Source organism: Pinus tabuliformis, chromosome 4_1, assembly GCF_031772625.1.
Source record: "Pinus tabuliformis cultivar Carrire ecotype Pingquan chromosome 4_1, CPIR1, whole genome shotgun sequence".
NCBI lineage: Eukaryota > Viridiplantae > Streptophyta > Pinopsida > Pinales > Pinaceae > Pinus > Pinus tabuliformis.
The window spans coordinates 578,361,487-578,433,575 of record NC_142303.1 but is presented as its reverse complement, the minus strand read 5'-3'; the positions used below and the strand labels follow the sequence as shown (position 1 = coordinate 578,433,575).

Genomic DNA, 72,089 nt, shown 5'->3' with positions numbered 1-72,089 from the left:
AATTTTAATTTTATTTTTTTAGAATTTTTATGAGATTGTAGATGTGCTTTTAATATATAACTGAATTCAATGCTTACAAAATTATTTGAATCACAAAGTTCAAACTTACTATTTCGAAAAATCCCTTGTATGAATCATGGTTAGGACTAAAACTGAATTCAATGTTTATAAAATTATTTGAATTATAGAGCTCAAATTATTTGTAAACTGATTCTAAATATTAAAATTTTAAAAATCAAAATTAATAATAAAACTTAATTTCATATTAATTATATCCTCTTGCCCTACACGCTTATAGATGATATCTCCAAAAATTCAAAATTACACAAAACTTCCATTCCACTGGAACAAAATTATGATTTGTTTTTGTTACAATGGGAGAAGGCCGCATAAAGGGGATATTTTGCTGGTGTTTTATCAAGATGATTTTGGATTTGGATTTGAATTTGCAGTGTTCGCTATGGTGGACGCCGGTAGGAAGAAAACAATAATCATGAACAGTGCAATCGCAATTTTATTTCAGTCCAAAAAAAATTGCGTTGACTTTAATTTAAACCAAATACATTAGAGTCTAAGAGAAAACATACTATAGGTTGATAGCAACAAGTTTCAAGTTATTTTAAGGGCACACTTTTCCAACCATATACTAGATTAGAGATAAGTTTATTTGCAATTGTAAATACACTTTCTTATTTTCGGAGTATTCGTTAAATCACTTAAATTCATTTTTATATTATGCAAAATGAACCCGAATAATAACGATTAAAAAATTAAATTATCTAATGATGGTATTAAAAGTGGAAATGGGATCATCACAAATGTGTTTACATAAAAACGAATATGTATTTTTAAAAACACATGCATTTCTAATCTTATACCCTTAATGTTCCTCAAACAACCATAGCGTTAAAGCTCCTCAAACAATCAAAAATGCTTTCCAACATCAATTTTCGAAAAACACATGCACATTTTCAAAAGTGCATGAACTTTAAAAAAATGCATGCATGATTTCAAGAATGTGTGTGCATTTTCAAAAGCATATGTGCACTTTTAAAAGCATGTGTGCAATTTTAAAAGCACATTCACATTTATTAAAGGACATTCATTATGTTATGTTTATAATCTCTAAGAGGGAGGGAGGGAGTAGGGAGAGTGATGCAGAAGCATCAACCTACCCCACGTCAAATTCAATTTTTCAAACCTTTGAGAAATCGATGTGGCCTAAAAGATAATATTTTCATTAAATCGATGAGATTTGTTGTAATTTGGTTGAGTGATCTTAGCGATTTTATGAGGAAAGATTGGATCTGGAATGATTTGATCCTATATTTCTCCACTGTTTTAAAATAGAGTCTTCATGTATTTGTAGAGGAGGCCCAGTATCGATGTAAAACCTAGTAGAGGGCCGCCACTCCATGGGGCATATGTAATAATTTTCTCTAATATAATTATCGGTGTGTTAAATTTGTGGTTTTGTTTTGTTTCTTTGGATTAATGAAGATCGCACTGCTGAAGTAGTGAAGGCTCTATGCTAAATGACTCTATGTTTTGTGTTATTCGTGAGGTTTGGTTGTGTGGTAGTATTCGTAGGCAATAAGCAGTATCTCGCGCAAACAAAACTTGGTAAATGGTATTTTTAAAATTCACGCGATTAACCTTAGCGGTCGACACGTAGCATGTGAAAACTACTTTTCTCACGCTCTCTCAATTTGATATCGGTTGTGCAAGATTTCACTCGAGATTACGTGATATCTGTTGGATCAAGCGGGATTGATCGACAGTGGAGATCGACCAAGCTAGTTGACGAGCGGGTGACATGATAGTTGTTGGATCGGACGGGACAGATCAACGGTGGAGATTTGGAGCGCCAAAAGTCAAGTGTTAAAATGAATATGTCAGTTGTGCGACACACGGTTGACGATGATTGGTCAGTTTTGTTGTGAAGTCCGCTGATTGAAATGCTTCCGATGTATACGTGGGCCCATAACCCATAGGTCCACGTGCGACTTATGTAAAGATGCATCTTTGCTACATCAAAGTGGTATCAGAGCGGGGAAAGGTTTCCTACAAGAAAGAGTTTGCATGCAAAAGAAGGAGGTACAATTATGTTGAAGATTGGAGAGATTGTAGTCTTTATATTTTCGTACGGGTAGCTGCAGAAGAAGATGAGAAGATTGCAGCAACCTAGAGCCAGGAGTGCTCAAATGGTTCCAAAGAAGAGAGAACTAGAGAGATTCCGAAAGACTGAGCTTAGAGGAGAGAAGCTTGGTGGGGTATCGTGTAGCAGGGAGGACTTGGCAGAGGTTTTGTTGCAGCTCACGGAAAGATCATAAAGGAAATTCCACAAAGGATGTGGGTAAAATTGCTAAGGGATGAAGAAGGCATATGACCAGGAGGTCATAAAAATTTTGTACCTCGGGAGTCTGATGCAGGAGCATCAACCCACCCCACGTCAAATTCAATTTTTCAAACCTTCGAGAAGTCGACGTGGCCTAAAAGACAATATTTTCATTAAATCGATAAGGTTTGTTGTAATTTGGTTGAGTGATCTTAGCGATTTTATGAGGAAATATCGGATCTGGAATGATCCGATCCTCTATTTCTCCACTGTTATAAAATAGAGTCTTCGTGTATTTGTAGAGGAGGCCCAATATCGATGTAAGACCTGGTAGAGGGCCGCCACTCCATGGGGCATATGTAATAATTTTCTGTAATACAATTATCTATGTGTTAAATTTGTGGTTTTTTCTGTTTCTTTGGATTAATGAAGATCACACTGCCGAAGCAGTGAAGGCTTTGCGCTAAATGACTCTGTGTTTTGTGATATTCATGAGGTTCGGTTGTGTGGTAGTATTCGTAGGCGGTAAGTAGTATCTCGCACGGACAAAACCTGGTAAATGGTATTTCTAAAATTCGTGTGATTAACCTTAGCAGTCGACACGTAGCACGGGAAAACTACTTTTCTCACGCACTCTCGATTTGATATCGGTCGTGCAAGATTTCACGCAAGATTACAAGATATCCATTGGATCACGCATGATTGATCGACGGTGCAGATCGACCAAGCTAGTTGGTGAGTGGGTGACACGATAGCAGTTGGATTGGATGGGATAGATCAACGGTGGAGATTTGGACCGCCAAAAGTCAAGTGTTAAAATGAATACGTCAGTTGTGCGACACGCGGTTGACGGTGATTGGTCAGTTTTGTTGTGAAGTTCGTTGATTGAAATGCTTCCGATGTATACATGGGGTCATAACCCACAGGTCCACGCATGAATTATGTAAAGATGCAGCTTTACTGCATCAGAGAGATAGAGCCAAAAGGGGTTGTTGTGAAGGAGATATCAAGGGAGGTGCAGAGAGAGGGATAGAGAAAGAGTGGAAGGGAGTTGAATGAGGGTGGAGAGAGAGGGAGCGAAGGAGAGATAGAGAGAGAAGTGAGGAGGTATAGAGAAGGAATAAGGAAGGGAGAGGTAAAGAGGGAAAGAAGGTTGATAGTGAGGAAGGGAGAGTGAGGAAGAGAGGGGAAGATGAAGAGTGCGTGAGAGAGTAAGTTAGCATGCAAGACAAATATGGTGACACCTCTAAGATGACCCATGTATGTACTTGTGTACATTATCATTAAGCTAGTGAGCCAGGTTTTGTTGGTGGATATGTGCCTCCATGGGTATAAATGTGTTAGGCCAATGGGCTAGTCTACTAATGTGTTTTAAGGCCAGGATTCTTGCGTGGTTGAGATAGAGAGTGTGTGTTAAAAAGCCAAAAATCATGACAAATGTGACATGTAAACTGCACATGTAGTAATAAATGACATCACGACTATAGGCCAAGGGAAAAAAAATGGTATAGGGGCTAAGACTGTACAAAAATAAAGGTCACATGGTAGAACCTACACATGGTTCCTAATCTAAAGCATTATTATGGTTATAATATTCCTAACGTCATCTTTAGGAATAACAATAAAATACTTGAATCCTAAATTATAAAAGGTAAAAGAAATGGAACACGGGGGATTCAACTTCCTTTCCATTAGAGACTCCCAAGGGATGATGGTGGACCTAGTTGTAGGGAGAACCATAGGATCCTTGGATACTATACCCCAAGGATTCTAGGTGGTCCTAGGTACGAGGGTAGTTTTCCTCGGGTTGCCTCAAGGAAGGCTGGAGCCTTGGAGGGAGAATTGTCCCTACATTGGCTTGGAGGGTATCGTGAGACCCTCGAGGTTAGTAATAACTCCTAGACACCACAAGGCTCTAAGACATCCATGGTTGGTTGAGTTAGACACCTAGAGGTAGCCACACATCCCACGGTATTGCATGGGAAAAGAAAGGGGTGCACTACTTGGGTGTGGTGTTGATGAGGCATGTAAGCCTATTGGTTTTAGAATTTCGAGGTTTGGTACGTTGGTCATATTCATATTCAATATCAGAAATGCAATTGACTTGAGTGGTCATTGTCATGATGGATTCATGGCCCCAGCTCAGGGTTGACCAACTACTAAAAGAGATAGAGTTGTGTGATATACGGTTGGTTGGTACATCTAAGGTTTGCGATCAGTCGAAATATTTTAACATACAAGTATTTGAAACTTGTTTTATGTATGCCCATGGTTTATCTTTTATGGTTTTTATTGCATGTTATTATGTCATGTTATGTATATTTATCTTTTATGATTATGGTAGTGGTGTTAGTGGCGGCTGCATCACCCAAGTTAGGTGAAATGGGTATGTTACAAGTCCCAATATATAAGTATCAAATTCATGATACAACATCATTGGTGATTGTTTCAACCCATACAAGGAATTTATTAACATGGATACTAGCTCTTTCTTTCCTTTCCTTTCACAACAAATCCTTTTAGTTGCTTCATGTAGATTTCTTCTTTCATATCCCCACAAAGGAATGTTATGTTCACATCCATATGTTTTACTTCAAGATCAAAAGAAGCACAATATTTAAAAGAAATCTAGTAGAAGTAAACTTTGGAACAAGAGAAAAAATATCAGCAAATTTAATTCCTTGTAACTAGGACTAACCATATCCTACTAACTAAGCTTTGCATTTCTCCGTTTTTCTTTTGAATTTAGCTTCCGATTGAACACCCGTTTGCTGCCAATGGGCTTTCCTCTAGCTAACAACTCCTCTAGATTCAAATCCTCATTCTTGTCCAAGGCTGCCATTCCTTTAGCCATGGCCTTTTTCCAGAGTTTTACATCCTCTAGATCCAATACCTCGCTAACAATTCTAAGATCATCATTAGTAATAAACAAGGAAAATATTGAACGAAAATAATGTGAAGCATACATTTTTGGCTGCCTTCTTTCCCTAATCAATATCCTCAATGCCAAAATCTATGGTTCTTCTTATTCTTTTTCTTGTTCTTCTATAGAGTATGGTTCATCATCTTTAATTCAAGCTTTGTATTTTTTGGTGCCTTTTCACTTTGTAATACTTCCCGTTTGACAATATCTTTGAATTCTTTAAATGCCACAACTCGACTCTATACTATCTTATTAGTTTCTAGGTTCTAAACATTATAACCTTTTAGAACATCTTTATATCGAATAAATTTACACTTTTTTGTTTTCATATCTACGTACTCCTACTCTCCTTTGGAACATGTACGTAGGCATCACAACTAAATGACCTAAGCTATTTCTGAGAAGGATTCTTACAATTCCATGCCTCATGTGGAGTCTTATAATCCAACACTAATGGAGGTGATCTATATATTAGGTAACAAGCAATGTCCATGGCCTTTACCTAGATTTCTTGTCTTAAATAGACACCACTGAGCATGCCCTTTGATTTCTCCATTCACATCGTATTCATCCCTTCTGCAACTCCATTTTGATGAGGTGTGTATGGAGTAATATTTTCTCTTTTTATACTGCTTTTTTATAGAATTCTTCAAATTCACTCCCACATAATTTTCCACCATTATTTGTCCTAAGCACCTTAATTTTCTTCTCTATTTGATTTTCGACAAAATCCTTAAACTCTTTGAAATAAATATATTTATTCCTTGAAAAGTCATTTATTAATGAAACATACTACATATATTTTCCCAATGATTGAAGTGATAGAGGTCCAAACACATCATTGTGTACTAGTTGGAAGAAACTCTTTGAAATAAATATATTTATTTCTTGAAAAGTCATTTATTAATGAGACATAGTACATATATTTTCCCAATGATTAAAGTGACACAAATCCAAACACACCATTGTCTAATAGTTGGAATAAACTCTTTGAAATAAATATATTTATTTCTTGAAAAGTCATTTATTAATGGACATAGTACATATATTTTCCCAATGATTGAAGTGTGACACAGCATTGTGTACTAGTTGGAAGAATCTTACATGATTTGACTTTTTATGTAAGTTTTTTTTTTGCAGTTGTCTATAACGCGACTTTTTGAAAGCTTTTCCGGCGGGTTTTTCCGGTGAAAATCCGGTAGCAATTTATTGGAATCGCAAGTTTGATAGCTAGTTTTTGCACAATCAAAGCGTCCCAGGGGTTTTTCAGGGTGCTGAATCCGAATATGCAGTTAAAAAACCATTTTAACTGCAACAAATCATGATTTAATCTCAATTTCTTCCGCCGGATTCCGTCACCGGAATCTCCAAAAAGTCGCATTATAGACAACTCCTTTTTTTTTTTGGGAAATATTGGTACCAATTCCCAATAAAAACTTTATAATAGAGTTTTTATATTTTAAATTTAGAAAATATATAAATATATGAAATTCAACAAAAAAAAATAGTTTTTAGTATTTAAATGTACCTATATTAAATTATATTTTAATATTAATCATTTTTTATTATTTTATTTTAATTATTTCAACAATAATATATATAATAGAGTTTAGGCTTCTGTGATCCATATCAAGTTAGAGAAAGATTTCGGCGCATATCACATAGAATTTCATTTGTCGACGCGTTTCGAACCAACTAGTGTGGTTCATCGTCAGGACAAGTTGAATAATATATATACTTATAATTATTATTTTATAAAAAAAATTAAAATAAGAAGCCAACATTGTTATTTAATTATAGAAAAATACAATTTAATATGATATGACTTATTGATGCGTTAGTTACAAATATCTTAGTCTCATTTATAGACAAATGACTTTTTCACCTTAATCTAGAAAGACAATTTCAATAAAAAAAAATGTGTTTTTTTATTATTTAAAATACATTTTTAAATGTATAAATAAATATAACATGCTAAAAAACTTTTAACCAAATTAAATTCTATAAATCCAACCACATACATGTAAGTTTTTAAAAATCTCTACCAAATTTTTTTATTTTTTTTTTAAATAAAGGGGAAAAAAGCATTTTATCTATAATTTAAATTAATCAATAGAAATCACTTTGGTAAAACCCAGGACTTTGAAGTCAAAATGGTTAAAAGTCCTGCAAATCAGAAAATTCATAGCACTGGAAAGAGTCCAAAATAAAATTACGACTGAGAAGACTTTAGAAGACCCGCTCAACTGCTGGTGGAACCCACCACCTATGGCAACTACTTTTCTCTGTCTTCAAAGATTCTGTCGCGTATTGACTTGGGAGTCTTGCCGACGTGTTGAAACGTGCCACCGCCCGCGTAGCACGACTCTTCTTCTGCACAAAGCACAACGAGTTATATGTGTAGGCTCTCCCTCATTCACGTCAAATCCTCTGAGCCCGTGATTTTTGAGTTTTCACTAACAAGAAACCGAAGGCTCCCATTGCCAATTCGATTCCGCTTTCCTTCTATACGTATCACAGATAGTTTTCGAAGGTTGTCAACTAGCATTTGCACCTAATGTTGCAAAGGAAACGCCGTAAGGCATAGTGTGTGGAATAATATTGAAATGTGAATAGGCTTTTGTGGTCTTTTTTGAAAGCAAGGGTCGATGATTTCAAGTTTTAATTTGAGGAAGCCATGCTGAAAACCGTTGAAATGGAATGCAAGTAGCCATAAATATGCATTGAACTTGTTTAGAGACATTTGTTTGTAGTTGGTAAAAATTGTGGAGTTAAAGGTGAAGATAAATGAATGAATCCATGCGAACAACAACCGGGTATCCATATTGATTTGGATAGGGTTATTTAAGAAATCATTATTCAAACGGGAAATTAAATTAATATGAAGATATATTGAAAACATGTATTATATTCATTAAAATCAATTAATTTTGTCAACAAAATATGTTAAAACCCATTGACAATGAATTGGTTGTGAGGACATAAACTATCAAAATGGTATTGATCTTGAAACATCCCTTTTTATGTTTGAAATGGAAAACACAAATAGTTGTGAGGACATAAACCATCAAGATGGTATTTGATCTTGAAACATCCTTTTTTAAGTGTGAAATGGAAAATACAAATAGTGTATTGTAACATCCTTTTTTAAGTTTGAAATGGAAAACACAAATAGTTGTGAGGACACAAACCATCAAAACAGTATTTGATCTTGAAACATCCTTTTTTAAGTTTGAAATGGAAAATACAAACAGTGAATTGTAACGGAAGAGGTTCGAGAAGGAATATAATATTCTAAAGAACATTGTGCTTGTCATTCCATATTTGAAGCTGTATGAAAACATGTTGAGGCATTGAAGACCTGAAGAAGCAGTAATGGACCTGCAAAATGTATATTTTGTTAGAATTAGTAATATGTAAATCAGCTGCGGAAATTTATTAGCAATACTTTGCAGGTGAGTTGTGTTAAAATGAATCTGGAACGAATGGAAATGAAGTTACCTTTGCTATGGGGATTTATATATTGTTAGTGGAAGATGCATGGTGAATAACGGCATATTGAACACCATTGGAGGTTAATGCATAGTTGGAGATGCATATTTTTTGCTTGCCATTCTACTTGTAGTTGCTTAGGTATGCTATTTCTGAGTCCATGTGTCTTGTTGCAAAAGAAAGAAAATGTTAGAATGAGATGTATAGATAATATAAAGACATTCTAATATTTGCTTAATTATTAATATTGATTAAAGTTGGTTGTTGTTGAAAGATATGAAAAGTATGTTATGAAATATAATGAGGTAAATAAATGGAGGAAACCTTTTGGTGATGTTAAAGTATGGGTTGGAGCAGATTATCTGGAGGCGGCATTGAACAGAGAATTTCTTCTGCGTGTTTTCTGTGAGCAATGTTTTTGTTGTCCTTCATTTTACTGTAACGATCGAAACTGAATGCGGGGCTAATCCGGAGATCTTGTAGAGAAGGTACTCTTGAAATAGCTGTGAATGTGAGACCTTGACGTTCTGTTTTTCCAATGTCAATTGTTGCTTTTGGAAGTGTCATACCTTGAGATTTATGTATGGTTAAAGCCCAAGCCATCTTCAGTGGAATTTGTGCACGTCCATTTCTTTTTACTGCTGGAATAGGCAAGTGAGTGGGGTTTCTCTCATCCCAAGGAGGCCCAATGTATTTGGGAAAATCTACAACAACAAATGTTGGAATTTGTGGTGGTGCAATTGATTCTTTGTAAAAGATGGTTACAATTTCTCCGAGGGAACCATTAACAAGTCCGACTGAAACCCAAAGGTTGGAAGTCAACATAACTTTTTCGCCATTGCATAGTAATACAATTCGCTCAAGTTGCTCATCTTCTGAGGAAATGCTGGAATATGTGTTGTCATCTTCAGCAATGGATCTTGCGATAGGAGTGTTTAGAGATTTCATCATTTGCTTATTATGGACCATTGTTTGAGCATTTGTTGGAAATAGATGCATGGAATCATGGAATGAACATATTTCTTCTTCTGATAAAAAGGAATCTGTGCGCGACATGAGTATGTTGTAGTCGTTGATTGTTGGATTTGCATCTCTAATGTTCTGGAGAATGTTCCTGAAAGTAACCTATGCGATGTTGTCGCCTTGTTGACGAAATATTGTGTCTAATGTGATGATTGTGTTGAAGGTGTTCCACAGTGCGCTTCTGTGGCTCGTCCCTGCATATAGAGGTATGTCTTTGACAGGTGGTAGCTGACCGAGATCACCAACCAATATAATGGAACAGACACTGAAAGGAGTGTTTCTTTGGCGGGGAAATGCCTCTCAAAGACGTTCATCAATGTGGCTGAGAAGCTTTGGCCCAATGAAGCTCATTTCATCGATTAGAATGTATCTTATATGCCTGAGTTCTTCTTGGAATTTTGCAAGAGCATTACCTTGTAAGGGCATAAGATCCTTTATAGGAAGGTGCAAAGCAGAATGGATTGTCGATGCTTGTATGTTGAAGGCAGTAACCCCTGTAGGGGCGAGGAGCATGATTGGTGAAGGTTCTGGGCTTGCAAGGCTTATGAGCATATCTTTGATGCAATTAATAAGGAGGGATTTTCCTGTACTGGTAGTGCCTTGTATTATCATTCTGAGAGCGGGTAAATAATCCTTCATAGCAAAATGATTAGAAATAATATTTAGAGCTTTTCTTTGCATTGGAGATAATGTAGTAAGGGTCACCAGGATATGTTGATGTGTTTGAAGAATGCGGTGGATGGAGCGGCTATTCTCAATGAATTGTATGGCATTATTTTGTAGATCCAATGGGATAGTGGTATGATTCTAGTTATGGGTGTCATCAAAGCCACGAAGACCAAGCATGTCAAGGTCATTTATGAAAAGCTCATTTGTAGGGTGTAATTGGGAAAGTAATTCCCATTCATTTATTTCCATGGTGTCTGGAGGATTGGTTTCATGAATAGTTGAGGTATCATTTGTGACAGATTCAATATCAGATAGTGTGCGGTGTTGATGCCAAGGTTTGTAGAATGGACGAAATGTTTGCCAATTTGCGATGAATTCTGCAGCAGAATCTCCTATATCTTGTACGATATGGCGAAAAGGTTTGTATAGCATAAGTTCAACCCTGCAAAAGTCAGCATAGCAAGGTTCTGTTGTGGATGGTATGGAGGAGTAACGTGGTATGACCCGAACAATTGCTTTTGTAGGTCTTTGTTTCCATTTGTTTGTTTTGCGACGAGAATCATATGACCAGGATCTTGCCAATTCTATTAGTGATGTGGATTCTAGGGTAGAAGGGTGCTGGATATATGTATCTATGATGTGTGGGGATGTAGTGGAGGTGGTGTTCGTTTGTGGAAGGCGCATAAGAATTTTTTGGTTTACATTTAAAGAAATGAATGGTCGACTACATAATGTTAATGGTAATTTTTGCAGCATATGGCAGGTTTCTTGTGCTCCAATGTCATGATCAACAAGGGTTTCTGCAAGAAATTTTCAAAATGCGAATGTTGCTGGGTCAGCAATGGGTGAAGCCAGGACAATTCTACGTAGCATGTGGTGGAAGCTTTCAGATTTTTTTTTCTGCTTTGGATGCATATTTGGCGATATATTCTTGTACAACGTGTATGGAGAGTACTGGTTGGCAGTCAACATTTGCACGCCAAATAGATAGGATGGTAGGGTTATGGCTATTGAGTCGATCGTCATTGCAAGCAGGGGTGTATGTTTTTTGGCCATTGGAATCAATGAATAAGGCCGATTTTGGATGTAATTCCCATGGTGCTTTATAACGACATTGGAGTGAGGATCCATTTTTTCTTAGGCATGTGCTTTCTGAGCATTTTGTGTGATGTTCAACACAATTGACGAGTTGTTCATAGTCACTGAGAGGATTGGTTCTGAAGATTTGCGGTGTGGACAATAGACAAGGGTCTTTGGGATTTGTCCAAGCAATTGGTTGGTTTGAAGTCGAAGGAGTACGAGGGTTCCAAGCGGAAATATATTTGTCGAAGAACTGCCTTGTAATATCAACTGCTTCTGTGTCTTCCCAGTTGAGGTTTTCCATATCAGGTGCATTTTCTATCCAAAGGAAACCATGGATGTGCGCAGATCCCCTATGTTGCCATTCATACCTATCAAGTATGCATTTTTGTAAGATAATTTTGCAATAGGTGAGGAATGTTGTTTCGAGTTTTTGGAAAAAAATGCGGTAGAATGCGTACCTGTACCAGTAATCTTTTGTATTCAAGTGTTTCTCTAAGATAATCTCACGAAATGTTGTGAATCTATGGTGCATATATAGTGATGTTAAATGTGGGTTAGAGATAATGTTATCATTTCTCCACTTTTGTTGTTTTGCAATATCAGAAGGAAGACATCCGGGCATGATTGCATGAAGATCAGGCCATTTTGTATCAGCTGCACTTAATGTGAAGAAGAACGTCGGGCAACCGAGTTGAGATATCATGTCCGTTAGTTCATTTTTAGCTTTGTGCCAAAATGATCTTGTTCCACGTAAAGAGCTACTGAATCGCATGACTTGCTCTGCCAATTGCTCATCTGGAAATTGTTCTAATCGGATGTTCAGATCTTGAATAGATATTGGGAAGTTATCTGTGATGTTCTTTTTCACAAAAATCAATGTTGTTGCTTGACTGCGATGTCGCATCATGAGATTATATATGTAATAACGAAAGCGTTGGTGCTTTCCAAATCTATTATCGTAGTAATGTATGAGATGAAGTGCATATTCATTTAACTGCACTGCTTTCATTCTTGGCTGATTTGGCATTGCAACTCCTGTCGGGAAAAGGGTGGGGAAATCCATAGAGAGTAGACCTTCTGTGTTGTATTCATTGACTAGCGATAAACCAATTGTTGGCCACTCAATTGTAGTATCAGATTGGTGGTTGTAAGCATGTAAATAATGGCGGATTTCTTGGATTTCTATATTTGTATTAGGTATGATGGGTATGAATGATGATGTTTGGTTTACGGATGGGTCTGCGGAATCTTCGGTGAGCTCATGTGGTGGTTCAAGTGAAAGGTGGACAGTGGTTTCTGTAGTATTGGAATGGTGAAGGGAGGAGGAGACATCGGTGGGGATTGCTGGTAAGGATGCCAGTGTGTTGGTATCAATACGAACATTCTTATAGTATGGGTCATTTGCCAATTTGTATTCTAATGCAGCGAGAACGCGATGTCTACTGACAATGAAATCATAAGCCTTATGGTCATTACTATGACGCGTGACAATTAGGATGTCCAAGTGTTCAACACGTCGTGGCAACATGTTTGCGATTTTTGTAATGTCTTGAGGAAAACAAATTGTATGGCCACTATATTTATATTGGCCACGACGTGCATGTGTTACTTGCAGTATAGGGTTAACCCTAGCAATGAGCATTTCTTCTATTTGTGAAAGAGATGTAAGGATAGCTGGTTGAGGACCAGGGTCCATGTTGTTTGATAATGAGAAGCGATGACCCTTTGTTTCAGAGACGCATCTGGAGCAGCACATGTGGTTGGAATTGCGGATATGTATTCCAGGATATGATTCAAGACAAATGGAGCATGGGCATTTAGGTGGAAGTTTATCAATATTTGCATGGAAATCTCAATGTGCTTGATTAGTATAAACATTGTTGAAAGCATGTGCAAAGGAGGGGTTAGGGCAATGAGGCATGGATGTATTTGTTTGAGAGGTATGCTGAGAAGATAAAGAGTTTGATAATTGCAAGGGAGGATTGTTTTCTGGGTGGGCCATTTCAGACGAGGAATGTTGGTTTTCCTTCTGTTTTTTGTGTTTTTGACATTCTCTGATGTCTTTTTTTGCTTGATAAAGCTCACAGCGACGTGCATTTATTCGTTCTTTATTTTTTGCATAGTATCTTCGAGCACGTTCATTATTAGAAGAAGAAGCCATTCGCAAAATTTATGGTACCTATAAGCAAGAGAGGGGAAAAGAAGAATGTTATTTGGAGACAACAACCATTTTATTGTATGAAAGCGAAAGAAGGGTAAAAAATTCAAGTGAAAGCGAAAGAAGGGAAAAAAATCTAAGGTTTGAATAGTTTTATGTGAATTTTTTTATTTGAATAATCTGTTTGAAAGAACATATTAGTATTTTTTCTTTATACAAGTAGATAGTTTCATGTGTAACGTAGCAAGTTACGTCATTTTTTAAAAGGAAGAAGATGATAAAAGAAAAAAAGAATGTGAATTTGTCTACTCACATAATGCTAGATACAATGGAGGACGAATATTTATTTCAATGGTATATAAGAAAATTTCATAAGAAGGCATGCAACAGTATATCTTGTAAAGTTGTATTTATAAAATTGGACAATAGGAATTGTCAAAAAGCAAGGAATACATTTTGCAATATTTATCTACAATGTCGAGATGTTCTGAATTTCTCGAAGGATGTTGTTGCATTTTGTCGTGAAATGCAACTTTTCTTGTTTTATGATAATGCATCTCAATCGTGGCACTTCTTTAAAAGTTTCTGTCTTCACTGATAGTGTGAAGATATGATCTATCCATAGAGCTTTAGAGACAATTTCCTTGATCAGTTCTGGATCTGAAGACAATAAATAGAAGTCTTTGGCATTATTTCCAAGAATTGTAGATCCCGCATCTTCGAAAGCAACAGTTGAAGCTAATTCACCAGTGTGATCTTGTATGTCGATTTTCAATAAGTATCTGTAATCACAGTCACTTACTTCAGCGTTGCATTTTGGACAGAACCACATCCCTGTATTTTGTGGAATAAGTTTTTTCATGCATTTTTTCCCACCAATGATCGACGGGCAAGAAATGTAGTAAAAACTATCCATCCCAATTTTTGTTATTGTGCCCTTTAATTGAAAAAATGTTGGTTTCTCTAAGGAATCCATACTGTAAATGTCAGCAATTGTTATTTTTTTTTGTTGATGGCCAAAAGGAGATCTTGTTGTCAAAGATGTAGAAGCTGCAGTCGAACCTTCTTTTTTAAACCACGACTTTAGCGTATGGGCCTCTTCAATGTCAGGATCTACAAGAACAATGGATCTCATTGTAGTGCCGATATTTTTTCCATTAAATTCTCCAACATGCGCAGATTTTATTGCAATGATGGGGTTATTTCCTGTAGCACATAGGGAGGAGATTTCCTGTGACACGGCATTTAAATTATCTCCCCAAAAGATTGCATCTATGTTATACCCTGACATGTCTTGAAGTTGTACTATTTGTTTATTAACTTCAGAGCTGTCTTTTCTACGTATAGTGCATACACTACAAATGTCTATGACAACACCAAGAATATCAACAATGGAGTTGACGTTTGTTGTTCTGATATCATTAATTGATTTTATATTGAATCACACTGTTGGATTATGTTTTTTTTCGTTGGCAACATGTTCTATGGTAGATGTTGCATTCAACAAAATTTCCCAGTCATTGTTCAAGTGGTTGTATTGCTTATTAGCCATTTTTACACTCCCTTTAGAGACAATGTAGACATTTTCATTTTGGATTTTGTCGAAAAAATAATCTGCGACATTGTTGAAACATGTAATATGTATTTCTCCACCCTCTGTATTGAACAGGTCAAAACCAAACACTTTACCGGGTCCATATTGATTCTAAAACTGTCGAAGAGCTGTTTTCCTTTGGACGTATCCTTTTATGCACCAATTTGAGTGGTAAGGGTTTAACGATTTGATGGGAATTTGAACTGGCAGAATGGATGGAGTTGGAGTAGTTGGAAGAGGGCAGTGTCTTTTTGATAAAGGATTTGGGTCCGATGAGGATGGAGTGTTTTCATCAAATGTGATCGGGATACTCATAGTTTTTGGATTGCCAATTAAGGGTGAAAATGAACTAGATATTTCAAAGTCTATTAGCTTTATAGACCTACACGACAAATGAGAGTCATAGGAATAACTGTTAGAAGCGGTTGTGTTATAAATAAAAAAATTTAAATTTGAAATAAGAAATTTATAACAAACTTACGTTGATGGACCGATGGCTGAGGTAGTCCAACTTTTAACATTTATAACAGAATTCTTTTGTAGCAAGCCTGTTGCTAGGAGATCATTGAAATCTTTTGGAAGCATGATGTGTTTCTTATGTGTTCCGTCTGAAATTGCAGTACGATATCGTGGAGTTGAATTTTGCATTGATTGTATTGGTTCAAGTTCAACAATTTGTAGGTATGGTTGAATATGAGTTGATCCAGATAACATTGAGGAAATTGCATTCTGAGTAAGGTTTGTTGTCATTTTCTGGTACAAAACAAAACACAAAAATGTTGTTTTCTTCGCGTAAGATGTTTAATATTCATTACATTCCTACAGCATTACTTGAAAATATATGAATTAAAGGGCAAAGGGCAAGAAGCATGTTCAATTTGTTTCTAAATGAGTGGGTATCTAAGCTTGGAAACATAATGAAGAAAGATATTTATTACAACAACTTTTATACGATCATTTTTTTTGAAGCATAGTTTCACCAAGCGAAGAGGAAGAAGGAGAGGGAGAAACAAATGAAGTATAAAGTTGGGGGGTAACTCTAGTATCATCTGGTTTCTGATTTGATTGCTCAAGAATCATGGTGTTTTGAACGACAGAGGTTGAGAAAAGCCATACCGGTGGGCCAATTGCAAGCCCTGGAAGGGACAATGTAGCCATATGAGGTGCACCAAAATCTCCCCTAGAGGAAAAGGGAGTAGGATTCCCCCAAGGGGAAATCCTTGATTGGCGGACTCCATTTTTTCAACCTGAGACCAATGAGGGAACAATGATGTTATTCTGATTTAAATAAATTTTATGACGCTTTGACACAACTTGCTTTTTCAATTTTTAAGAGTCGAGAAAAAGCTAAAGATGACTCTAGTCGCCTTCGATTTGGGTAACTCTAGTATCATCTAGTTGCTGATTTGATTGCTCAAGAATCACGGTGTTTTGAATGATAGAGGTCGAGAAAAGCCATACTGGCGGGCCAATTGCAAGCCCTGGAAGGGATAATGTAGCCATATGAGGTGCACCAACATCTCACCTAGAGGAAAAGGGAGTAGGATTCGCACAAGGGGAGATCCTTGATTGGTGGACTCCATTTTCTCACCCTAAGACCAATGAGGGAACAGTGATGTTATTCCGATTTAAATAAATTTTATGACGCTTTGACACAATTTTCTTTTTCAATTTTTAAGAGTCGAGAAAAAGCTAAAGATGACTCTAGTCGCCTTCGATTTTTAATGAGTCTGAAGTGACAAGTGCTCAGATGGACCTTTTCTTTTAAGGAGACTGAAAAGGAACGAAAGTGACTACTCTGGATATCTAGACAGGGGGATTACCAAACCAATCGCAAAACTGCAGAATACTTTTTATGGTACGACAGTCAATCTTCCCGAATGCTGTGTTCAGTGCATTGCGATCGATAGGGCGGCAGACACAACTTCCTAAGGATAAAGGATATAGCCTACGATGGTCTCCCAATATATACTCGACGGTACGTGGGAGCACAAGTCCGTACTGGCACTTGTTGTTTCAAAGAGGAGGAATCACCCAACCTACGATGAAAGCGATAGTTACCAGGCTTTACGACACCGGAATACGTCTCTAGCGTAGACTTCTAAATGTTGTGTGTTAGGTTCCAAAGCGTTTTTATGTTTATTGAAATTTATTTTACAGTTTATCTTTCTTAAGAAGTTTGCCTTTAAGGTTGATCGCGTGATGTACATATACAATTCCTAAATATGCAATCTAAGATGATAAACAGTTGTTTACTTTCTTTTTGCAGTGAAAATCCTAGCTACTAAGGAAAGAGAAATGAAATTGTTTCAACATAGAGCAGAGAGCACACACTAAGTCCTAAATCAATTTCCGCATGCATTCTAAATACAAATGCACATGGATGTATTTGTTTTCCGCTTTCTTAATGTGTGGATGAAAAAAAAAATGCCAAGTGGAATATAATATCAATACAGGGATATGACTATTCCAGAATTCTGATAGACATGAGCAAAGCTATTAAAGTTGGTATCTAAGATTTCTAGAGCCTGTTCACCAGAAACAAGACAGTCATGATGGCACCACTTTGCATTAGTTTAACACAAAGGAATAAAGTTTAAATTATCAAGAAAGCATATATATAACTGAATCAATTCAATTGGGAAATAATTTTGAATCAAATTTATAAGACTCTGTATCTGCTCTGTGGCTAATGTACAATTGATGGCAAAGGATTTTCTATCATGGTCCATGGATGAAATAGAAATTAAACAAAAACTCAGAAAGGAGATTAAGGCTGTTACTGGAGATGAAGTAATACAGAAACGTCCAGAAATGTCCTTGAAAGCTGAAAGTTGAATTGCCTAGAGACAAAACAGAGTAGGCCAAGGTAGAGTATCTATATATAACATTGTTGTCTGAGTAACCAACATAATCTGTACAGTGCTATGGAAATTAATAGTCTCTGCAGGAAAAAAACCCAATATAATCCACACAATCTAATCCTCACGAGGAAGGTTTTGTAGGAATTTAAAGGTTTTCTTATGTTATAAAATCCTAAGTTAATGTGGGTGTCCTAGCAAATAAAAATGTATACCATAATACCCACTTACTATTAAGCATACAATCTAAACAGTAATCAAAGAATAGATAAGAATCAATATACTATACAATAAAAGGAAAAAAAAGGGAGTATGGGATAATGGCAATAGAGCCTCTGTAGGGAAACAAACCCAAGTTTGAGTCCAAAATCCCTAAGAAGACCCTAAATTCAACATATCCATGTGGATATGAAGTGTGATGACTATGTACAAGATTCCAGGAAATAGCAATGCCAATACAACTAAAAGAGCATCAAAAACTCATTAGCAGACCTCTGCATACTTCAGCAAAGGTGAAAAAAATCTAGAGCTTATCAGTCTCTAACTTCAGCTTCTTATCATGATACTAAATGAAGGATTATGCTTTTAAAAAATCTGAAGTAGCTATGAAAAAGATTAATGAGAACACAGTTTTACTTTATTCTTCTACAAATCCTTATCAGGCTAAGAAAATATACTTCTAATTTATGCATTTCAATCAACCATCAACCGACATTACCCTCGGACATATCCCAACTCGATGTGGTGTCCACTGAATATGCTTTGGCATTGCCAATTCTCCAGCCAATCAAGGATGACATCATGACATTCCAATGTAACGTTTGGGATAGAAGCAAGCCACCGAATCATGATAAATCAATGTACAAATCTAAGTTGCTGTAGAAATACTTGAGCAAAGGTGAAAAAAATCTAGAGCTTATCAGTCTCTAACTTCAGCTTCTTATCATGATACTAAACGAAGGATTATGCTTTAAAAAAATCTGAAGTAGCTATGAAAAAGATTAATGAGAACACAGTTCTACTTTATTCTTCTAAAAATCCTTATCAAGCTAAGCGAATATACTTCTAATTTATGCATTTCAATCAACCATCAACTGACATTACAAACATAGTACAAATTCATGCAGCTTTCTGGCCCATAGGCATACAATCTAGGGCCAATCAAGACTTTTAATAGCTTGGATAAATGAAAAGCAAGATTCCCAAGCTATATAATAATAAATGTAGAATAGGGGGACCCCGATGCCTAGAATTGGAGAGACAGACCTCTTGTCCAGAGGCTGGGAAAACACGTGAGTTCTAAACTACAAATAAACCCTAACCCTGTCATGAGCTGATAGAAGGGAATATTAGAAGCAAGCCAGAACACTGAGTTCATACCGCAGACTGTTTTTTTATTTCTGTTGTAGACGCTAAAATTCTCTGTTGAACTCCAGACTTGGGACTTTAATAAGTAATTCTGTGCCAGACTGGATTAAATTATTTGACAGCAATTGCAATTAGTCTATAATTGCTTGGCAGGACAGTGGTATACTGTTTAACTATTATATATATATATATATATATATATATATATATATATATATATATATATATATATATATATATATATATATATATTGAGTTATCTGGTTGTAACTGTTTGGTTTGGACAGTATTGCTCATTAAATTTTATAATGTGTGGACTGTGGATGTTTGATATTAAAGCTGTTATCTCGTGAAGTGTTACAAGAAAATTGCTGTATAAAACGTGACTGTGTGGGAAAACCTACGAAAAATTACCCTAGCTCACTACAAAACCTCACTTCATTTAGAGAGGCAAACAAATGTTAATTCTTACTTAAAAGATGTGTGGCTCTCTTTAAGATTAAGTCCTTATTGTTAATATCTAATTAGATGATACCCCCATCCATTATCCCAATTGTTTGTAAAACATGAAAGAAAAACTTTACCTATTAAATTTTGTTGCATGCCCATTTGCATTTAATCATCATTCCGACTTGTGAAAATTACAAATCCTTACTTTTCTTTTTACTAAACTTATTTCCCATGGAGGAGGCTTTCTTAATGATGTTCTCCATATTTGCGTAATCTTACAGTCTTCCAACTTCTCCTATTCAAGCATGATTCAGCCTATCGAATTGTTCTTTCATAAACTTACATGTATTAACACCCATCCTTTCAATGGTGAGATTTTGTTTGATTTTAGAAGACACACAAAATACTAAAATAGAGAGGGAGAGACAGAGATGTCACATGTCTTTTAGGCCTTTAGGTTGTCGTGGTTGTTTAATGCAGCCCATTGCTTTTGTATAGCTTTCCTTGTACATATTTGTATGCTAATAATCAAAGGAAGTATTTTATTTAAAAAAGAAATGGAGTTTCTATGTCTGAATACATCTAATATAGCACAGATCACTGCATAAATTTCCAACTTTGGTGGATAGAAATAAGGTGATAGTATCGAAGGCACAATTCCCACATAAAGAACCAAATATCTTCTCAAGGCCTTCAGAGGCAGTTGGACCTTGGATGTTGTCTGTAACTTTTTGCAAACATAGACTAATGGCAGTGAACCTGAAAAAGACGAGGGTTATGATCCTCGATCTCAAACATAGACTTATCACATTGAACCTTAACAAGACTAAGGTTACAATCTTCAATACCAAAAATAGATTATGACAGTGAACCCTAACAAGACTAAGAGGTTATGATCTTCAATACCAAACATAGACTTATCATTGTAAACATTAACAAGACTAAGGTTATGATCTTCAATACTTCTAAGAACAATCATACTTCCATTTCACATCTACAGGGGATGAAGTAGAGAATCGAGATCGCTATAGCATATACCTATGTGGGGTTCCAATTCACTGGCAAGGAAGAGGCCTCAAAAAGATACAAGCCTTGACCTAAGTGATAGACACTCAAGGGATAGAAAGGTTAAAAGTAAAGGGGCCAAGTCTTGCTCAAGACAAGCATTCCGTGAAAATGGTATATGGATTCCTTGAACCCCTACTAAATACCAATGAAGATGAACATGGTGATCATAAATTCACAATAGAACAAATATATGCAAAAACAATACATTCTTTCATAAAGGCTTACAGGTACCTACATTAACAATGGGCAAGAGAAATTTTGATGCAGTAGTAGACACAAGCAGAGATGAGCATCATCTCTAATCTTTGTTGGGAAGAGGTATTCAGAAAACCACCTCTAAAACCAAGAAAGATGATAAGATCCCTATAAGGGTGGCCAATCACATTATTTGCAAGACCATAGGTAAATTGATGGCAGTAAGAACACAGTGTTATGAGATCACTCCTCATAAAACATTTGAAGTCCTTAGATTACCTAGAAAAGCTTATTGGGCATTGCTTGGAAGATCTTGAATATATGCAACGAGAAGAACCAGATGTTTAGATAAGGAAGAATTCATTTTCAAAAACAGCCAAAGAAATGTAAAATCCCACCAGATAAAAGTAATGTGGTAGTGGAAAGTGAAACGGACACCACAAATATAGATAGGCCATCAGGACCAAAACCCAAATGGAACACACTTGTATATGATGTGGAACCCAGGCCATCAGGAATTTTTGTTTTCTGAACAAGGTTTTCATAATTTTCATCTTTAGCTAGATTTTTTTACACTTTGTTGGAGGGTGGGCTGACCACGGTGAAGAAATTTCTAATTGGAAAATGTAAACTGCTGTTAAATTACGTTGTTCTGAAGGCGAACATCTGTTTGATAATATATCAGTTTGTGGAGTGACTGATAATTTGTAACGCTGACAAGCCACTCATTTTGTACTGGCATCTTTATAGTAACAGAATCCAAACTATTGAGTTAGTATTTTCTAATCTCCATGGCATTTGTTTTGCATAGCTTTTTTTTACATATATTTAGTATACTGTATATGTCATTACCCCTATCAAGTTGTATACTCTCCGGATCTTCTAAAATTGACATATTATATATATATATATATATATATATATATATATATATATATATAATCTAATTTTAGGTCATGACCTAACCAGACATCAAATCTGAGATTTACGAGACCCCCTTGTTTCTGAGACAAGTCATAGATGTATCCTGATAGTGTTAACTTAGTATCCAACTATTGTAAAAAGGGAAATGAAAACAGCAACTGCAAATTAGTTAATATCATATTTAGCTTGCAATTGCTTGCTATATAGTAAAAAATGGCTATTGTCAGATAAAGGTAGTGAGAAACAACTGCAAATTCAATAACAGAATAGAGATTAAACTGCATGCAAGATGATCCGAGAACGAGTAGTAAAGAAAAAATTACCAACACTTTCTCCAAGGTGCATAGATATCGAATTCAGCTATGCCCTGTTCTCATAAAGGCGCTGAACAACTTGCCTCGATCTTACAATTTCTTTTGCCAAATTCTACCCAAGAAAATTTTGTCTCATCAAAGATAAAAGCAAAGCCTGTTTCTAAGTACTAGCAACCTTGCTGATGTTCTTTAGTCACAAACATGATATCATTAAATTTAGAAATTGTACTAGAGAGAAATATAACAAGAATTGTTACTGGAGGTTCAACCCGAGATACATAAAAAATGATGGAAAGCAGTACATCAGCCAACATTCAGTGCAATACTAAATCTGTAGCATTGGATGCCATGTGATGTCAATAAAATGAAGCCAGGAATATATATATATATATATATATATATATTATATATATATAATATATATATATATATATATATATATATATATATATATATATATATATATATATATATATATATATATATATATATATATTGAGTTATCTGGTTGTAACTGTTTGGTTTGGACAATATTGTTCATTAAATTATATAATGTGTGGACTGTGGATGTTTGATATTAAAGCTGTTACCTCATGAAGTGTTACGAGAAAATTGTTGTATAAAATGTGACTGTGTGGGAAAACCTAGGACAAATTACCCTAGCTCACTACAAAACCTCACTTCATTTAGAGAGGCAAACAAATGTTAATTCTTACTTAAAATATGTGTGGCTCTCTTTAAGATTAAGTCCTTATTGTTAATATCTAATTAGATGATACCCCATCCATTATCCCAATTGTTTGTAAAACATGAAAGAAAAACTTTACCTATTAAATTTTGTTGCATGCCCATTTGCATTTAATCGTCATTCCGACTTGTGAAAATTACAAATCCTTACTTTTCTTTTTACTAAACTTATTTCCCATGGAGGATGATTTCTTAATGATGTTCTCCATATTTGCGTAATCTTACAGTCTTCCAACTTCTCCTATTCAAGCATGATTCAGCCTATCGAATTGTTCTTTCATAAACTTACATGTATCAACACCCATCCTTTCAATGGTGAGATTTTGTTTGATTTTAGAAGACACGCAAAATACTAAAATAGAGAGGGAGAGACAGAGATGTCACATGTCTTTTAGGCCTTTAGGTCTTCGTGGTTGTTTAATGCAGCCCATTGCTTTTGTATAGCTTTCCTTGTACATATTTGTATGCTAATAATCAAAGGAAGTATTTTATTTAAAAAAGAAAAGGAGTTTCCATGTCTGAATACATCTAGTATAACACAGATCACTGCATAAATTTCTAACTTTGGTGGATAGAAATAAGGTGATAGTATTGAAGGCACAATTCCCACATAAAGAACCAAATATCTTCTCAAGGCCTTCAGAGGCAGTTGGACCTTGGATGTTGTCTGTAACTTTTTGCAAACATAGACTAATGGCAGTGAACCTGAAAAAGACGAGGGTTATGATCCTCGATCTCAAACATAGACTTATCACATTGAACCTTAACAAGACTAAGGTTACAATCTTCAATACCAAAAATAGATTATGACAGTGAAGCCTAACAAGACTAAGGTTATGATCTTCAATACCAAACATAGACTTATCATTGTAAACATTAACAAGACTAAGGTTATGATCTTCAGTACTTCTACGAACAATCATACTTCCATTTCATATCTACAGGGGATGAAGTAGAGAATCGAGATCGCTACAGCATATACCTATGTGGGGTTCCAATTCACTGGCAAGGAAGAGGCCTCAAAAAGATACAAGCCTTGACCTAAGTGATAGAAACTCAAGGGATAGAAAAGTTAAAAGTAAAGGGGCCAAGTCTTGCTCAAGACAAGCATTCCGTGAAAATGGTATATGGATTCCTTGAACCCCTACTAAATGCCAATGAAGATGAACATGGTGATCATAAATTCACAATAGAACAAATATATGCAAAAACAATACATTCTTTCATAAAGGCTTAGAGGTACCTACATTAACAATGGGCAAGAGAAATTTTGATGCAGTAGTAGACACAAGCAGAGATGAGCATCATCCCTAATCTTTGTTGGGAAGAGGTATTCAGAAAACCACCTCTAAAACCAAGAAAGATGATAAGATCCCTATAAGGGTGGCCAATCACATTATTTGCAAGACCATAGGTAAATTGATGGCAGCAAGAACACAGTGTTATGAGATCACTCCTCATAAAACATTTGAAGTCCTTAGATTACCTAGAAAAGCTTATTGGGCATTGCTTGAAAGATCTTGAATATATGCAACGAGAAGAACCAGATGTTTCGATAAGGAAGAATTCATTTTCAAAAACAGCCAAAGAAATGTAAAATCCCACCAGATAAAAGTAATGTGGTAGTGGAAAGTGAAACGGATACCACAAATATAGACAGACCATCAGGACCAAAACCCAAATGGAACACACTTGTATATGATGTGGAACCTAGGCCATCAGAAATTTTTGTTTTCTGAACAGGGTTTTCATAATTTTCATCTTTAGCTGGATTTTTTTACACTTTGTTGGAGGGTGGGCTGACCACGGTGAAGAAATTTCTAATTGGAAAATGTAAACTGTTGTTAAATTACGTTGTTCTGAAGGCGAACATCTGTTTGATAATATATCAGTTTGTGGAGTGACTGATAATTTGTAACGCTGATAAGCGACTCATTTTGTACTGGCATCCTTATAGTAACAGAATCCAAACTATTGAGTTAGTATTTTCTAATCTCCATGGCATTTGTTTTGCATAGCTTCTTTTTACATATATTTAGTATACTATATATATCATTACCCCTATCAACGAGAAGAACTAGATGTTTTGATAAGGGAGAATTCATTTTCAAAAACAGCCAAAGAAATGTAAAATCCCACTAGATAAAAGTAATGTGGTAGTGGAAAGTGAAACAGATACCACAAATATAGACAGGCCATCAGGACCAAAACCCAAATGGAACACACTTGTATATGATGTGGAACCTAGGCCATCAGGAATTTTTGTTTTCTGAACAGGGTTTTCATAATATCATATTTAGCTTGCAACTGCTTGCTATATAGTAAAAAATGGTTATTGTCAGATAAAGGTAGTGAGAAACAACTGCAAATTCAATAACAGAACAGAGATTAAACTGCATGCAAGATGATCCGAGAACGAGTAGTAAAGAAAAAATTACCAACACTTTCTCCAAGGTGCATAGATATCGAATTCAGCTGTGCCCTGTTCTCATAAAGGCGTTGAACAGATTGCCTCGATCTTACAATTTCTTTTGCCAAATTCTGCCCAAGAAAATTTTGACGACTCAAAGATAAAAGCAAAGCCTGTTTCTGAGTACTAGCAACCTTGCTGATGTTCTTTAGTCACAGACATGATATCATTAAATTTAGAAATTGTACTAGAGAGAAATATAACAAGAATTGTTACTGGAGGTTCAACCCAAGATACATAAAAAATGATGGAAAGCAGTACATCAGCCAGCATTCAGTGCAAACACACCTCACAAGATCAATACTAAATCTGTAGCATTGGATGCCATGTGATGTCAATAAAAATGAAGCCAGGCATATATATATAGATATATATATATATATATATATATATATATATATATATATATATATATATATATATATATATATATATATATATATATTGAGTTATCTGGTTGTAACTGTTTGGTTTGGACAGTGTTGTTCATTAAATTTTATAATGGGTGGACTGTGGATGTTTGATATTAAAGCTGTTACCTCGTGAAGTGTTACGAGAAAATTGATGTATAAAACGTGACTGTGTGGGAAAACCTACGACAAATTACCCTAGCTCACTACAAAACCTCACTTCATTTAGAGAGGCAAACAAATGTTAATTCTTACTTAAAATATGTGTGGCTCTCTTTAAGATTAAGTCCTTATTGTTAATATCTAATTAGATGATACCCCATCCATTATCCCAATTGTTTGTAAAACATGAAAGAAAAACTTTACCTATTAAATTTTGTTGCATGCCCATTTGCATTTAATCATCATTCCGACTTGTGAAAATTACAAATCCTTACTTTTCTTTTTACTAAACTTATTTCCCATGGAGGAGGCTTTCTTAATGATGTTCTCCATATTTGCATAATCTTACAGTCTTCCAACTTCTCCTATTCAAGCATGATTCAGCCTATCGAATTGTTCTTTCATAAACTTACATGTATTAACACCCATCCTTTCAATGGTGAGATTTTGTTTGATTTTAGAAGACACACAAAATACTAAAATAGAGAGGGAGAGACAGAGATGTCACATGTCTTTTAGGCCTTTAGGTTGTCGTGGTTGTTTAATGCAGCCCATTGCTTTTGTATAGCTTTCCTTGTACATATTTGTATGCTAATAATCAAAGGAAGTATTTTATTTAAAAAAGAAATGGAGTTTCCATGTCTGAATACATCTAATATAGCACAGATCACTGCATAAATTTCTAACTTTGGTGGACAGAAATAAGGTGATAGCATTGAAGGCACAATTCCCACATAAAGAACCAAATATCTTCTCAAGGCCTTCAGAGGCAGTTGGACCTTGGATGTTGTCTATAACTTTTTGCAAACATAGACTAATGGCAGTGAACCTGAAAAAGACGAGGGTTATGATCCTCGATCTCAAACATAGACTTATCACATTGAACCTTAACAAGACTAAGGTTACAATCTTCAATACCAAAAATAGATTATGACAGTGAAGCCTAACAAGACTAAGGTTATGATCTTCAATACCAAACATAGACTTATCATTGTAAACATTAACAAGACTAAGGTTATGATCTTCAGTACTTCTAAGAACAATCATACTTCCATTTCATATCTACAGGGGATGAAGTAGAGAATCGAGATCGCTACAGCATATACCTATGTGGGGTTCCAATTCACTGGCAAGGAAGAGGCCTCAAAAAGATACAAGCCTTGACCTAAGTGATAGAAACTCAAGGGACAGAAAAGTTAAAAGTAAAGGGGCCAAGTCTTGCTCAAGACAAGCATTCCGTGAAAATGGTATATGGATTCCTTGAACCCCTACTAAATGCCAATGAAGATGAACATGGTGATCATAAATTCACAGTAGAACAAATATATGCAAAAAAATACATTCTTTCATAAAGGCTTACAGGTACCTACATTAACAATGGGCAAGAGAAATTTTGATGCAGTAGTAGACACAAGCAGAGATGAGCATCATCTCTAATCTCTGTTGGGAAGAGGTATTCAGAAAACCACCTCTAAAACCAAGAAAGATGATAAGATCCCTATAAGGGTGGCCAATCACATTATTTGCAAGACCATAGGTAAATTGATGGCAGCAAGAACATAGTGTTATGAGATCACTCCTCATAAAACATTTGAAGTCCTTAGATTACCTAGAAAAGCTTATTGGGCATTGCTTGGAAGATCTTGAATATATGCAACGAGAAGAACCAGATGTTTCGATAAGGAAGAATTCATTTTCAAAAACAGCCAAAGAAATGTAAAATCCCACCAGATAAAAGTAATGTGGTAGTGGAAAGTGAAACAGATACCACAAATATAGATAGGCCATCAAGACCAAAACCCAAATGGAACACACTTGTATATGATGTGGAACACAGGCCATCAGGATTTTTTGTTTTCTGAACAGGGTTTTCATAATTTTCATCTTTAGCTAGTTTTTTTTACACTTTGCTGGAGGGTGGGCTGACCACGGTGAAGAAATTTCTAATTGGAAAATGTAAACTGTTGTTAAATTACGTTGTTCTGAAGGTGAACATCTGTTTGATAATATATCAGTTTGTGGAGTGACTGATAATTTGTAACGCTGATAAGCCACTCATTTTGTATTGGCATCTTTATAGTAACAGAATCCAAACTATTGAGTTAGTATTTTCTAATCTCCATGGCATTTGTTTTGCATAGCTTTTTTTTACATATATTTAGTATACTGTATATGTCATTACCCCTATCAACGAGAAGAACCAGATGTTTCGATAAGGAAGAATTCATTTTCAAAAACAACCAAAGAAATGTAAAATCCCACTAGATAAAAGTAATGTGGTAGTGGAAAGTGAAACGGATACCACAAATATAGACAGGCCATCAGGACCAAAACCCAAATGGAACACACTTGTATATGATGTGGAACCCAGGCCATCAGGAATTTTTGTTTTCTGAACAGGGTTTTCATAATATCATATTTAGCTTGCAACTGCTTGCTATATAGTAAAAAATGGCTATTGTCAGATAAAGGTAGTGAGAAACAACTGCAAATTCAATAACAGAACAGAGATTAAACTGCATGCAAGATGATCCGAGAATGAGTAGTAAAGAAAAAATTACCAACACTTTCTCCAAGGTGCATAGATATCGAATTCAGCTGTGCCCTGTTCTCATAAAGGCGCTGAACAGCTTGCCTCGATCTTACAATTTCTTTTGCCAAATTCTGCCCAAGAAAATTTTGACTCATCAAAGATAAAAGCAAAACCTATTTCTGAGTACTAGCAACCTTGCTGATGTTCTTTAGTCACAGACATGATATCATTAAATTTAGAAATTGTACTAGAGAGAAATATAACAAGAATTGTTACTGGAGGTTCAACCCAAGACACATAAAAAATGATGGAAAGCAGTACATCAGCCAGCATTCAGTGCAAACACACCTCACAAGATCAATACTAAATCTATAGCATTGGATGCCATGTGATGTCAATAAAAATGAAGCCAGGCAAACGATTACTCATATAGACAATAAAGTCATAATTGCAAAAATTAAAGCTATAATGTCACAGTAATAGAGAATCTAAAGATTTGAAACACAAGCATGTGTGCTTGGAAGCTCTTCATCTAGAACCACTTGCAGAGCAAACTAATGCAGGCATCATCAATATAAACCACAACTTGGCCAACAGGAACTCAATTAATGATCCCAGCCAATCATTCTACTTTACGTGGTTTACAAGACTTAAAAGCCCATACGAACGAAATTTAAGAAAAAAAAACCGTCACTGTGGATGTTGAGATTCCCGCTAAGGACAAAGGGGGACCCCGATGCCTGGAATTGGAGAGACAGACCTCTTGTCCAGAGGCTGGGAAAACACGTGAGTTCTAAACTACAAATAAACCCTAACCCTGTCGTGAGCTGACAGAACGAAATATTAGAAGCAAGCAAGAACACTGAGTTCATACCGCAAACTGTTTTTTTATTTCTGTTGTAGACACTAAAATTCTCTGTTGAACCCCGAATGAAAATCTGTGCATATTTACGCCAGATTGTATGCCTATATAAACTTCTGGTAGGAAGCACAAGGCTACACGGCCCTCATGCAGGGAAGAAAGACACATTTCGTGTGGCCCTCGTCGTTTCAGTCATTGCCAAGAGTCTCATGGCCAGGAGGCCTAGCCTTTCATAGCCCATAACCAGATCCAACAGCGGAAAACACCTCAATCATCTAACACAGAATCAATGGCTCAGGATCGCACACGTCACATTTTAGGGATGTCTTTCTCAGAGGGAATGCCTTACGGCGTAAATATGAAGGTATATCACTACCCTAACTCTATTCAATCCCAAATTCTGCAATCATGAACTAATGAAACGACTCACTGACGATGATGGCCTTGCATGTGTTATATTATGACACCGAAAGATTCCGTTAGCTTCCGTATTCACATATGGAAGCTCGCAATTATTGTTCGCCTTCTACGTGGAACTGGGAACTCCAATGACGCTTCCCCCAAATATTTTGTCGTTTTGCCAGAATTATTCGGTACAACGTTTAATGGGCCAATTTTATTTTTTATATTCGACATATTTTCTCTTTTTGGTCCGAATAATTCGGTAACATGTTTAATTGGCCAATTTTATTTTGTATATGTTCCGAAATATTTTCTACTTTTTCTACGAATTATGCGGTACAATGTTTCATTGGCCAATTTTATTTTTTATGTTAGTTTTTTTGATATATTGTTATGAAGAGGCGGATAGACTTGTTTATTTTCGAGTAAAAGCTTCATAATAGAGTTTTTATATTTTAAATTTAGAAAATATATCAATAAGCGAATTTAATATATATATATATATATATATATATATATAATATTAAATTTTAATGTTAATTATTTTTTATTATTTTATTTTAATTACTTTAATAATAATATATATATTTCATAATTATTATTATTACAAAAATAAATAAAATTTTAATATTTTTTATTATTTTATTTTAATTATTTCAATAATAAGATATATATTTCATAATTATTATTATTACAAAAATAAATAAAATAAAATAAAATTATCATTATTCAAAAAAATTCACTTAATTATAAAAAAATACAATTTAATATGACATGATTTATCTTAAATTTTAATTTTAATTATTTTTTATTATTTTATTTTAATTATTTGAATAGTCATATATATATTTCATAATTATTATTATTACAAAAAATAAATAAAATATGATTTATCTGGTTACAAATGAGTAGGGGAGAGATTCCTAATATTGTGCAGGGACCAGTAGTTGATATAATACTGGTCCCACCAAACCACCAGTGATTAAGACTTTTGAAACCAAAATTTAAACAGAAATAAATAACATTATGTATAAATAAGTTTTAAATTATGTCCAAAAATCACCCATATATTGACTGGGCCCACAACTGTCCATAAATAGTATTTAACTATTTAATATTGCAAAACATATTGACCCAAGTAGAAAACAGCTAGAGCCATAAAGGCTTCCAAACTGGTCTATTCCAGAAGTACAAAACAGCAGTCACTTCAACCCCCACTCATCAGAACTGCAACTTTGCATCCCAAATAAATATTCCTACCTGCACATAACAAAAGGAATGTATGTCAGCCATAACTGCTGTGTTGTTCAACAACTAAACACCCTATGTTCAATAAATGACACCCAACCCAATAACAATTAAATCCAATTTGTTCAATAAATGACACCCAACCCAATAACAATTAAATCCACTTTGTTCAATAAATGACACCCAGACCCAATAACTGCAATAAATGACACCCAACTCACTCTATTTCTCATTAAAACAGATCAAAGCACATGGATCAACAAATAAACAATTCCCAACCATTAGATCACAGCAAATTAAATCCATACCACACATTCAAAATGAAGCCATTACAATCCATGTGCATCCATGTCCACCAATTAAAATCAAGTCCCCAAAACTATAAAAGAAGTCCACCCACTGTTGAAGTTGCATCTTATGCTTTCAAACTATTCAGCAAACTTCAAGACAACATCACAAAACAGTAGCCAATATATTCAAGTCAGTTATATGAATTACAACTCATTCTTCTTACAGTTCTGTTTTCATTGTTTTCTGTTTTCATTGTTTTCATTTATCAGATTTCTTACATTACAGTGCTTTCCATTCATTTATCAGATTTCTTACATTACAGTTCTGTCCATAGGGTGGTGACAGTTAACCTATACAGTTACAGTTAACCTTTTTTATACAGAGTTTATGTATGTGTTCTAGCTTATAGAGTTAAGCTATCGAATACAGTCGTATCCATCTAATCAATGTCACAGGTTGCTTACCTTACAGGAATTGAAGGTTAGCTTACACGAATTATTCGATCATCAACTTCATAGGGATTACAACTTACATATCACAAATGTTACGTATGTCCAAATGTTACGTATGTCGTGCTAGTACTGTAGTCATAGCTTGTTTACCTAACAGGAATTGAACCTTGAACCTTAGCTTACAGGAATTGAACCTTGAACCTTAGCTTACAGGAATTGAGCGATAGCTTGTTTACCTAACAGGAATTGAACCTTGAACCTTAGCTTACAGGAATTGAGCGATAGCTTGTTTACCTAACAGGAATTGAACCTTGAACCTTAGCTTACAGGAATTGAGCGATTATTATGGCTTGGGTTCTATGGTTCCTTCATAAGAACACTGAACGCCTAGCTTCGCAGAGCAGCTCTCCCCCCCAGCCCACAGCATAGTGTGGAATCTGGATCGTTTCATCGAGCACCATTTCTTTTAGATATAAAGGTGTTCTGACTCTATTGGATCAAGTCACAATCTACGCCTTTTACTAGTATACTACTATGGGGAGAGACTAAGCTCTATTTCAGAGATTGGACTCTCTTACTGTGATTAGCCCCTACTAGTAAGAAGCTGTTCCCGAGCCAGGTTCCCTGGATCCACTCCTAGTCGGGCCTAAATGAATGAATGAAGAAGGGGGCGGGCAGCACTCTAAAGAAAGAAGCCTTTGCCCGTTGGACAGCTACGGAACTGGCTTGCTTGACTTACTTTACTGGTCGACAACTATATTATTATAAGACCTCCTGTCAGAAAGAAGGAAAGGTTATTGTAAAAGAAAGAATGCCAGCCGATGTCAAACTGTACTCCTAGTGTGAACCATCCGATTTTGGGCAATTCAGAAGTGACAAGATCCGAGTGAACATGGATGAGTTAAAACATAGAACAAAAACGAATTGTAACTTTAATGACTCTGATAAACTTAGTAATTTTTCACATATTTTCAGAAGCATGAAGCTATTGAGAAAGCAAACATTTTGATATTGAGTCGAAAGACTGCAAATAAGTGAATTTATACTACTGATGAATGGACCATAGAACTGGGGAATGGTTTCTTAGAATGGAAGCCCGAGCAGATGACCATTTCTCTTTATTGGATTAGATGACTGTAAGATTTTAGATAATGAGAAAACACAATTATAAGTAACATAGCAGATGACAGTCTTATTGGCCTTCATATCTTTTCACCTCGTTGAGCTCGAGACCTTAGGGTATGGAGAGCCCGAGCCATACGGAGTTGTAAAAGTTGGACCAAAGGAATGGGGATTTACATAATTCAGCACTGTAAATTAAGTCACAGATAATGGAGAGAAATCTTGGAGCAGAGATTGTTCTTCACAAAAATAAATTATATGAAAAAATATAAAAAATAAATGACTGCAATGAAACTCAATTAAACTGAAGTAAAACCAATTGTCTATGACACCTGGGAGACCATAGAATCATAATGTAACAAGCTCTGTATCCAAAATGTTTTGTCCTTACTGAAAAAATGAAAAATGTGGGTAACATAATTTTCAATTGGTAATAGAATTTGATCATGGGTAAACAAGTAGAAGGAATCAAAGACCAAGATTTTTTAATTCCAAAAATGTAGAGCAAATTAGGAATAGCATTAAATATCCTCAAATTGTTAGCAACTATAGAATAATATTTGTTCTGAAATATTTCATCTCTTATCAAATTGAAATTCAACACACAATCTCAGTGAAATATTCATGGCCAAAAAAGTTACAAATTCGATCCTTGTAAAATATCAAAAAACTGAGTCTTTCTTTGACAGCTGAAAACAAATGCTCTATCAGGACAAAATCAACAAATTGAGTCTTTCTTTGACAACGTTGAAAAAAAATGCTTTGTTAGGACAAATTGTTGCATGAATCTGTGACCTAAAGGCCTAAGCTCATTGTGTCCATGGGAAAATTTGCACTTCAACCCATTTGAATAGGTTCCCTTTTTCTCATAATGCATGGACAACTTGATTTTATAATTATTTACCTCATCATAAATGTTGGAACTTATTGCATTGCCATAAATTGTTTCTAGTTTTTGACCAAAAATAGAAAATACTTGCTGACCCTTTTGAAGTTCTTCTTCTGAGTGAGCAAACTGACAATCAGTTCCCCACCCACACTTCTTTTTAGCCTAATAAAAATGGAAAATAACATATTTGTATGGAGGAAGTGTAACTATTTTAGTAGCACGTATCTCCTTCACATTTGATAATTTCCTGTAACAAGCTCTGTATCCAAAATGTTTTGATAATTTCCTGTAATAGAGGAAAAGTAATTTTTGCAGAAGTAATAAAGCATAATTTAACATATATTCTAATGTCTAAATGCATGCAATAATTTTACAGGTTGTTGCATCTATGGCAAAAGGAAGTTACTCTGCTCGTACAAGGAGAAGTGGCAGGAGAGTGACAAGGGGTGCGCAGCTGCGATGCACATCGTCTGATGATGACAGGCCAGCTGATGTCGATGCCAGCAATGCACGGGGGAACATTGTTGAAGATGACCATGTGACAGCCGCTGATGTTAACACACCATCAGCCACAGAACCACCATCAACAACAGTCCAAGGGGCAAGCTCAACTAAAAAGATCAGTGCTATAAGAGGATGGACAAAAGAACAAATGTTAGTTGCAATTGACGACATAGAGTTTAATGGATACTCAGTTCGGGCATCTGCAAAAAAACATGGTATTCCTCCCTCGTCAATACATTATTGGATAAATGGACTGACTCATACAAAATGTAGAGGGCCTCTTACAGTTATGACTGAGGAGGAGGAGGCCGAGGTGGTTGAGTGGTGTAAAGAGATGGCCCAACTGGGACATGGGCTAGAGTTGATACAACTCAAATCAACAGTTGCTCAAATCTGTCAAGGGAGGCCAAACCCATTCAAAGATGGGTTTCCTGGTAAATCATGGTGGTTTGGGTTTAAAAAAAGGCATCCAGAACTTGTATTGCGTACTGCTGAGGGCCTTGACAGAGACAGAGCATTAAATTTGTGCCCTACAGTTGTGCAAAAGTTCTATGACACACTTTCTAGTGCTTATGATAAACATTCTTATGGAGCAGACCATATATGGAACTGTGATGAAACAGGTTTACAGGCAGGGAGGAATTGTGGCATGCGGGTAATTGCCAAGAGAGGGAGCCGAAATGTGCCAAAGATTTTGCCCAAGAGCAGGGAGTGGATAACTATTTTATGTTGTGTTAATGCAATTGGTACTTCAATCCCAGGATTTTATCTATTCAAAGGTAAAAATCAACTGAAAAACTATATACAGAACTGTGAACCAGGTGCATGCATGGCTGCACATCCCCATGCATGGATGACTAAAGAACTGTTTCTAAGTTGGATTTTTCACTTTGCTGCATCGGTACCAGGTGGCGTCTCGCCTAATAACAGACACCTTTTGATATTAGATGGCCATGGGAGCCACATGGCTGTACAAACAATTGAGGAAGCAAACAATTTAGGCATCGACCTGTTGACATTGCCCGCTCATACCACTCATAGGCTGCAACCCCTTGATGTTAGTGTGTTTGGCCCTTTCAAGAACTATTTCAGGTCGGAGCGTGCTGCATGGATGACAAAGAATCCAGGGGTTGAGGTGAAAAGGTTTGAGCTAGCAGAGCTTGCAAGTAAAGCTTTTAAAAGGGCTTTGACACCATCAAATATCAAGGCTGGCTTTAGGAGGACAGGAATCTGGCCACTGAACTATGATGCTCTTATGCATGATACTGGTTGTAGCCAAGCGTTTCATGTGGATGGTCAGGAAGAAGGGAATGTCCAAACATGTGTTGAAGTGCAAGAAGAAGATGACCAAGATGATGTTGTTGCAGCTGGTAATATGATTTCCCTGTCTCAAGGATAGTTATATGCTGAAGATGATGAAACTGTATGTGAAACACAATATAACAATGAACAAATTCCTAGTAACATGGAGATTGTTCCACCAACTCAAGAACATCAAATTCCTGTTGCTGATATTGCTAATGATATTGTTGAACATGCAGTTGACAATGACCAATTGACATTGCCAAGCCAAGTAACCCCACCTTCATGGCTAGCAGAAGCAATGATCAATTTGAATGCACATAGTGTCTCAGCAACCAATGAAGAAAGCATGAACATGCCCTCACAACCAGCAGAATTGAACAGTGAAATTGTTCATTTTTTTGTGGACAATAGATCAATGGAAGAAGATGAAGGACATAATGAGGCATCAAATGAAGATAATGATATGGTTCAATCAGTTCCAACAGATACTGAAAGGGAAGTACCAAGCAATGACATGCAGGTGGAAGGGGTGGAGAAGGCACTTGGACGGTTCCTAAAGCTACCAGTAGAGAGAGTATCAATGAGAAAAACGCAAGGTGCACTGGGTAGTCTTCGTCTGGGCCGAAGCTCACAGCTACTCACCTCAGAGGACTATATAAACCTGTTAGTTGAGTCAGAAAAAAAGAAACTTGAAATGCAAGAATTAAAACAGAAAAAGAAGGATATGGTCAAGGAGAAGAAGGCAGCAAGGATTGTTGCAGCACAACAGCGAGCAGAAGAAAGGATTGAAAGAGATAAAGCAAGGCAAGTTAAGGACCAACAAAAGCAAATGGCAAGACAGGAAAAGGAAAAACGAAAGGCACAACAAATGCTTGAAAAGGAACAAGGGATGATCAACGATACAAGAATAGCTGATGAAACTAGGATTATTTCAAACTCATTGGACTCCATTGCAGATAATACACCATTATTCCAAGATCTCATAAACATTCAAGTGCCCCACTATCAAACCGAGGGTTTACCCACTTGCCTTGTTCCTACCAGAGCTGGTGTCAATTCTCTGTATGCTCATTACACACCTCCACTTAATGCAGGGGTCAGTAGTGCAAATGTGAGGTATGGGTACTCAATACCTCCATGGTTGGAAGCTGCAAATTGGAATCAATCATATGGCAACAATCAACCATTTCCTAATCAGCCTGGTAGGCCAACCTACCTGGCTCAAGAAGGTAACTCGGGGAGTTTTGGCACTCAAGATTCTCAGGGCCATAAAGAATAGGGGTGTCATATGTTTTCGGTTCTAACCACATTATGATGTGGATTTTGGATGGATTGTATCTTTTTCTTGGCACAACAACATTTTGGCTTACAACCTAGTAGTGATTTCTTGTGGCAACCTAACTGTGTGTTGATAAGAAATTTTCAATGGAATATGTTTTTCTGTAAAATATTAATTATGATAAAACTATTTCTATAAGTTATTCTGTGCGCACTGTACAAAGCTCTAAACTCACTTATGGCTCCAATAAGTGGACCGTTATAATGTGATGACAGTGCTGGGCAAGTTTACAATCACTTAACACTGAATAGAAGTCTACACTCACAATTAGAAACACCTCCTGCTCGCTTCTAATGTACGAGGCACTAGTAGTAAGGAACTCTATACTTAGCATGTTATTGATTGAATTAGAATGAATAAGAACTTTACATTGCTGGAAACTAGAAATACAATAAAGAACATAGTTATGATTTTTATCAATCACCTAGGGGAGGGTCGCCAATACATGTGCGCCCTCCCCGCCACGTCAGTTTACCACGCGTCAACCCACATGGCTCCGGTACGACACCTGTCCACCGTGGAGTATGCCCAACTTATAGAGAGCATGTGTTTTTATATGTGTCAGTAAAAATGATGGAAGTATCTAAATTAATCAAATCAGTTGATGAACAACTATGAGAATCATATTGTTCCATCTTGTTACATCAACTTTCCAAAAGATAGAGAAATTTGGGTGCACAATAACCTAATCAGCTATATGACGAATTGTGGCTTAGTCATTAATTCTTTTCTAAGCACCTATTCACCTTTTTCATTTTCCTTCATGAGTAGATCAATTGTTTGACAATATGAGTGATTCACATATGACAATTGTTTGGTTAACTAATGAATTGTTATAATTGACGCAAAGTTACAACAGCCTTCTTAGAGGGGGAAAAAAGAATTGGAGTAAAAATGGAAAATTAAAAATAGCTAAATTATTATAAAAACTAAATAAAAATAAAATTACAATAATTTATAAATCTACAAAATATAAACCAGCATAGACCCATCTTAAGATGGGATCTTTTAAGCATCAAGAGAATCATGTCTCTGTTTCTTTAGATCCCTTTTTACACTTATGAGTTCTGGAGTTAATATTGATCTATAACAGTGTATTACGGTACAGAAAAATTATGAATTGCCTCTAATACATGTAAGAAGGAAATTCCAAAGCAGTAGGTCTACAAAAATCCCACAAAATTGCTTCAGAGCTCAAAATCTACAGCATGTTAAGCTTTCCTGTAATTTAAACTTCCCTGCACAAAACTAGGCATTGCAAAAATAAGAGAGATTCAAAGGAAATCAGTGTACCGAAAGGAAATCCAGGGTAACTGCAATTGTGGGTCTTGTCATCAACGCTGGAGATAAATAAAGTTTAAAATTTGAATGAACCTTAGGAAAGATCAACAATCAGGCAGAAGCACATGCCATTCTTAAAGGGATTGAATTGGCTCTTGATAAGAGTGTTCACAGTATCTAATGCATGGCAACTAAGCAACAATAATTATGTTTTTTGGAATAGAGATTATACCGACTCCATAAATTTAAAATTTCAGTAGGTCATGTGCTATATACAGGTCAAGGAGGGTTTTGATTCAATATTCTTTTCACATATTACAAGAAATTTACATTCAGAGGTACACAATCTAGACAATTCAACAGCTACAATGGATACCAGCACCCTACAAATATATCACTATTATCAACACATTCTCCTCTCCCGATAGCTCTGCACTCCTTATATCCCTGTTCCCCAAGCAACTAGGAAGAAAAGTTTCAAAAGTGCATAGAAATCTGTTTGCAGAATCAAATATTCCAACTTAGCACAATTCCTACACATCCCTTGGAAGTACAAAGGTTGTCTCCAACACAAATGGCAGACCACCAAAGAAATGGACTCTCCTATAATTGTGATGAAAAATATGCTCCAGGTCATAGGTGTAAAAAACAGAAATTGTTCCAAATTGATATGCCCACTCAAGACCTGACCGAAGACATAACTACTGAGAGACACTGGAGTTACAGGTTGAAAACACCAACACTCCGACTCAAGCAGATATCGAACCTATTTCTTCATGAAGAACGGTCAATCTCTCTGCATGCATTATCGGGCATTTCAACTCTAACAAAACCCTGACAAGGAAACTCTAACAAAACCCTGACAAAACTCTAACAAAACCCTGACAAAACTCTAACAAAACCCTGACAAGGATTTAATCCTATAAAGTTTGCTAGTAAAAGCTGAGCGATATTAAAAGGAAATAAAAGAGTAGAAGCTTTGTTCATAAAACAGTAAACCCTACCCATTTCTTAACTTATAAACTCATCAGCTGTAAAAACAAAATAACCTTCAAATAGAGATGCACCGTCACAAGTGAAAACGATCTCAAAAACTTAGCACTATGCAAGGTTTTACAGCATAAGGAAATCATAATATTCTACAATGAGTAAATCAAGAATAGTAGCGTTCAAACAGTATCCAGAGAAATGCTTATAAGTCAATTTAAATAATAGAGAATGCAACTTGTGTGTAAAATTCGGAATAAGACTTTCATAGAAGGAAACAAGATAACAGTTATGACTTCAAGAAACCATAAATAAATTAACAGTATAACTGTGATTAAGGTCGTAAAATGTCCACGGCTTCCATACAAAGTCCATTAGAAAAAAAAAACATATAACTTATACAGAATGTCTACAAGGGCTGAGGCCGCTTGACAAGTCTCATTTCCAGAAAGGAGATTAAAAATACCAATAATTTACCGACAAGGAAATTACTAGGCTCTCGGCTAGAAATACATAACTACAACATTGTAGCCTAGAGAGCAACCTGAGTAGTAGGTCTGCGAAGAAGCTTCGTAAGGGTTTAGTGAGGCTTTAGAAGAGCCTTCCCCTCCGAGCAGTCGAATATAAAACAAACAATAGCACGAAGCGGAGCACTCAGAACTCTATGAAAGAAAAGAGAAACCCTCATATGCCAAATGAAAAAGATACAATAGCAGGGACAATAAAAATGCAGCGTTTTTATCTATAAAGCAAACACAGTAACAAGGCAATTGAGAGCAGCTACAGAGAGTTTCGAAAGTTGGTCTGGGCTCATTTCTGCGATGTTCCATTTTCCCTTTGTCTTTCTGCTCGGGGCCGGCTATGCAAGTCAGGGGAGAGCAGCTACAGAGCGTTTTGAGGGCTAAAATAGGCTAAAACAGCAAAAACAGAATGCTTAAAACCCTAAACCCTAAAACAGAAAAAATGCCATAGAATGCCTAAAACCCTAAACCCTCAAAAAAATGCTCAAAATACTGCCATAAAATGCCATAGAAAGTTCACAAAATATCCTGTTAGAGATGCTTGTGTTGAAAAACACAGAGTAAAGCTGGTAGGATTAAAAATCCTACTGGTTACAGGCCATGGATGGTCGCCGACCTCCCCCACCTTCCCCACAGCTCGCCAGACCTTCTCCACACCTGCAACGTCCTTTTCCACACCTGCAACACCTGCAACAGGAAGAAAAAAGCCATTAGAAGCCATTAGAGATCAGAAAAACAACAAAAACAGCAGAGCAAAACAGAAAAATCCTATGTTACCTCAAGCTCAGTAGAATGGCGACCGACTCCTCCCCAAACAACAAAATCGCCGAATAAGACCACCACCAGAGAAATGCTAAACAACCGGCATTCCATGTTAAACAACTTGCATTCCAGAACGACCAAGAAATCCAGGCGGAAAAGCACAAGAAAAGCAGAACCGCTGTCCCAGCGAGAAACCCAGAAACTCCATCAAACCTTCGCACCAGCACACGAATAAACGACTCTGCGCGCAACAATACAAACCCTGTCGACCGAACACAGCATTCCCCCAACACACGTTCTAACCACCATGCGCGCAGGTTATAGGGCCGTCCCGCGCCATCTTCGGCGGGGGGCTTCGCCCAACAACCGGCCCTGAGCAGAAAGACAAAGGGAAAATGGAACATCGCAGAAATGAGCCCAGACCAACCTAGTAAATGGCGCGAAGGAGGTGTTTTAAGACGCGAGGTGATAGCCCACACGGCCAGCTCCACGGTGGACAGGTGTCGTACCGGAGCCATGTGGGTTGACGCGTGGTAAACTGACGTGGCGGGGAGGGCGCACATGTATTGGCGACCCTCCCCTACACCAGCTCTAATTAGAAGGAAATGGTTTTTTCACTTTAATTCTTTAATACAATTCCAACCAAAATTGTGATTTTTGGTTGTTTAAAATATATTTTTGAATCCCTAAAGAGATTAAGTACCCATAAAAACTGTTAGAACATTCAAGTATTTAAAAATCTCTACCCTAATTTGATTAAAAGTAACCACTCTAAAAACCCATTTCATCTATAAATTAGAAATATACTTATATCACGAAATTACTAAAGCCCAGAGAGCTTTGCGGTCAAAGCGGTTAAAAGATCGACAAATTCGAAAATGTCGTAATCTAACTCAACTCTTTTTTGTCCTAAAGCCCAAAGAGCTTTGACTTTTTTTGCCCTAAAGCCCACAGAGCTTTGCAGTCAAAGCTGTTAAAAGATTCGAAAATGTTTGTTTAAGTGGACTCTTTTTTGCCATGAAAATTATAGAAATTTTAGCAAGATTTTCATAAAATCTGGCAGGGATTTTTGTGAATCTAGGTTATAGCTGTCAAAGCTCAAAGTTTTGGGTGCTCCAAAGGTTTATTTCAAAGTTTTGGGTGCCCCAGAGCTTTTTGATGGCGCTGAATCCATTTCCACCATCAAAAACATGATTCAAACACCGCTGGTGCAAGAGCTTTTGAAATTGTTTGCCCATATTCCTATTATTTTTATTACTTTTAGACAATTCCTCGACATAAGTAGACACTTCCTTAGAAAATTCGTACCGCTGGCCAGAGTCCACAATAAACTTACGACTGAGAAGACTTTATAAGACCCGCTCAACTGCTGGTGGAACCCACCACCTATGGCAGATACTTTTCCCTGTCGTCAAAGATTCTGCCTTGGTCATCTTTCCGACGCGTTGAAACGCCGCCGCCCGCGTAGCACAGCTCTTCTTCTGCACAAAGCACAACGATTTATATGTGTAGGGCTCTCCTTCATTCACGCCAACTGCTCTGAGCTAGTGACTCTTCGAGCTTTCATTAACCTGAAGGCTCCCAGTGCCATTCGATTAATTTCTGCTTGCCTTCTGCACATATCACTGACAGTTTTCGAAGGCTGTCAAATATGAAGGTATGTCACTACTCTAACTCTAACTCTGTTGAATCAGAATCATCGATTTAGAAATTCTGCAATCATGAATTGATGGCCCTGCATGTGTTATATTTGCAGAAAATGGTGTTGAAAGTGGCGATGGAAGATGAGAAAAGCAAGAGAAGGACCATGAGAGCTGTTGCAGTTGTTGAAGGTAACTATCAATCCAATATTTATCCATTGTAATTCTCGTTACAATGAGAATTGGGTTTTGATTAGTGATATGATATTTGATTGCAGGCGTAGAGTCCGTTGCAGTTGATATGCAGAAGAGAGAGATAACTGTGCTCGGAGAAGCAGATCCCGTGGTTCTGGCAAAGAAACTGATGAAGCTCGGATTCAGAGAGCTGCTGAGCGTGGGTCCTGCCAAAGAAGAGAAGGCGGCTGCAGAGACTCCGGCAGTTGTGTATCATCATCAAGTGAATCCCCAATATGGGTACGGGCCTTATGAAGGATACTCTTCATATACTGTCGTGAGAGGTGAGGATCCCAGTGGCTGCACAATCTGTTAGACCTATCTCTTCCTATTTCTTCTTTATGGGGGAAAGTATGGGCATGGGGGAGACAACTGGTGGTCTGAAGGGAATTTCAGTAGATGATGTAAGCTGCTTGTGATGCTGCAGCAGCTGGGAACTGGTGGTCTCAAGGGAATTTCAGAGATAATGGGACAATGGGGGATGGCTTACCTTCACTAAATATACATATGTACTAGGCCTGCAACTATTTATTGCAGGTGACATCACCAAAGGATGTTCAGTGGCTAATTGAAGGGAAGCATAAACAACCGACAAAGGCCCAGAAATAGATTCTGGTGCGAACCACTGGGCTGTTTATAGTTACCCTTCGATCTTCTTTTTAATTTTAATTTTATTTTTTTACAATTTTTATGAGATTGTAGATGTGCTTTTAATATTTAACGAATTCAATGCTTATAAAATTATTTGAATCACAAAGTTCCAACTTACTGTCTGGAAAAATCCCCTGTATGAATCATGGTTAGGACTAAAACTGAATTCAATGTTTATAAAATTATTTGAATCTCAAATCTCAAATTTACTATTTTGAAAAAAAAATATAAACTAGGGGTGAGATTATTTGTAAATTAATTTTAAATATAAAATTTTTTAGAGATTTCAATTAGTGATGTTACTTGTTTTAATATTGATTGTATTCTTTTACACTACAAATTTATAAATAACACCTTCAAAAGTTCGGAATTAATGAAACAAAATTATGATTTGTTTTTGTTACAGTGGGAGAAGGCCGCACAAAGGGGATATTTTGCTGGTGTTTTATCAAGATGATTTTGGATTTGGATTTGGATTTGAATTTGAATTTGCAGTATTCGCTATGGTGGACGCCGGTAGGAAGAAAAAAATAATCATAAACAGTGTAATCGCAATTTTATTGCTCAGTCCAAAAAAATTGCGTTGACTTTAATTCGAACCAAATACATTTTTTTTTTATACATACATGGTGAATCGGTAACTGCCTGGCCTAATCTAGGGGAGACCCAGGATCAAACCTTCACGCTGCCACTATAACACCAAGAGCATAACCAACCACCTGCAAATCAGTTATACTTGAGTTCCTATGATTTTAGCAAGAGCAGACTCAACGGGAAAGGGGAATCTGCCCCTCTAGCCGCCACCACAGCAGGTCAATGTACTCAATGAGATTTGAACTTCGGTCTGCCTGGGCATAGCCCAAATGACTTACCGTCAAACCACACATCACTGTACTATTCGAACCAAATACATTAGAGTCTAAGAGAAAAGATACTGTAGGTTAATAGCAACAAGTTTCAAGTTATTTTAAAGGCACACTTTTCCAACCATATACTAGATTAGAGATAAGTTTATTTGCAATTGTAAATACACTTTCTTATTTTCGAAGTATTTGTTAAATAACTTAAATTTATTTTTAATTAGGTGAAATTAACATGAATAATAACTATTAAAAAGTTACCCAATGATGGTATTAAAAGTGGAAATGGGGTATCACAAATGTGTTTACATAAAAATGGATATGTATTATTAAAAACACATGCATTTCTAAAAGTGCTCAGCACAAATGTGTTTACATAAAAACTGATATGTATTCTTAAAAACAAATGCTATTTACATAAAAACTGATATGTATTCTTAAAAACAAATGCATTTCTAATCTTATAGCTTTAATATTCCTCAAACAACCAAAATACATGTATTTTTAATCTTATAGCTTTAATGCTCTTCAAACTTCTAATCTTATAGCCTTAATGCTCCTCAAACAATCAAAAATGATTTCCAACATCGATTTTCGAAAAACACATGCACAATTTCAAAAGTGCATGAACTTTTTAAAAAATGCAGGCATGATTTCAAGGATGTGTGTGCATTTTCAAAAGCATATGTGCACTTTTAAAAGCATGTCTGCAATTTTAAAAGCAGATTCACATTTATTAAAGGACATTCATCTTGTTATGTCTATAATCTCTAAGAGGGAGGGAGGAGGGAGAGTGATGCAGAAGTATCAACTCACGTCACGTCAAATTCAAATTTTCAAACTTTCGAGAAGTCGATGTGGCTTAAAAGACAATATTTTTGTTAAATCGATAAGATTTGTTGTAATTTGGTTGAGTGATCTTAGTGATTTTATGAGGAACGATCAGACCTAGAATGATCCGATCCTCTATTTCTCCACTGTTATAAAATAGAGTCTTCGTGTATTTGTAGAGGAGGCCCAGGATCGATGTAAGACCTGGTAGAGGGCCGCCACTCCATGGGGCATAAGTAATAATTTTCTGTAATACAATTATCTGTGTGTTAAATTCATGGTTTTGTTTTGTTTCTTTGGATTAATGAAGATCGCGCTGCCGGAGTAGTGAAGGCTCTGTGCTAAATGACTATGTGTTTTGTGTTATTCGTGAGGTTTGGCTATGTGGTAGTATTCGTAGGCGATAAGCAGTATCTCGCGCGAACAAAACCTGGTAAATGGTATTTCTAAAATTCACGTGATTAACCTTAGCGGTCGACACGTAGCACGAGAAAACTACTTTTCTCGTGCACTCTCGATTTGATATCGGTTGTGCAAGATTTCACGCGAGATTACGCGATATCTGTTGGATCATGTGGGATTGATTGACGGTGGAAATCGACCAAGCTAGTTGGTGAGCAGGTGATGTGATAGCCGTTGGATCAGACGGGACAGAGCGACAACGGATATTTGGAGCGCTAAAAGTCAAGTGTTAAAATGAATATGTCAATTTTGCGACACGTGGTTGACGGTGATTGGTCAATTTTGTTGTGAAGTCCACTGATTGAAATGCTTTCGATGTATACATGGGCCCATAAACCACAGGTCCACGCGCGAATTATGTAAAGATGCAGCTTTGCTGCATCTAAGTGGTATCAGAGCAGGGAAAGGTTTCCTGCAAGATGAGTTTGCGTGCAAAAGAAGGAGGTACACTTATGTTGAAGATTGGAGATTTTGTGGTCTTTATATTGTTGTATGAGTAGTAGCAAAAGAAGGTGAGAAGATTGCAACAACCTAGAGCCAGGAGTGCTCAAATGGTTCCAAAGAAGAGAGAACTAGAGAGATGCCAAAAGATTGATCTCAGAGGAGAGAAGCTGGGTGAGGGTGGGATTGATCGACGGTGGAAATCGACCAAGCTAGTTGGTGAGCGGGTGATGTGATAGCCGTTGGATCAGACGGGACAGATCGACAACGGATATTTGGAGCGCTAAAAGTCAAGTGTTAAAATGAATAGGTCAATTTTGCGACACGTGGTTGACGGTGATTGGTCAATTTTGCTGTGAAGTCCACTGATTGAAATGCTTTCGATGTATACATGGGCCCATAAACCACAGGTCCACGCGCGAATTATGTAAAGATGCAACTTTGCTGCATCTAAGTGGTATCAGAGCAGGGAAAGGTTTCCTGCAAAATGAGTTTGCGTGCAAAAGAAGGAGGTACACTTATGTTGAAGATTGGAGATTTTGTGGTCTTTATATTGTTGTATGAGTAGTAGCAAAAGAAGGTGAGAAGATTGCAACAACCTAGAGCCAGGAGTGCTCAAATGGTTCCAAAGAAGAGAGAACTAGAGAGATGCCAAAAGATTGATCTCAGAGGAGAGAAGCTGGGTGAGGTATCGTGTAGTAGGGAGGACTTGTTACTGTAGAGGTTTTGTTGCAGCTCACAGAAAGATCATAAAGGAAATTCCACAAAGGATGTGGGTAAAATTGTTAAGTGATGAAGAAGGCATACGACTAGGAAGTCATAAAATTTTTGTACCTCGGGAGCCTGATGCAGGTGCATCAACCCACCCCACGTCAAATTCAATTTTTCAAACCTTCGAGAAGTGAACATGGCCTAAAAGACAATATTTTCATTAAATCGATAAGATTTGTTGTAATTTGGTTGAGTGATCTTAGTGATTTTATGAGGAAGGATCAAATCTGGAATGATCTGATCCTCTATTTCTCCACTGCTATAAAATAGAGTCTTCGTGTTTTTGTAGAGGAGGCCCAGTATCGATGTAAGACTTGGTAGAGGGCCACCACTCCATGGGGCATATGTAATAATTTTCTGTAATACAATTATCTGTGTTTTCAATTCGTGGTTTTCTTTTGTTTCTTTGTATTAATGAAGATCGCGCTGTCGGAGTAGTGAAGGCTCTGCGCTAAATGACTATGTGTTTTGTGTTATTCATGAGGTTTGGTTGTGTGGTAGTATTCGTAGGCAGTAAGCAGTATCTCGTGCGGAAAAAACCTGGTAAATGGTATTTCTAAAATTCATGCGATTAACCTTAACGGTCGACACGTAGCACGGGAAAACTACTTTTCTCGCGCGCTGTCGATTTGATATTGGTTGTGCAAGATTTCACGCGAGATTACATGATATTCATTGGATCACACAAGATTGATCGACAGTGGAGATCAGCCAAGCTAGTTGGCGAGCGGGTGACGCGATAGTCATTGGATTGGACGGGATAGATCGACGGTGAAAATTTTTTGCACCAAAAGTGTTAAAATGAATACGTCAATTGTGCGACATGTGGTTGATGATGATTGGTCAGTTTTGTTGTTAAGTCTGCTGATTGAAATGCTTCCAATGTATACATGGGCCCATAAACCACAGGTCCACGCATGAATTATGTAAAGGTGCAACTTTGCTGCATCAAAGTGGTATTAGAGCAGGGAAAGGTTTCCTGGGAGATAGAGTTTGTGTGCAAAAGAAGGAGGTACAATTATGTTGAAGATTGGAGAGTTTGTGGTCTTTATATTGTCGTACAGGTAGCAGTAGAAGAAGGTGAAAATATTGCAGCAACGTAGAGCCAGGAGTGCTCAAATGGTTCCAAAGAAGAGAGAACCAGAGAGATGCCGAAAGACTGAGCTCAGAGGAGAGAAGCTTGGTGAGGTATCGTGTAGCAGGGAGGACTTGTTGCAGTAGAGGTTTTGTTTTAGCTCATAGAAAGATCATAAAGGCAATTCCACAAAGGATGTGGGTAAAATTGCTAAGGGATGAAGAAGGCATATGACTAGGAGGTCATAAAAGTTTTGTACCTCGGGAGCCTGATGCAGGAGTATAAACCCACCCCACGTCAAATTCAATTTTTCAAACCTTCGAGAAGTCAATGTGGCCTAAAAGACAATATTTTCGTTAAATCGATAAGATTTGTTGTAACTTGGTTCAGTGATCTTAGTGATTTTATGATGAAAGATTAGATCTAGAATGATCCAATCCTTTATTTCTCCACTGTTATAAAATAGAGTCTTCGTGTATCTGTAGAGGAGGCCCAGTATCGATGTAAGACCTAGTAGAGGGCCGCCACTCCATGGGGCATATGTAATAATTTTATGTAATACAATTATCTATGTGTTAAATTCGTGGTTTTTTTTGTTTCTTTGGATTAATCGCGCTGTTGGAGTAGTGAAGGCTCTGCGCTAAATGACATTGTGTTTTGTGTTATTCATGAGGTTTGGTTGTGTGGTAGTATTCATAGGCAGTAAGAAGTATCTCGCGCAGAAAAAACCTGTTAAATGGTATTTCTAAAATTCGCGTGATTAACCTTAGTGGTCGACACGTAGCATGGGAAAACTACTTTTCTCGCACGCTCTCGATTTGATATCAGTCATGCAAGATTTCATGCGAGATTACATGATATACATTGGATCATGCGGGGTTGATCGATGGTGGAGATCAACCAAGCTAGGTTGCGAGTGGGTGATGCGATAACCGTTGGATCAAATGGGACAGATCGACGATGGAGATTTGGAGTGTCAAAAGTCATGTGTTAAAATGAATATGTCAGTTGTGCGACATGTAGTTGATGATGATTGGTAAGTTTTGTTGTGAAGTCCACTGATTGAAATGCTTCCGATATATATGTGGGCCCATAACCCATAGGTCCTCGCGGAAATTATGTAAAGATGCAGCTTTGCTACATCAGAGAGATAGAGCCAAAAGGGGTTGTTGTGAAGGAGATATCAAGGGAGGTGCAAAGAGAGGGATAGAGAAAGAGTGGAAGGGAGTTGAATGAGGGTGGAGAGAGAGGGAGTGAAGGAGAGAGAGAGAGAGAGGTGAGGAGGTATAGAGAAGGAACAAGGAATGGAGAGGTAAAGAGGGAAAGAAGGTTGATAGTGAGGAAGGGAGAGAGAGGGAGAGTGAGGAAGAGAGGGGAAGATGAAGAGTGCATGAGAGAGTGAGTTAGCATGTGAGACAAATATGGCGACACCTTTAAGATGACCCATGTATGTACTTGTGTACATTATCATTAGGTTAGTGAGCTAGGTTTTGTTGGTGGATATGTGCCTCCATGGGTATAAATATGTTAGGCCAATGGGCTAGTCTACTAATGTGTTTTAAGGCCAAGATTCTTGCGTGGTCGAGATATAGAGTTTGTGTGTTCAAAAGCCAACAATCATGACAAATGTGATGTGTAAATTGCACATGTAGTAATAAATGACATCACGACTGTAAGCCAAGGGAAAAAAAATGGTATAGGGGCTAAGACTCTACAAAAATAAAGGTCACATGGTAGAACCTACACATGGTTCCTAATCTAAAGCATTATTATGGTTATAATATTCCTAACGTCATCTTTAGGAATAATAATAAAATACTTGAATCCTAAATTATAAAAGGTAAAAGAAATGGAACACGGGGGATTCAACTTCCTTTCCATTAGAGACTCCCAAGGGATGATGGTGGACCTAGTTCTAGGGAGAACCATAGGATCCCTAGATACTATACCCCAAGGACTCTAGGTGGTCCTAGGTACGAGGGTAGATTTCCTCGTGTTGCCTTAAGGAAGGTTGGAGCCTTGGAGGGAGAATTGTCCCTACATTGGCTTAGAGGGTACTGTGATACCCTTGAGGGCAGTAATAACTCCTAGACGCCACAAGGCTCCAATGCATCCATGGTTGGTTGAGTTAGACACCTAGAGGTAGTCACACATCCCAAGGTATTCCATGGGAAAAGAAAGGGGTGCTCTACTTAGGTGTGGCATTGATGAGGTATGTAATCCTATTGGTTTTAGAATTTCGAGGTTTGGAACATTGGTCATATTCATATTTGATATCAGACATGTAATTGACTTGAGTAGTCATTGTCATAATGGATTCATGGCCCCAGCTCAGGGTTGACCAACTACTGAAAGGGCTAGAGTTGTGTGATATATGGTTGGTTGGTACATTTAAGGTTTGCAATCAGTCGAAATATTTTAACATATAAGTATTTGAAACTTGTTTTATGTATGCCCATGGTTTATCTTTTATGGTTTTTATTGCATGTTATTATGTCATGTTATGTATATTTATCTTTTATGATTATGGTAGTGGTGTTAGTGGTAGCTGCATCACCTGAGTTAGGTGAATTGGGTATGTTACAAGTCCCAATATATAAGTATCAAATTCATGATACAACATCATTGGTGATTGTTTCAACCCATACAAGGAATTTTTTAGCATGGATACTAGCTATTTCTTTCCTTTCCTTTCACAACAAATCCTTTTAGTTGCTTCATGTAGATTTCTTCTTCCATATCCACACAAAGAAATGCTATGTTCACATCCATATGTTTTACTTCAAGATCAAAAGAAGCACAATATTTAAAAGAAATCTAATAGAATTAAACTTTGGAACAAGAGAAAAAATATCAGCAAATTTAATTCCTTGTAACTAAGAGTAACCATTTCCTACTAACTAAGCTTTTCATTTCTCCATTTTTCTTTTGAATTTAGCTTCCAATTGAACACACGTTTACTTCCAATGGGCTTTCCTCTAGCTAACAAATCCTCTATATTCAAAGCCACATTCTTGTCCAAGGCTGCCATTCCTTTAGCCATGGCCTTTTTCCAGAGTTTTACATCATCTAGATCCAATACCTCCCTAACAATTCTAAGATCATCATTAGTAATAAACAAGGAAAATATTGAACGAAAATAATGTGAAGCATACATTTTTGGCTGCCTTCTTTCCCTAATCAATATCCTCAATGGCAAAGTCTATGGTTCTTCTTATTCTTTTTCTTGTTCTTCTATAGAGTCTAGTTCATCATCTTTAATTCAAGCTTTGTATTTTTTGGTGCCTTTTCACTTTGTAATACTTCTTTTTTGACAAGATCTTTGAATTCTTTAAATACCACAACTCGACTCTATACTATATTCTTAGTTTCTAGGTTCTAAACATTATAACCTTTTAGACCATCTTTATATCGAATAAATTTACACTTTTTTGTTTTCATAACTAGCGTACTCCTACTCTCCTTTGGAACATGTACATAAGCATCACAACCAAATGACCTAAGGTGTTTCTGAGAAGGATTCTTACAAGTCCATGCCTCATGTGGAGTCTTATCATCCAACACTAATGGGGGTGATCTATATATTAGGTAACAAGCAATGTCCATGGCCTTTACCTAGAATTCCTATGAAATAGACACCACTGAGCATGCCCTTTGATTTCTCCATTCACATCCTATTCATCCCTTCTGCAACTCCATTTTGATGAGGTGTGTATGGAGTACTATTTTTTCTTTTTATACTGCATTTTTTTATAGAATTCTTCAAATTGACTCCCACATAATTTTCCACCATTATTTGTCCTAAGCACCTTAATTTTCTTCTCTATTTGATTTTCGACAAGATCCTTAAACTCTTTGAAATAAATATATTTATTCCTTGAAAAGTCATTTATTAATGAGACATAGTACATATATTTTCCCAATGATTGAAGTGACAGAGGTCCAAACACATCATTGTGTACTAGTTGGAAGAAACTCCTTGAAATAAATATATTTATTTCTTGAAAAGTAATTTATTAATGAAACATAGTACATATATTTTCCCAATGATTAAAGTGACACAGGTCCAAACACATCATTGTGTACTTCTTGGAAGAATCCTACATGATTTTACTTCTTATGTAATCTTTTTTTGGAAAATATTGGTACCAATTCCTAGTAAAAACTTTATAATAGAGTTTTTATATTTTAAATTTAGAAAATATATAAATATATGAAATTCAACCAAAAAATAGTTTTTAGTCTTTAAATATACCTCTTATTATTTTATTATTTTATTTTAATCATTTCAACAATAATATATATACTTCATAATATATATACTTCATAGTTATTATTTTAAGCAGCCAGCATTGTTATTTAAATGTTTTATTTAATTATAGAAAAATACAATTTAATATGATATGACTTATTCATGTGTTAGTTACAAATATCTTTGTCTCATTTATAGACAAATGACTTTTTTCACCTTAATGCAGAAAGACAATTTCAATCAAACAAGATTGTGTTTTTTTTTATTATTTAAAATACATTTTTAAATGTATAAATAAATATAGCATGCTAAAAAACTTTAACCAACTTAAATTCTATAAATCCAACCACATACATTTAAGTTTTTAAAAATCTCTACTAATTTATTTTTTTAAATAAAAGGAAAAAAAGCATTTTATCTATAATTTAGAAATCACTCTGGTCCGCCCTGGAGTATGCCGTAAAACTGCGTCTACTTGGCTAAGAGCTCATCTTTCTCGGACGTAAGGAAACAGGTTAACGGCCCAAGACCCAAGGCATCTGGCAGGAGTGAAAGCCTGCTCCCTTACGGACCACCAGCGGGTTATTACAGGTGGCGTGGTTTTCCTTGATAACAGTGATGAGTCAAACCGACATTCGCGGATAGCAGCCAGAGATGGCTGTCCTGTTGGTTTGACCCCTGAGTTTGATAGGTTTTGCCACCTTCGGAAAAAAAATAGAAATCACTCTGGTAAAACCCCGTGACTTTGAAGTCAAAATGGTTAAAAGACCCGCAAATAAAAAAATTCATAGCACTGGAAGGAGTCCAAAATAAACTTACGGCTGAGAAGACTTTATAAGACCCGCTCAACTGATGGTGAAACCCACCACCTATGGCAGTTACTTTTCCCTGTCGTCACAGATTTTGACGCATACTGACTGGGGAGTCTTGCCGGCGCGTTGAAACGCGCTGCTGCCCGCGTAGCACGACTCTTCTTCTGCACAAAGCACAACAAGTTATATGTGTAGGATCTCCCTCATTCACGCCAAATCCTCTGAGCCCGTGATTTTTGAGTTTTCGCTAACAAGAAACTGAAGGCTGCCATTGCCAATTCGATTCCGCTTCCCTTCTATATGTATCACATATAGTTTTCGAAGGCTGTCAAATATGAAGGCATGTCACTACTCTAACTCTATTCAATCACAAATTCTGCAATTGTGAATTATCCAAACAACTCACTGACGATGATGGCCTTGCATGTGTTATATTTGCAGAAAATGGTGTTGAAAGTGACGATCGATGACGCGAAAAGAAAGAGAAGGGCTATGTGAGCTGTTGCAGCTATTGAAGGTAAACAATCAATCCAATATTTTATGCATTGCAATTCTGGGTTTTCAGTAGTGATATGATATTGCAATTTTGGGTTTTGAGTAGTGATATGATATTTGATTGCAGGTGTAGAGTCTGTTGCAGCTGATATGCAGTGGAGGGAGATAACTATGATCGGAGAAGCAGATCCCGTGCTTCTGGCAAAGAAACTGATGAAACTCGGATTCAGACTCCAGAGAGCTGCTGAGCTTGGGTCCTGCCAAAGAAGAGAAGGTGGCTGCAGAGACTCCGACAATTGTATATCATCATGAAGTGAATCCTCATTATGGGTACGGGCCTTATGAAGGATACTCATTATACTGTCGTGAGAGGTGAGGATCCCAATGGCTGCACCATCTGTTAGATCTATCTCGTCCTCTTTCTTTTTTATGGGGGAAAGTATGAGCAAGGGAGTGACAACTGGTGGTCTCAAAGGAATTTCGGTAGACATTAAAAGTTGTTTGTAATGCTGCAGCAGCTGGGAATTAGTTATCTTCAGAGGTAATGGACTTACCTTCATTAAATATACATATACATGTACTAGGCCTACAGGTATTAAGGTCTCCTTTCATGGAATGGGAACATTTTCGTATTAAGGTCTCCTATTTTTGAAAAATGATGCATTTTAGATGGGAAGATTCAACAATTATGAATGAAAATGGTGTACAATATCACCATCAAATCCAATCCAGACAAATTGGGTACCAAAAGAAGGAGCGTCTCAAACTCGTATGACCACAACAAACAGTCTCTCTACCTTATCATACTTGCGTGGGATAGATAATTGTTGAAGATGCGGGAACTTTTCTGCAAATGTAAAAGCTTTACTTTACATCTAAGATTTTTTCAATCTAAAATTTATGGACTATTCGTTGTATATATTTTGTAGTATTGAAAACGAATAATATTTTACTTCTGGGGAACCCAATGCACTAAATAGCCCGAGACAAAAGGTATTATATATTAACTAGCAACAAGTTTGAAGTTACTATGAGGGCACATTTTTCCAACCATATATTAGATTGGAGATGAGTTTATTTACAATTGCAAATACACGCTTATCTTCTAAGTATATGTTAAATCACTTATTAAATTCATTCTTATGTTATGTCAAATTAACATGAACTACTGTTAAAATTTATTTAATTAGGAGGAAAATGTAAATTAGAGATCAAATATGATATTAGACATTTTTGGACTAGTAGAAACTTCATTAAACAGATAAAAGAAATGAATTACATTAAATACATACAATTTATCATAGGGCTATATAATATATAAACTCTTAGGAACCCTAGTTGGGAAAACCATAAAAACTATAGCTACCACCAAAAAACCACAATAATTAATCATCAATAATGGAATCTCTTCACTAGCACAAACATCTAGTTTGTATTACATAAGATCCACATAACAACATTAGTGTTTCATAGGGTTTACAAATCCTAGCAATGTTGCATCAGAAAGTAAATGACAAAAAAAAAATTAGTGCTATCCTCCAAATCCACATGTACATCCAAGCATTTGAATCCTCAAACTATAAATCTTTAAAACTAGTATCAATGAAACCCCCAGGACCTCCATGGAACAGAGGATATAATGATACAATCTTCTTCCTAGAAAATCTCCACATTGAGGTTAAGAACCTGTTGATAGTGTTGGACCTGCCAACATTCAAAGGGGTCTTCTTGTTATGCAATCCTAATTAGATCTCACACTATTTGGTATAGGAGCCCAATTCGGATTATGGCCCGACTGTTGTCTACTTAAAGATTTGCCTTGGATTTAGTTGTAAGCAATAGAGAGAATAACATATGTGACTTGAAAAGGAAAGAAAGTGTGCTTGGTGAATGTTCGATTGTAGGTGCATCAAGGTTCTTCTACTGTAGAGGGGAGAGAAAGTGAGCCTCTAGGAGAGGGGTAATAGTACCACTCTAATAAAGACACACATAAACATGAATGTTTCGCCTAACATCCAGTGGAATAGTCCATAAAGACGTGGTGATCGTTACAACCATTACAACACATTCTCAATAGAATAAGCACTAAAATAACCAAAATAGTTCAACTGCCTTAGTACTAAAGAAAGCAAACATGAATCATAACCATTCACAAAATAGTCTTACAAACATTCATAATCCATGTATGAAAAAATGTTAGCCATCAAGCTTCAAATATTAAGTAAAAGTCCCAAGATGCATGAATACAATGAACATCGCTTGCTCCAGTAGTGGAGCGTTGGAGCCACTACTTGCTCCCCAAAAATACTAAGTTGTCCCTCTTATGCCTTATGAGAGAAGCCAAGGTTAAAAGTCATTTACATGAGAAATGAGGATCTATTTATAACTTGAGGAATGACCTTTCATATCCTCATGACTCTTGGATTTCTAACTTCTAGTGACCTTCGGACTTCTGCAATCTTTGGAGTTCCAAATGACTTTTGGAATTACATATAACTTTTTGTATTACATGTCCTTTGGACTTCCATGACTCTTGGACTTCTACTTGTTTGTATTTTACAATAATTATAATAATACATTTTGACTTCAACATCATCATATAACGAGACTAGACATGTCACTATCTTGGCTGACTAGGACTGACACTCACTGATGACATGAACATTCTTCTGTGGTGACATAACTGCCACTATATATGTTCTTTGTTCATCTTGAGGCCAAGGTGGAGGAATTCAAGAGGTTCACCTTCAGCACCAGAAATTTCAATTCATATGACCCGCATCGATTAGTGGAAGACTATTGTGCAAGAATGTATCATCCTTGAATCCATGGGGCATGTCATTGGCCCGAGGAATAATGGTGGCGTAGTTGCAGGCGATTTAGACAAACGCCCAAATCCTGATATAATTTCCTCTAATTCTGGTGGAGTTCCCTCTGCTTCCTGCACTAGAGTATTAGTCATCTATTTCTAGATAGACTATTCATAAATTTCCCTTTTTTCCTTCAAAATCACCACTCTTTCCCCCTTAATCACCCCAACCCTTGTTATCGGGTATAATTTATCTCATAGCGCCTCTTTTCCTTTATCGCGACTATAGTTCCATAGGAATTATAAAATACACTATCGAAGGGGTTTTTAAATGGATTTAACACTATTGTGTATAAAATACACTATCGGCGATTCTACACTACCATAGTGCGGTTACCAGTGGAATTACACTATCGACGGTTATAAATGGTCGTAGTGCTATTTCCAAAGAAATTACACTATTGGCGGGCTTTTTCAATGGAAAGCATTAATACACAGAATACACTATCGGCGGGTCTTTTCAAAGGAATGCGCTATACTCATATACATTATCAGCACTTTAAACTATCGGCCCTTTACAATGCTCCTTCCCTGATGCGATAACACGCAGTGTTATCGGAAATCGCAATCGGCGACTTCAATGCCTCTTGCCTAACTCTTCCTGCTTGGGTCTTGCGATCTGATAAGCCATGGACCGATATATTATAAAAACAACCCTTATAAGGTTTCGGATCTGGTAGTATTACACTATCGGCTTTCGGTGCTCCAAAGGGTTAGCTCCTCTCTACTATAGTTCTGCGATGCGATATTGGTTCGGACCTGATATGGGTATAAGCCAGGTATAATAATGTTTCAAGTCCAGAACTTCATTCTGTCTAAGTCTTTTCACGGTTTTCTTATGTAAAACAGAGTTTCCGCTTGCAGAACTCAACAATGCTTATAAGGGAAACAGGCACTTCGATACGAAGGGAAAGCGCTCCAATAGGCTTAAATCTAAGTGTTAGTTGGAAAACAAGGTTGAATCACCATTAATAAGGCTCAGAAGAAAACAAAACAAAACCAATACATGCATAAACACTATTTAATAGGAAAACACAATTTAGATGCACAGGAAGGCTTTCGGAGGTCACCACGCCTCCAGGATCGATCAATACATAGAGAAAAATCCCTCTTCCTTTGATAAATAAGCATAAAATCATGCGGTCAAAAATCCCATTACAATAGCATCCAAATTACATTTATACTGGTCTGTATTAACAACCAGATCCCTAAAATAGAGGCTTAATTTAATACAATTATCAGTTTAGTGGAACATCCTCCTCGAGAACCTCCACTTTGCTTAACTAATCCTATATGTTCAGCGAGTTATTCTCCTCAAGAACCTCCACTACAACTTATCTATTTAACATTTATTACAACATGATTTAGTCCTATATTCTATCACTATGTTAAGCTAGAAAAACATGGAAATTTATGGCTAAAGGATCCCACTCCTTTGCTTGTAGATTTTTTTGTGTTTTTATAATAAATTTGAAGATTTTCCCTCCAAGTCTCATGCTCCTGCATCAGACTCCTAAGGATTCTTCATGGGCTTCTGTCCATGAGCTCTTTTACAGAACTTCCTAGCTTCTGTAGCATGCTTTCTATTACCCAGGTAGCTTTAGCAATTGGTTGATCCTTCCATTTTACCAAATACTGAAAGTACTCCTATCCTTTGGTCTTGTTGAACATCTTCTTGTCCAAAATCCTTTCTGGCTGTAACTCTTTTGCTTTAGGTAATTTCTTTACTCAGTCAATCTCTTATGTCTCTTGATCTTGCGTTGTATCATCTACAATTTCACCTTCATACTTGTATAGGTCAACAACAATGAAAATTGGGGATATTCCAACATCAGGGGGTAATTCAATCTCATATGCATTTGCAAAAAACTTTCTTAATACTTTGCATGGTCCAATTTTCTTGAACTTCAATTTGTTATACTCTCTTTTTGGAAATATTTCATTTCTGAGGTGTGCTAAAACCAGATCTCCAGCTTCAAAGATTACCTCTCTTCTTCTCATGTCTTCTCTAGTCTTGTACTTGATGTTGCTATCCTGTAGCTACTATTTCACTTGTTCATGTATTTCTTGCATTTCTGAAGCAAAATATTCTCCCTCTGCACTTCTCATCTCATCTTTTCCCAAGTTTCTCAACTTAGATACTCCTCTTGGATGCATTCCATAAAAAATATGGAATGGACTCTGTCCTGTACTCCTGTTAGGTGAGTCATTGTATGCATATTCAACTTGTGCCAACACTTGATCCCACTATTTTGGATGTTTTGTAATAATACTCCTTAAAAGATTTCCCAAACTCCTGTTCACAACTTAAGTCTATCCATCAGTCTATGGATGATAGGTAGAACTGAAACTCAGTTTAGTTCCCAATTTCTTCCATAGTGTTCTCCAGAAATTTCCAGCAAGTTTGGAATCTTTGTCTGAGACAATACTCTTAGGCAACCCATGCAATCTTACTATCTCCTTGAAAAACAAATTAGCAATGTGAGTAGCATCACTAGTTTTATAGCATGGAATAAAATGTGCCATTTTTGAAAATCTGTCCACTACAACAAAAATTGAATCATTACCCCTTTGAGTCTTTGGTAAGCCCAAAACAAAATCCATACTTACCATATCCCAAGGCCTATCTAGAATTGGTAATGGAACATACAAACCTATGTTTTGGCTTCTTCCCTTTGCATATTGACAGATTTTACAAGTTCTCACATACTTTTCCACATCAGATCTCATTTTTGGCCAGAAATAAAATCTGTTCAACTGTTCATAAGTCTTCTCTATGCCAAAATGTCCTGCAAGTCCTCCACTATGTTTCTCTTTGATTAAATTCTCTCTCATAGAACAATTTGGTATGCACAACTGATTTCTCTTAAACAACAGTCCATCTTGTAAGAAATAATCCAACCATTTACTCCTATCCATCAAAACAGGATTCTTACAAGTTTCAAATGCCTCTTTAAAATCTAAATCTGTCTCATATAATTCTTTAAGAAAATCAAAACCTAACACTTGAATTTGACTTTCTTGAAGTAATATATTTCTCCTACTTAAGGCATCTGCAACTTTATTTGATTGGCCATTTATATGTTTCAAGACAAAATGGAAACCTTGAAGATACTCTACCCATTTAGCATGTTTCTCGATAAGCTTTGGCTGCTATATAATATACTATAGTGCATGGTTATTTGAATGAAGTATGAACTCCTTTGACATTAGATAATGTCTCCACTTCTTGAATGATTGCACAACTGCATAGAACTCTTTATCATAAGAAGAATACTTCTTTTTGGACTCATTCAGCTTTTCACTAAAATAAGCTACAGGTCCGTCTTCCTGACTTAAAACACCTCTAATAGCTTCTCCGTTGGCATCACACTTCACTTGGAAAGGTTTATTAAAATTAATTAGAACCAAAATAGGCTTTCCAGTGATTTTCTTCTTCAACAGCTGAAAATTGTTTTCTGCTTCAGTAGTCCATCTAAATGGTTGTTTATCCTTCTTTATGGTCTCAATAATAGGTTTATTGATCTTACTAAAATTCTTTATGAATTTCCTATAAAAACTAGCAAGACCATGAAAACTTCTTACCTCAAAACCACTTTTAGGTGAGGGCCACTCCATGATTGCCTTGATCTTTTTTGGATCCATCTTTAGCCCTTCAGCAAAAATAACAAAACCTAAGTACACTACCTCTTCTTTCATGAATGAACACTTCTTCAAATTCAGCAATAATTTCTCTTGGTGTAGCCTTTGTAAGACATAATTCAGATGTCTCATGTGCTCCTCTTTAGACCTACTGTAAGCTAATATATCGTCTAGATATACTATTACAAATTTACCAATAAATTCCTTAAGAACTTCATTCATGAGTCTCATAAACGTACTTGGTGCATTTGATAACCCAAAAGGCATTACTCTCCACTCATGCAATCCCTCATTTGTCTTAAAAGTAGCTTTCCACTCATCCCATTCTCTTATCCTTATCTGATGATACCCACTTTTAAGATCTAGTTTTGTAAAATACTTTGCTACACTCAAGCAATCCATTAAATCTTCAATTCTAGGTAAAGGAAATCTGTACCTGATTGTGATTTTATTGATGGCTCTTGAATATGTACACATTCTCCAGCCTCTATCTTTCTTTGGACTCAACACTGATGGTACTGCACAAGGACTTAAGCTTTCTCTTATCAGTCCTTTGTCAAGCAATTCCTAAACCTGCTTCCTAACCTCTTCATTTTTATGTAGGAGTCATTCTATAAGCTGCTTTGTTAGGTAGACTTTCTCCAGGAATCAAATCCATATGATGGCTTATTCTTCTAATGGGTAGCAACTCATTAGGCAAATCGTCAACAATGATATCACAATAGTTGTCCAACATTTATTGAATTTCAATGGGTAAATCAAAAACTTTAGTGGAAGTCATTATTACCTTGGGCTTGCAGATTACATCAAAATTAACCTCATTCTCTTCAATCTGCTACAAGTATTCCTTTCCTCCCAATAACAGTGTTTTTTTTATCAGTCTTCTTTCCTGATGCATATTCTTCTTCCATAGGCAGCAACATATGATTGATACCATCTTTACCAAACTTGTAAGTGTTTCTTTTCCGATCATGCATAGTTCCTCTGTCATATTGCCAACGTCTTCCAAGCAATATGTGACACACATCCATTGGCATCACATCACATACAATTTTTTCCTTATATTTGCCCAACTACAACTCCACTTCACACTGTTCAGTCACTAACAGCTGATGTCCCTTTTGTAACCATGACACCTTGTAAGGTGTTGGATGTTTCATTATCTTCAGCTTCAATTTCTCCACCACTTCTGTAGAGACCAAATTATCAATGCTGCCACTATCAATGATCATCTGATAGCATTTCCCTTGAACCTTACACACTGTTATGAACAAAGTCTTTCTTTGTGATGGTTCAGCTATCTCCTTTGCTGGCTTGAGCAAAACTTTATTGATTACCAAAGATTCTCCTCTCTCTCATATATTTTCTTCTTCTGCCACTGTTGTTGTTGTTGTTGTTTCTCCCTCAACTGGAGCAACAATTGCATTCCTTTGGCTTGTTCCTACATTCTTTGGGCAGTCAAAAGCTCTGTGTCCCAGTTTGTTACATCTGTAACATCTTACTTCCTTTCCTCTTCCTCTGCCTCCTCTTCCTCTAGAGAAACTCCCTCTGCCACTTGCATCACCATGCTGGGTTGAGCTGTTGCTAGCTCCATCTTTAGGTGCTGTAGATCTTCCTCTACCACCTTGACTTCCTCTTCCTCGGAAAGTACCTCTCCCTTTGGAAGACTGCTTCCTCATGAGTTTTTCTTCAACTTTCAGTACCATCTGATAAACTTCCTCTACTGTTTTAGGAGACAATATACTTATCTCATCTTGAATGTCCATCCTAAGGCCATTCACATATCTAGCCACCTTCTCATCTACATCGTGAGTTTTTCCAGCTCTTATGCTTACCTTATAGAATTCTTCTGTGTATTCTTTTACTGTCATAGACCTCTGTCTAAGATTCTGCATTTGTCTAAACAAGGTTTGTTGATAATTACTTGGTAGAAACTTACCTCTTAGCTTTGCTACCATCCTGCTCCAATTTTTGATAGGTTGCTTGCCAAGTCTCTTTCTTTCTGCCTGCACACCATCCCACCAAAGCGCTGCATGGCCTTTTAGCTTGGTGACAACAAACTTTACTTTATTCTCATCTTTTGTTTCTTCATAGTCAAAGAATTTCTCCATGCCATTAATCCAGTCTATCGATTCTTCTGGATTCAATCCTCCCTCATATATTGAAACCTCAGTCTTCGGCCTAGCTGTGGCTCTCAACATTGACTGGAAGAATATCATTTTAGGAGTAACTGCTACAGCTTCCTCCTCTCCTTCAGATTCAACCTCAGGCTCACTAACATCCCCATCATCTATATTTCTCCCTGTTGTTAATGCCTCTAATCTTGCTTGCATATGTTGCACAACTTCCATCACTTCAGCATTCGCAATTGGCTGTCCTCTTCTACCACGTCCTCGTCCAATTCTAAAAGCCATATTAACTTTCCTTCTTCCACTTCTGAGATTCAATTTGTTGGGTATGGAGCCTGATTATCTTCTGTATTCAAAGGTCACGGCCAGATGTATACCCCAGGAAGATTGTACACCCCTCCACGTGAGGGGGGTGCGGCTGGGACTTATCCCCCCTATGGGGGTTCGGGAGGGTCGATCCCCCCCGACTGGGGGATCCAGGGGCAGCGCCCCTGAAGTCAAGAATAGATGTAAAATTGCCTTGTAAAAGTCTAGTAATTTCTAGTCAATCTCGGTCGTTCATTAGGCGTAGATCTAACAGTAGAATTTATGTTTAATTTAGGGTTTTTTGCCCTAGAAGGCAACTCCTCACTATATTTGAGGGAATTGTATTGCGTCTATGTATATCTGAAGATCTGTATTCTGAGTGAGGAAAAGAGAGGAGATTGAGAGCGAAGAGGGAGTTACAACGGATCTACTATAGGTTGTATCTCTTCAGTTTGCTAGATAATATAATAAAAGAAGGACTAGCTATTTCTCCATGGACATAGCCCAAACTGGGTGAACCACGTATATCTGTGTATCTCTTGTTTTATGCATTTTCTATGTTTATATTTATACAATATTTTATGTGTTCCATTGCTCTGTAATAGGAGATAAGGGTTCCTGGTTCGAGTGGGAGCAATGGCGGAAGATGGTAGTTTTAGGATCGAAAAATTCAATGGCCAAAACTACCAGTTGTGGAAGATGCAGATGGAAAATTATCTGCATTAGAAAGAATTTTACCTACCATTGAGTGGAAAGACAAACAAGCCAACGAGTATGATAGACACAGAATGGAATATCTTCGACAGAAAGGAACTTAGAACAATACAACTATGCCTAGCGGTGTCGGTAGCATTTAATATTTCAAAGGAAATGACAACAGAGGGTTTAATGTCGGCACTAGCCAAACCATATGAAAAACCCTCAGCCTCAAATAAGGTATTTCTTATGAAGCGTTTATTTAATATGAAGATGTTAGAAGGTGGATCTATTGCAGACCATTTAAATGATTTTAATACACTTGCAAGCCAATTAAGTTCTGTAGGGGTAAATTTTGACGATGAAGTAGGGCTCTGTTATTTCTGTGCTCATTGCCAGAAAGTTAGAATGGTTTAGTTATGGCCATTAGTAACTCTGTCTCTAGATCTAGTACTTTAAAGTTTTATGATGTTGTCAATGCAATCCTTAGTGAGGAAATGCGACGGAAAAGCTCCGGTGAGACATCAGGTAATGCTTTGACTGCAGAGACTAGGGGAAGAAAAATGGAAAGAGGAAAGAGCCCAAGATATCATAGTAAGTCAAGAAAAGGCAGATCCAAGTCCAGATCGAGGATAGTGTGCTAGAAATGCGGGAAGAAAGGACACCTGAAGAAAGACTGCAAGTCTCGGAAGGGAAAAGAAGGAGATGCACAGCAAGAAAATAATCATGAAGCGAATGTAACAGGTGATGTGTTGCAAGATGCTTTGATTCTTTCACTAGAAAATATTATTGATGCCTGGGTCGTAGATTCAGGGGCCTCATTCCATGCCACACCTGATAAGAAACATTTTCATGATTATGTTCAAGGAGATTTTGGACAGGTTCGATTGGGTGATGATAAACCCTGTAAAATCGTTGAAATGGGTACAATTTTCATAAAACAACAGAATGGAAATAAATGGCTATTGAAGGAGGTAAGGCATGTTCCAGATCTGAAGAAAAATTTGATTTCAACAGGGAAATTGGGAGGTGAAGGTTGTGTAACTACTTTCACAGATAAAACCTGTAAGGTCACTAAAGGATCCCTAGTAATAGCGAAAGGAGGAAAGGTTGGTACATTGTATTTATGCAATGGTATTTCTAATTCTGTTAATGCTTTAACCTCTACAGGAGAAGATATGGCATTATGGCATCATAGGCTTGGGCACATGAGTGAGAAGGGGATGCAGACTCTTCACTCAAGAAATTTGTTGCCAGGTTTGAAGCATGTTGATTTAAAATTCTGTGAGAATTGTGTTTATGGAAAACAGAAGAGAGCCAGATTCCTTAGAGTTGGGAAAGAAAAGAAGAACAAAAAATTAGAGCTTGTGCATACAGATGTATGGGGACCTGCTCAGGTATCATCTCTTGGGGGCTCCCGTTATTATATTACTTTTATTGATGATGCAACTAGAAAAACCTGGATTTATTGTATTCGAAATAAATCTGATGTATTTGATACTTTCAAGAAATGGAAAGTTTTGGTTGAAAATGAGACAGGAAAAAGGTTGAAGTGTCTCAGATCAGATAATGGAGGTGAATATTGCAGCAAAGAGTTTGATAGGTACTGTTCAGAGAATGGAATTCGTAGAGAGAAGACAGTTCCAGGAACACCACAAGAAAATGGCATGTCAGAAAGGATGAATAGGACAATCATGGAGCGTGCAAGGTGCATGAGATTGCATGCATGATTGCCTTTACAATTTTGGGCAGATGTTGTAGATACTACTGTTTATCTAATAAACAGAGGGCCTTCAAGTTCCTTGGATGGTGGTATTCCAGAGGAGGCATGGATAGGTAAAAAGGTAAACTACTCTTTTTTAAAGACTTTTGGTTGTGAAGCCTTTGTCCACATTAGCAAAGAAAATAGAACAAAGCTTGAGGCAAAATCAAAGAAATGTACTTTTATTGGATATGGTGTTAATGATTTTCGTTATCGCTTTTATGATTATGAAAAACACAAAATCATTAGGAGCAGAGATGTCATATTCAATGAAAAGGTTTTGCATAAGGATCAACAGCAGGAAAAGAAATAAGAAAAATAAAACAGAGAATACACAGTGCTTGACGAGATCATAGAAAAAGTGATGGTGCCTGAAAATCATAATGATCAACAGCCAGAACAACAACCACAACAACAACAAGCACTTCAGACACCTAAAAGTGGTGTTAGAAGATCTACTAGGACAAGTAGACCCCCTGAACGATACTCTCCTTCATTATATTATGTATTGTTGACTGATTTTGGTGAACTAGAATGTTAGGAAGAAGCAGTGCAAGTAGAAACCATGAAGAAGTGGGAGCAAGCCATGAAAGAAGAGATGGACTCCTTAGCACATAACTAGACTTGGGACTTACTCAGGTTGCCTGCAAGTAAAACAACATTGTAGAATAAATGGGTTTACAAATTGAAGGAAGAAGATGGAGGTAGGAAAAGGTATAAAGCTAGACTTGTGGTGAAAGGGTTTGCACAGAAAAAGGGTATCGAATTTGATGAGATATTTTCTCCTGTTGTCAAAATGACTTCAATCAAAACTATTCTAAGTCTAGTAGCAGCTGAAGATTTGCATCTTGATCAGTTAGATGTATAGAAAACCTTTCTCCATTGTGATTTGGAGGAAGAGATATATATGCAGCAGCCACAAGGATATGAGGTAAAAGGGAATGAGAAACTAGTGTGCAGGTTGAAGAAGAGCTTATATGGCTTAAAACAGGCTCCAAGACAGTGGTGTCTAAAATTTGACAGGTTTATGTCTGAACAAGGTTATACTAGATGTCACTCTGATCATTGTGTTTATCTCAAAAGGCAAAATGATGGCAGCTATATTATATTGTTATTGTACGTAGATGACATGCTTGTTGCAGGTTCTAACATGTAGGAAATAAATGTGCTCAAAAGAAAATTGGCAAATTCATTTGCAATGAAGGATTTCGGTGCTGCAAAACAAATCCTTGGTATGAGAATAACTAGAGACAGGAAGAATCACAAATTAACATTGTCTCAAAGTGAGTACATAGAAAAGGTGTTGAAAAGGTTTAATATGCAGAATGCAAAACCAGTTAGTATACCTTTGGCTAGACATTTCAAATTAAGTGAGGCATGTCCCAAGACTCAGAAAGAAATGGCTCATATGTCTAAAGTTCCATATGCATCAGCAGTTGGAAGCTTAATGTATGTAATGGTTTGCACAAGGCCTGATATTGCACATGCAGTGGGAGTTGTAAGCAGGTACATGAACAACCCAGGAAAAGAACATTGGATGGCAGTGAAGTGGATTCTTAGGTATTTGAGAGGTACCACAAATCAAGCATTATGCTTTGGTGGTTCAAACATTGCTCTACAGGGATATGTTGATGCAGATATGGCAGGTGACAGAGATAACAGGAGGAGCACTATAGGATATGTGTTTACTATAGGTGGAACAACTGTCAGTTGGGTCTCAAAACTAAAAAGTGTTGTTGTACTCTCAACAACAGAAGCGAAGTATGTTGCTGCTACAGAGGCTAGTAAAGAAATGATTTGGTTACAAAGGTTTCTGGATGAATTGGGTAAGAAGCAGGAGTTGGGCAGGTTATACAGTGATAGCCAGAGTGCCATACATCTTGCAAAGAACTCTTCATTTAATTCCAAGACTAAGCATAAACAGCTCAAGTACCATTTCATACGGTCAACGTTGGAAGATGGACAGTTGAAGCTGGAAAAGATACACACTAGCCAGAATCTTGAAGATATGTTAACAAAAGTTGTAACTAGGGAGAAACTGAGAATTTGCTCAATTTCAATTGGTCTTCAAGTATGATGAAGAAGATGAGAAACAATTAGGTCCAACGTGGAGTCATTGTCTAGCAAATGAAGCAGCGGTGGAGTTGCTATAATCAGTCTCAAAGTGGGAGATTGTTGGGTGTGGAGCCTGATTATCTTTTGTATTCAAAGGTCTTAGCTGGATGTATACCCAAAGAAGATTGTACACCCCTCCACACGGGGGGGACTTGTCCCCCCCGCAAGGGTTCGGGGGGGGGGGGGGGGGGTGATCCCCCCTGGCTGGGGGGTCCGGGGGCCAGTGGCAGTTTGGGGGCAGCGCCCCCGAAGCTAAGAATAGATGTAAAATTGCCTTGTAAAAGTCTAGTAATTTCTAGTCAATCTAGGCTGTTCATTAGGCGGAGATCTGACGGTGGAAGTTATGTTTAATTTAGGTTTTTTTTCCCTAGAAGGCAACTCCTCACTATATATGAGGGAATTGTATTGCGTCTATGTATATCTGAAGATCTGTATTCTGAGTGAGGAAAAGAGCGGAGATTGAGAGCGAAGAGGGAGTTACAACGGATGTGCTGTAGGTTGTATCTCTTCAGTTTGCTGGATAATATAATAAAAGAAGAGCTGGCTGTTTCTCCGTAGATGTAGCCCAAACTGGGTGAACCACGTATCTTTGTGTCTCTCTTGTTTTATGCATTTTCTATGTTTATATTTCTACATTATTTTATGTGTTCAATTTCTCTATAATATATAATTTTCTAACACAATTCAGTGTCAAAAGGCAGCTCTAATACCACTAATGGTGGCCTGGTTGCAGGCGATATAGACTAACGCCCAAATCCTGATATAATTTCCTCTAATTCTGGTGGAGTTCCTTCTGCTTCCTACACTGGAGTATCAATCATATATTTCTAGACAAACTATTCATAAATTTCCCTTTTTACGTTCAAAATCACCATTCTTTCCCCCTTAATCACCCCAACCCTTGTTATCGGGTACAATTTATCTCATAGAGCCTCTTTTCCTCTACTGGGACTATAATTCCATAGGAATTATAAAATACACTATCAGAGGGGTTTTTGAATCGAATTAACACTATTGTGTATAAAATATACTATTAGCGGTTCTACACTACCATAGTGCGGTTACCCATGGAATTACACTAGCGGCGGTTATAAATGGTGTAGTGCTATTTCCAAAGAAATTACACTATAGGCGAGCTCTTTCAATGGAAAGAATTAATACACAGAATACACTATCAATTGATCTTTTCAAAGGAATGCACTATATGCATATACACTATTGGCACTTTAAACTATCGGCCCTTTACAATGCTCCTTCCCCGATGCGATAACATGTAGTGTTATCAGAAATTGCAATCGGTGATTTCAATGGCTCTTGCCAAACTCTTCCCGCTTGGGTCTTGCGATTTGATAAGCTGTGGACTGATATATTATAAAAACCACCCTTATAAGGTTTTGGATCTGGTAGTATCACACTATCGGCTTTCGGTGCTCCAAAGGGTTAGTTCCTCTCTACTATAGTTCTGCGATGCGATATTGGTTCGGACCTGATATGGGTATAAGCCAGGTATAATAATGTTTCAAGTCCAGAACTTCATTCTATCTAAGTCTTTTCACGGTCTCCTGTGTAAAATAGAGTTTCCACCTGCAGAACTCAACAATGCTTAAAATGGAAACAGGCACTCCGATATGAAGGGAAAGCGCTCCAACAAGCTTAAATCTAAGTGTTAGTTGGAAAACAAGGTTGAATCACCATTAATAAGGCTTAGAAGAAAAGAAAACAAACCAATACACACATAAACACCAGTTAATAGGGAAACATAGTTTAGATGCACGAGAAGGCTTTCGGAGGTCACCACGCCTCCAGGATCGACCAATACATAGAGAAAAATCCCTCTTCCTTTGAGAAATAAGCATAAAAGCATGCGGTCAAAAATCCCATTACAATAGCATCCAAATTACATTTATACTGGTCTGTATTAAATACCAGATCCCCAAAACAGAGGCTTAATTTAATACAACTATCAGTTCAGCGGAACATCCTCCTTGAGAACCTCCACTTTGCTTAATTAATCCTATCTGTTCAGCGAGGTATTCTCCTCGAGAACCTCCACTACAGCTTATCTATTTAACATTTATTACTACATGATTTAGTCCTATATTCTATCACTATGTTAAGCTAGAAAAACATGGAAATTGATGGCTAAAGGATCCCACTCCTTTGCTTGTAGATTTTTTTTGTGTTTTTAGAATAAATTTGAAGATTTTCCCTCCAAGTCTCATGCTCCTACATCAAATACCCATGGAGATACTACTATAACTCCTCAGGGATCAATGATCCAGTTAGAGTGGTTATAGAGTGGTTAGCAACACACAAGGCAACAATATCTTAGAGAGTGGCAACATCAGTAGCAGCTAAGGGAAGTAGACCTACACAGGACAAAGGAAATAGGAAGGTTGTCAACAACATAGAGGTGGAGCAAAGCTCTAAGATCAAGGAAGATCCACTTGTATTAAGAGCAACTTTAGAGATTGAGGCAAAGAAATGACAGCACGATAGAAGGATTGCACGAAGATAGAGGGAGAAGTAGAAGCTGGAGGAGGCAAAAAAGGAGTTGCAAGAGTTGAAGCAACAACTAAGGGAAGAACAAGAGTTGCGCAGAAGAGAGAAGGAAGTGCAATAAGAATGGGAACAATAGGAGGCACAACATGCACACATTGATGAAACTACACCAATACAAGTAATTGACTCATGAGAATAGCTATCAGATACCAAACAGGGTGAGTAGCCGCAGGAGAAGGACTTTGCTCAGGATATTGAACAGATGGACACGGATGTGGTTCAGCCAGAGCAGGATCAAGATACAGATCTTATGCCCAAAGGCCAAGAGGTCATTCCGTTGGCTTCACCAGATCTGGGAGCAGATCAAGTCCCAAGTGATTAAGGAGACACTGGAATCCTTGACGACAATCAGGAAGAAGATATGCACAACATATACTTCAACAAGTCACAACATAGAGTTGTGCAATTATGCAAAGTTCTCACTCCATATGTCCATGTATCTCCTGTGCATTTTCAAGAACGAGTGATTGTATTTGATGTATGTAGACATCCAGCTGCATTGGTTGATGCTATAAAGGCATATGCCGAAGCCACCTGCTCAAGTGCGAGATTCTTGATAGCGAAGAATGAGCGCATGGCTAAGGAACTGTAAGCAGCCAAGCAGGAAGAAGAGAAAGCTACAACATTTGCCAGAGCAGAGTTGAAGAAAGTGATACTTGATGAAGTATCATCTCTAGAGACAATCATGCAGAAGTTGTAATTCAGGGTCATCACCGTGCATAAGTTAGTTGTACATCTTAATGGTTTGCAGCAGTGTTGTGTTAGGAGATGCATCTTGACAGACATACACACCATTGTCAATCACATGCAGATATGGAAAATGAGGTACAAGGTAGCCCCATTTTCCTTTCCAAAGATGATGAATCCAAACGCAGTGGAGTTGAAGGCATGCATCCAAAGTAAAATCCAGAACTATTAGGAACTCCCATAGCTCATCACTAGCTTACAGGTTTCACATGCACGAGTGTTCAGGAGCATGGATGTCATTGTGTGCACGCATGTGATCCCATCCATTGGTACACTCACCGAGCCAAAAGAAATGAACCAAGTTCGACTAGCGCTGGAAATGTACTTTGAGCAGTTGATGCACATAGAAACCAATGCATATTTGTAGATGAGCACAAACACTATGCAACAATATGTCGTTGGTCTGGCTGCACTCAAGACCATGATGCACATGCTATTGGACGAGATGGACAGAGGAGCCAAATCAATGTACCCAGATGAAACAGAGGCAAGAGTTCTCTTTCAAAAGGACGTCACCACGGAGTACGCGACACCATAACAGAGTACCAAGCTTGGCATCAGTTCGCCACCATCAATCATCAAGAGGATGTCAATGAGTTAGTCTTCCCACAATGGTCCAAGTCTTAGTGATGTCTTGTATGGCTTACTCAAGCCCCTTTTTGTCTCACATGGGTACATGTGCAGTTTGTATTGTAAACATGATGTAAAGTGAAAGACCAAGTGTCAATAGTAGAATGTAAAAAATCATGTGTAAGTTGAAGAGTCATAAGGGTAGGCTAAGTCACAAAGGGGAATGTCAATGGTCACCCCACCCTTTGCAATATATAGAACCTCATAACTCATTGTACAGGCTTTTGGGAGCCAAGCTTCTACCAGGTTTAACTTAGAGAAAGCTTGGAGTGTATTGTAATGAGCCTTGGCTTCTCCATAGTGTAGAGTGAGTACATCTCTTTGGAGGAGGAGGCGATAGTGACTGTAACGTTTTGCTATTAGGGCTAGTGGCTGTCATGGTTGTACATATGATTGGATCTTTCACTCTTTTAATATAACATAGCTAGCACATTTCATTCATATATTGTTATTGTAGTTCGACTATCCTGGTTACTCTAACGATGTATGTAGTTGTAATTTATACATATATGTATGGACTATTTTGTATGTGTTGGTATGAATCTCATCGAAGTGTGTTGTTGGTATAACTTATCACTTTGGAGCCGGTTATCCTGCTTTCCATCTCGTGTGTTCCATTCCAAGTTGCATGCTATCAAACGCTTCTAAGGGGCGCACTTCTCTCCCCTTCCATGTGTTAGAGACTTTCATGTACCTTCCTTGACTTGCTATAAGGTCACACCCCTACTTCTAGCAAGGACATCTTACTTACCTTTACGCACAACCGTAGTTAAGGTGATATTGTACTACCGACTACTGGGACTCCTACCCCAAACAGTCTGAAGTCTAGTTAGGACTTCTTACTAGGGAGATCCCCTGACATGTTGGCGGGTCCAACACCATCAACATGATGAGAATGATCTTGTTTGGTTTTTCCATAATTCTCGAGTTGATGCTATTTTGGCCTTGGTTTAATCAGTTTTCCTACTTTCCAAGTTTGTTTGTTTTGATGTGTTTATTTCCTCTATCTATTTTTTGGGAGTCTCAAAATCCCTTCTCTAGTGTGGTTCTGAATTTGAATGGGTCACCTTTTTGGATTAGGAGATTATTTCTACTATGGGAATTTGGTTGCAGTCGACTGTGTAATGTTCAAGTTCTTAACATTATTTAGTGTGAGATTCATATTAGTATTCTTGCATTAAATTGGTATATTGAGCAATCTCCCTCTCCTTCAGTATTTCATAGGGTGTTGTGGGGCACAATTTTGGATTGTGAGGAGTTTGTCAACTTGGTGAATTTGGAACTTGTATTTCAATTTTTTGGGGACAATTTAGTGGTCTTTTGGTCTGGTGCCAAAGGTGGTGTGTCAAGTCCTTCTCAT

The 72,089-nt window shown here is 37.0% G+C and overlaps 2 protein-coding genes and 1 pseudogene across 2 annotated transcripts in view; all 3 read left to right on the top strand.

Annotated features, from left to right (window-relative positions):
* Positions 1–66, top strand: part of LOC149177244 (heavy metal-associated isoprenylated plant protein 12-like) — a 1,094-nt gene extending 1,028 nt beyond the window's left edge. Inside the window, exon 3 of the mRNA XM_089423349.1 lies at positions 1–66. This exon is cut by the window's left edge and continues 615 nt beyond it. The gene's annotated coding sequence lies outside the window, so the exon portion shown is untranslated.
* Positions 67–42,665: 42,599 nt separating this feature from the next.
* Positions 42,666–43,204, top strand: LOC149177243 (heavy metal-associated isoprenylated plant protein 12-like). The gene has a single exon (XM_089423348.1). The coding sequence runs from the start codon at positions 42,689–42,691 to the stop codon at positions 42,935–42,937; it is 249 nt and encodes an 82-aa protein (XP_089279474.1). The 5' UTR covers positions 42,666–42,688; the 3' UTR covers positions 42,938–43,204.
* A 10,013-nt stretch (positions 43,205–53,217) lies between these two features.
* LOC149177242 (heavy metal-associated isoprenylated plant protein 39-like) lies at positions 53,218–53,675 on the top strand (annotated as a pseudogene).
* Positions 53,676–72,089: the final 18,414 nt, after the last annotated feature.

Coding starts and splice junctions, on each gene's coding strand:
- LOC149177243 (XM_089423348.1), top strand. CDS start 42,689: ATGCAGAAGAGAGAGATAACTGTGCTCGGAGAAGCAGATCCCGTGGTT.